The sequence below is a fragment of the Elaeis guineensis genome, chromosome 16, assembly GCF_000442705.2.
Source record: "Elaeis guineensis isolate ETL-2024a chromosome 16, EG11, whole genome shotgun sequence".
In the NCBI taxonomy this organism is placed as follows: Eukaryota; Viridiplantae; Streptophyta; class Magnoliopsida; order Arecales; family Arecaceae; genus Elaeis; species Elaeis guineensis.
In genome coordinates, this window is record NC_026008.2 from 36,087,106 (window position 1) to 36,159,194 (window position 72,089).

The following is a 72,089-nucleotide window of genomic DNA, read 5'->3' on the forward strand; positions in this document are numbered from 1 at the left end:
ACGTTTGCTTCTTCTTTTTTTTTTTCCTCAGAAAAGAGAAGCAGACGTTAGTTTGACTTGGAGTTTCTTGGAGGAGGGGTCAAGAGAAGGCTACTTGGATCCCGTCTCTCCTGTGTCCTCTAAAAAGACCTTCTCTTGGGGTATTCTGACTCCACATCAACGAGAAGGAACAAGAAGGCAAAGGAGTAGAGTAGATAGCAGCAGTTCGGATGGCTTTTGTGAAGTACTGCTTCTCCTTCCTGGTAGGAGCCACCTGTGGAGCTCTCTTCGCCCGGAACTTTGAATGCCCCAAAGAGAGGCTCGCCAAAAGGATGATGCTGATGGCAAAGCACCATGACGAGGTTTCCCGCAAGCTAAAAGAAGCACAGAATCCAGCACAGTAGAAGCATTGCATGTCTCCTCGTGTTGCATACAACTACATACCTTTTTTCTTTTTTTTTTTATGATTGTATCTCTTCCCTTGTTGTGAGAGTTTTGTGTTGGTGTAAGTGGAGCTTGTAACAAATGGGGCCTGAGGTTGTATTGGTCGAGGAGATCGTTCTAAATAAAGTTTTCCCTTTGATGAGTACTTGTAGGGAATTTGGAATGACTGTTGCTTGGTTTATTTGTTCTTTGGTAGCTCATAATGTTGCTTTTCAAGGGGAAGTGTGAAAATTAAGAATGATAGGAAAAAAGGCATCCAGATCCAAACTTCTGTTGCTGGTGAAGAAAGTAAAGGACATTTTTTTTTTGCTTGGAAGGGAATAGATTAAAACCTCTGAATGTTAAAAATCCTAATCCCAAGCAAACAATCCCTCATTTCAGCACCCAGAATAGAAAATCTGAGAACTTGACTGGCTCCTAATATCCTAGCCTCAATCTTCAATCAGCCTCAGGAACCACAGAAGAATAAATGGTAAAGGAATGAAAGAAACTTCAATGAATAGTGGAATTTTACCATGCCACTGTAGTTTCATTAAGAACTTATCTTATTTCTAACTCCAAATAAGATGTACAATTTTCGGTCTGAATCATTGTCGAGAGATTATATTACAAGTTGCAAGGACCAGCCATAAGCATCTATATGATGAATTGGGTCAGAATTCTCTGCATTTAGGAGTGGTTTGGATGCTAACAACTGTTATCACAGTTATTATTGGCATAAAATCATGATGTAAGGTTCTTTTTGAGAAAGAGAAAAACACCTTCAAGCAAAACTTATTTATAAGCAATTCCTTATTCCTGTTATTCCCGGACCAAGCCCAGTGGAAGACTTCAAGTCAAATCAAGTGCCTTGGGGGAGAAGTTGGCGAGGTGCTTTTGTTTCTTGGACGAGGGGTCGAAGAAGATTAGTGCTCTATAAATCCCCATGGCAGTACTGGGAACAGGCGAATACGAAGAGGCACGTCAGAGATGGGTTGTTTGATCCGGAGCTGCTTCTCGTTGCTGCTGGGAACCACACTCGGCATCTACGTCGCCCAGAACTACGACGTCCCAAAACTTAAGAACCTCTTCAACAAGGCAGTGGTGACGGCCAAGCAGAAAGAAGAGCAATACCGCAAGAAGGAAGAAGACTCCGAACAGGAGCGCCAGTCCGTTGTTGGATGCTTTTGCTCAACTTAATTCATACCTCAATAAGTATATTATAATTTGATGTGCTAGCTTTTGGTTTCTCTGTTCTCTTCTTAATGTTTCACTGAATGTAATTGTTGACTTGGTGGATTAATAGCTTATGGAATAGGTTATCTAATAGTCTTTGGATTGGCATGGAAGTATTCTATTTGAGTTCCTTGCAAGCTGTGAATTCGGTCGAGCATTATGGCATAGAAGAATTCATGCAAATCTTTTTAGTCTAAAAATAAATGAAATGTAATTCTACTGATAAGAATGTTTTGGAATCTCCAAGCAGGATGGCCAAAGAACAAGGCATTGTCATGTTTTATTGTGAATAATGGATCCTTCAGTAACTGCTGGTGCTTGGACTATTTGACATGAGGAGTGTTGATGGTGAAGAATTCTCTCCAACATTCATCTAAAATATCAATGTAAGAAATTGAAAGTCGTCAGCAAGTTTACAAGGGAAAAAGGAGAGAGTGAAGCTGATTGCAACCATGAGGCTGGATGAAAGGATCCCAGAGGGAGAAATGATGTGTGTGAGTCCTCTGCTCTAAGAGATTTTCAGGTAAATCAACAACTAATTGTGCATTATTTTTCTCGTTATTCATGTGCACTTGTAATCATCTAGTAAATTGTCATCCATTCTTTTCTCAATTTATATGTAAAGAGAGAATTAAGTTGAGACAAAGGTGGAATATGTGAAACAATAATCTTTTCTTCTATATGATATTGTTTTTAGCAATTTCCGTAGATCATTAGTAATATAGGAGTATCATTGTGGAGAAGATTATTGATGGTTTTGAAGAAAAGCTTTCTTAGTAGCATTGCTGCTACTCTAGGCACAAAACTCTCAACAGCAATTTGTTAATTTTACAAGTTTTTGTCTGCTTCATGTGAAATTTAAAAAAAAATACACATTTGGACTGAATTTCTTGGAGAGAGGGCAAACATAAGTATACTGAAAGTTCAAATGCTGACCATTTCTGAACCTTGATTGATTTGAAGAGAAATAAAAGCACAAAAACAACAACAAATACCAAATTGGTTTGAGTATTTCAGTGTCTGGTTTTTAAAAGCCCATTGACTCATGAATTAAGACTTGTTCCAATAATCACACTCCTTTACTGAGTAACGAAATATTTTGAATTCGATTCGACAATGCAACTCTAAATATCCGAATCTCGGTAATTACAGGGCAGCCTGATCACTTGACTAAAGTCACATACTTTTATTTGATAATCAAGTTTAGGTTTTGGACATAACAGCCTACCTTTCAACAAAGGAAGCCGTATAATAGCCACCCAATGAACCCATTGTCAATAGCTCCAAAAATCTTCTTGCTGTGGCTTGAGCCAACCATGTCACAAACATTTCCTAGGGATGCCACCTTCAATCATTCTGAAAAACCACTTCAATAAGATTCAAATCCAAAATCTCCAGACAGAAGAGGAATCAATCACTTGTACCACGTCCCACTCGGTGATGAACTTTGCCCGTTCCTCTCTGTTCACTTGGTCTTTGAGGGCATATTTGACTGGAAAATAACTGACAGCGCCAAAGACACACGGTTACCGCCTAAACAATCATGCTTGGAGCCAAACGGCAACATAACTAGTTACACGTCTTCCAAGAAGAGGGGTTTAGTGAAAGATGTTCTTTATAATGGCATCCCTCCTTGACAAAATCTGGAATGCGGTGAAGAATAATCAAATTTATTCATTACCAAGACCATCAAGTTGTGATTTGTAATTTGCTCAGGTCAAAATACAGGAATCTCCAGCTTAAGCGCATGACTGGGATTGATGGTAAGCAGATAGCAAGATCCATTCTAGACTCTAGAAGAAATTGTGGCTTTGCCACGAAGAAAGATACTTTATGATGTATAATAATGTTCTGGAAATTTGAAGCACTGAATTCCTTACCATTCCCATCCAGATGGCAAAAAGAGCATAACTTACAAAAGATTGCAACTCAAAATGGCTTGGTAGATCACAAATTACATGTACTGAGTTACAAGCAGGGAATCGCTGAACCATGAACTTTTCAGCAGTGTGTTCTAAATTCTACAAACAGCTAACACACAATCAGATCATCTCATTTCATTTTGCCTTTCCAGTTAGGAATGGCCAACAGGATGAAAACCCTAGAGAAATTATGTCTTCACAAGATAGCCGAGAAGGATTCCAAGCACGGCAACAATAACCACGAACATGAAGGAGAAGCCACCAGGCTGTTTGCTGACTTCGCGCCTCATAAGCTCCTGCACATTATGGACAAACCGCCGCAAAACACCTTTAAAACAACCGCGAAAAGCAGGAGGGAGAAAAAGATTTAAAAGAAAAAAGGGGCATGCAAAGTAAAGCCAACTGCAGTGTTATTTAGCAAGTACAACTTCCACTTTAGATTCATTATATTCAAAATTGAATACGTATGTGGTGTCTTAACTTATAGCCATAATATCTTTTATAACAAACAGGTAAGAGCCATAGAGGCTATTCCAAAGAAGGGAAAAAAGTTATTCAATTTGTTATTTCAAAAATGACATCCAAGAAATGACATTTGGCAGCACATCCAGACCTATCAATTCCAGTCCAGCAAAGATATATCCTTCACTACTTGCAAAGCATGTCTGGCACTCTTCTGGGGTTTGGAGTCAGCAGATCAAGCGTAATATTCTGGCATACATTAACAATGACTTGCTCTATGGCCATTTTGTTTGTCATCTCATTTGTTTTTACTTCGAAGGGTGTGATATAAGGAAATATTCACTCAGTACTCTAGACTCAAGGTCCTGCCATGCTATTTGCAGATCAAAGCTAGTGGATGCACCAGCTATCTCACCACTATATAACGTACACCAAATATTGTATTTGGATTTTTCCACCTTTAGATAGACATCTTTAAGCAAATCATGAGGCAAAGAGCATCTGACCAGAGACTTGAAAAGGCTCCATCATGCAATTGGTAATATAAAATGTATAGACATTCCCTTTAGAATCTTATAACACCTCCCAAAATGGATGGGATGGCCTTATATTTCCTATTAAGTCCCCATTCTAGTTGATTCGATTATTGCAACATCAAGACTGATTGAAAAAGTTCATGAAAATTCAGCTTTAAATAATAATAGGCGTTGTCCAGCTGCGAAGCCTCATCTCTAAACGCAAATTTGGTTGTCCAAAAAAGGCAACTACATTGATCAACAAAGGCAAAAAGCAACTTCATATTCAGAACATCTATGATCTCACTAATACTATCACCAAGGGAATAGGGTGCAAGCAGATCAGGTAGGCCCAAACTTGACCCAATCTCAACCCAACCCATACACAAATTTCAAACGCGTGCCAATTTCCAAATAAAGACTTGAAGTCATTGAATGAGTGCAGATCTACCGGAAATAGACTTAATTTGCTTTAATGAAAATAGCCCCAATAAAAGATTAGTGTGGATCTACCAGTCAGACCCAATAAAAGATTAGGTTCAAATAGTGGGTTTATCCCTTAAACTTGGACCTGACAGAGCCCCAAAGAAATCAAAGATCCAACCTGACTTGACCAACTAGAGCATCATTGTTGTAGGACCTAGTAGAGAAAACCAAAGATGGCGAAACTGTCCTGAACCAGATGGTACACCCTGGAATATACAGTGCCTGCCCAGTATCAGAACAATATGAGCTTTTCAAAATGGGAGAGGGGGTGCATCAGGCCGAACCAACCGGTTCTGCCCAGTTTTAAGCAATACTAACCTGGCACACGCCAATTTGCTAGGGCCAAACATATCCCCACCTTATAAAACCCTCAATCCCGTTCCCCATCCCAGCCCTAGATCCTGATTCCCCAATCCCTCTTTTTCTCTCCTCGCTTGTCTCTGTCCGATCTCGATGCCACCACCATTGATCCCCCTCAACCTCTTGACCTCGAAGCCGACCCCACCGAGCTCACCTTTACTGTCACTGGTTACTTCCACCATTTCACCACTATCATGGTTGTGCTTGGAGGTATCAATGCCATCAATCTCCACCAACTCCACCACATAGACCACCATGTGGGAATTCTCTCTCTCTCTCTCTCATCCCTAACATCAGTAATGCCATCCTTGCGACCAATACATGCATAGAAAGTCCTAACAAAAATCTAGCTCACTATCTAGTTTTCAAAGTAGGGCAGAAAAGGAAATTTTGACTGTTAAAATCAAATAAGAATTCAGATAAACTTTGGGTTGCATTTGGTAGCTGGCAATCTATCCAGATTACTGGCAATTTAAAGGGAACCCCACTGGATTATTGCGTTTGGTACGTTTTCTAGATGATAATCTGGATCACCGTGGCAATCCAGATTACCTCCCAGAAGGTAATCCGGATTACCTAAGAGAAGGGTGGCTATCCAAATTACTAAATATTTGGTAATTTGACAATGAAATATTTGAACGAAACTACCTTCATCAAACAAATAAACTAAACCCCTTTTTCCCTCTTTCCATTATGTGAAGCCGCTCATGCTGTTGCCTCCAAGCCCTAGCCACCAAAATCTCCAACTCTCACCTCGCCTTCGGTCGACTCGCTGCCTTTCAACTCATCGCCAGTGACAGCTCTTCGGCCGGGGGTCGGGTGCAGTGGCTAGGGCAGCGGGGGCAGCTGGAGTGCGGTGCTGGAGGCGCGACGAGCGGGGGGTGGGGTGCAAGGGACCGATGGGGTGGGTGAGGGAGGCGGCACGGGTGGGTGAGGGCGGCGATGGAGGCGGCCGCCAGCGGTGCAGGGTGCAGGTTCGCCAGGGAGGCCAAGGGCGGTGCGTGAAGGTGAGAGGAGGCACGGATGGCCAGGGGGCGATACCGGAGGCGCAACAGGTGGGGTGTCGTAGGGGATAGGGTGCGCGGAGCAGTCGAGCGCCGCTAGGGGGAGAGGGAGGGAGGGGTGTGGCATGCGAGGGAAGGAGAAAGAAAGAGAAAAAAATAAAAAAATAAAAATAAAAGTAATAAAAATAATAATAAGTATTAAAAATAATAAAAAATTTCTTTCATATTTTTTCATACTAATAATAATAATAGGCACCGAATCATCTATTTTGATAATAGATAATTTTTATCATTAAAAAATTAAATAAATAGTTTAATTATTTTTAAATTTTAATATATCGAAAAAAATTTAAGTTTTTTAATATATATCACATAAATTGTTCTGGCTAAGGATTTGGATCACTGGTTCTACTAAATATATATTAAAATACTAAACTAATAATTTAATTTAACGATATTTTTGAAAATTTGATGTTATATTACTAGTAATTCAATTATTATACCAAATATGTCAATCAAAATTCTCAATAATTTTACTGCAACATTACCTACGTATATCAAATATAGTAATCAACATTACTGATAATTTAATAGTGGCAATCTATCTTGCAGGTAATCTAGATTACCTTTTAAGATTGCCTGGTGATGCACCAAACGCAACCTTGCTGATATCCAAATAAAGAGGAACAACTAGAAAAGATTTTTTATTTTTGGATTTTAGGAATTAGCAGATCAGTTCAATATTGATCCCCAATCAAATAAGTCACATCGCATGCAGATTTCAGAATACGATGAGTTACTTTAAGATCCAGACAAAATGAGGAAAAAGAATGCAAAATCATATATCTAAATTGAAATCTATTTCTGAGCATTAGCAAAAAGATCAAATAAGATGAACTTTAAGATTAACATGCAAGTAAGATAAGCACAGCAACAAATTCTGCAGAGCAACATGTAGAAGCATTACAGCAGAAATAGACAGAGATCATAAATGAATTATGGATAAAGCAGATAAGACATAATTAGATAGAAAGAGAGATGAACACCAAGATGACCTAAACTTCTCGTTCCATGAAATAAACAATGTACATTTATTTTATGCAATACCAGAGGCCCTTTTACTCTTTGTGACTTCTCCGAATAAATTAGGACTCTTCAAATTGGAGAGTAAATCTCCTAGAAAAATCATCAACTTACGCAATTATTCAAGTCCACTTGAGATCCCAAAATTTAGGATCTAAACATCCTATGCCATTAACTAACCCAGCTTGGACTCCTAAAAAGAAACAAAAGAGGAAGATTTCAAGCAAAGGATCATTGTTCACAGTACTGAAGAATGAAGCATGCCTAATAGTCAATCTTCTTTTTTTTCTATTAAACGAATACTTCCTTAAACAGCCCTACAGTAAAATAAAGACAAAACTCAAGAACAAAACCAATATTGGATTATTGAAGTAAAATATCCCAAAGAACATTTCTGCATCACCCTTTATTTATGAAAAAACTCCACAGAACCCGATTAGTTGGCTGTTTAGAGAGCATGTGTCTCCCAGTTTGAAAATGGCAAAGTTATGAAAAAAGGTTTCAAAAAACTAGTTATGTTATATTGGAATATCTTAAGAAAATCATTCCATGCACTAAGATTCAGGGTTCGCCGTACCAGGCCGAACCACCCGGTACGGGGCGTATCGAGCCGGACCGGTGCTCAAACGGTCCGGTTCGGATCTTTTTTCCGAGAAACACCCCGAACCGGTACCGAACCGAGCGGTTCGGTCCGGTTCGCTTCCATACCGTCCAAAACCGAACGGTATGGTCCGATTCGGCGTGAACCGAACCGTACCGACACCCCATGTGCCAAAAGTGACGAGGAGGGAGGGGGGGTCGGAGATCACATGTATAAAGGAACCTGTTACCCTGCTTTGCAGTTCTCTGAGATGTCTCAGAGAACTCCCGAGAGTCCGAAGGTCTCAACGAAACCGTTGAGACCTCCGAAAAATTAGAAAAAAAGAAAAAAAAACTCCGTCAAATTGCAAGAGTGGTTCGAGGAGAGGCTGATCTTTGATCGGAGGTAAGACAATGTGCTATTTTCTTAGTAAATATTTTTTTTTAATTTTTGTTGTTAAAAATAGGATAAGAATGAAAAAGAATGAAAATAAGAGAAAATCATCCCAAAATCTTGTGATTGTGGGATGATTTAATTATATGTGATAGATCTTTGGAAGATCTACACGATGACACCAAAATTGTTAATTTTTGTTAATTATATATTTTTTAAATATTTTTAAATATTTATTTATTTAAAAATTAAAAAAAATTAAATTTTAGGAAAAAAATCAGAGTTTGAGAATCATGTTTAGAATGATTCAAACTACTTAAATCTAATTTCTAATTTTTTTCAAATATTTAAAATTAAAAAATTATTTTTTTAATTATTTAAATTTAAAATTTTAATTATAAAATAAAAAATATATAAAAATAGTGTTATATTTTAATTAATTTTAAAATATTATTTGAAGCATATAACATATTTATTTTAAATTTATAAATTTTAAAATAATTATTAAAATTATTTTAAAATTATATATAATTATTTTAATTATCGTTAAACTATCGTGTTTTGTTATACTTGCATATATTTATAAGAAAAAAATTTAGAGCATGACGTTCGTTCGTTTTAATTAATCAGGTATTTTATAGTATATATTTATTTATATAAAATTATTAAAAAAATAAAAAATCAGTGTTAGTTTTGAAATTGAGAATAATGTTTAGAATGATTCAAAATAATTGAAATATTTGAATCTAACTTGAGATTTTTTTGAAATTTTTTTTTGTAAACATTTAAATAGTAAAAAATATTATCAAATAAAAAATATATGTAATTAGTGTTATATTACAGGTAATTCGAAATAATTAGTATTTTGTTATATCTGCAGAAATGAGTAAGAATAAAGATCAAGAGCGTGACATCAATTGCGATCATGACGAGATGCTCTCGGCTCGGCATCATTGGAGATGCAAATGGTGCAACACAGAGTTCAAGGAAGGAGTGACTAGGTTGAAGCAGCATCTAGCTGGTAGTTATCCTGATGTGTCGATGTGTCGGAAATGTCCGTAAGAGATCCGACAATTGATGAAAAAGCACTTTGCTGATTCGAAAGCAGCGAAGGAAAGGGCAAAGCAGAAAAAGACCGAAGTAGACCGTCGAGCTGCAGAGCCACCTTCTTATCACTCTAGAGAGTCAGAGGAAGCTTCTGCTCCAGATGATGAGGAGGCACAGATTGAGGCTGCCATTCATGCGAGCTTGGCGGATCAGTACCAGTAGGAGGAGATGGCCCGGTTCAGAGACCGATTCGGACCATCATGCTACGAATCAGGATCTGGATCAGCAACTGGTAGGAAAAAATTCGAGTTCAGGAGGACTACTTCAGTCAGAGAGCCTGGTGGTAGGAGCAGATGCAGCATGTCTTCTTTGTTGAGAGCTTTTGGCAGTAGGAGGAGGTCCTCCAGAGATATTCCAGCATGAGCCAGCATTCAGGATTTGGATCCACATGCTTTGCCCAGCAAGGATTCAAAGCAGCAGAGAATTGACAGTATGCTGAAAAAAGATAAGAAGAAGGATATATGGCGAGCTATTGGATCATGGTTTCATTTCAGCCATATTCCAGCAAATGCAGCAGCCAATCCTTACTACCGATCTGCTATTTCAGCCATAGAGGCTGCCGGCCAGGATGTAGATCCTTCAGGATCTAAAGACATCTATGGTCAGCTTCTTGACAGCAATAAAGAGGATCTGCAGAGATGGATTGCTTCTTATAAAAATAAATGGCCTACATACGGTCTGACAGTGATGTGTGATGGTTGGACAGGTCCTACTAGACAGAGCATCATTAATTTTTTGACATACTGTGATGGAAAAATATTTTTTTACAAATCAATCGATGCTTCAGATAAGATGCACGATGCCACATATATCCTTGATCTGATGGAAGAGGTGATTGATTCAGTGGGTGAGCAGCATGTCGTGCAGGTCATCACAGATAACGAACCACAATATAAGGCTACTGGAGAGTTGCTGATGGAGCAGCGAACGCAGATATACTGGACCTCATGTGCTACACATTGCATTGATCTTATATTGATGGATATCGAAAAGATTCGCAAGGTGCAGCAGGTAGTGGAGATTGCCCAGACCATTACTAGATTCATCTACAACCACACATGGGTTCTTTCATTGATGCGGACGTATACTGGGAGGGAGATCTTACGACCGGATATCGCACGGTTTGCTACCAACTACATAGCACTTGATAGTCTTCTTCAGAAGAAAACAGCCCTACGTCAGATGTTTGTCAGTGCCGAGTGACAGAAGAGCAGATATGCGAGGGCCGGCACTGATGGAAGTCATGTGGAGACTTGGTGACGAGTCAGTCATTTTGACAGCGAGCTGAGAAGATAGTGAAGGCTATCAAGCCTTTATATGACCGTGGACAGCGAGAGATACCCCCAGATGGACTTCCTATATTACATGATGGAGAGGACAAAGAAACAGATCAGTGAGAATGATCCCAAGCATGCTCAAAAATTCATTAACATTATTGAGCGCCATTGTGTCACGGGGTGAGTGTTTTCTTACCCAAACACCCGTGCGGCGCCCCAGCATGCCACACACCAAGGCCAGCCCTCTCGAGTCCTTTCCTCGGACATACCAATAAGCACGCAGCAGTCCAGCCACATAGCCAAGCTTGCACCTCTATGCCCTTGCCTGGCAACACTGTTGTACTGAATACAGATGACACCCTCAAGTGCCCATAAGCAATCCGACCCCTCGAATCAACTGCAATGCTCATGCGCACCTCCGTGCCATAACAAGTCTCTTCCCAAGAGTGCTCCGCAGCTCAACACCTCTGTGTCAACTCTAAGGCTTTGCCCCTCAAGCCAAGCACTGCTCATCCCAGATATCTTGATCCTCAACATACCCTCGTGCCAAGACATAACCACTGTGTCACTGATCCGCAACCCACCAAGCTGCCCTTCAGTACTACACATATCAAATCCACATAGCACGACCATGCAATGCCACCACTATGCATGAGGCCCGGGCAAACCCATCTTTGATGCAGCTCAGCTAAACTACCAAGCTGACATGACCTGCAGCTCCCCCAAGCTACAGATGATCGTACAAATTCGAGTCCTCTGGGGTTTGACTATCCAAGCTTCCCCCACAAACTCTTGTGCCACGATCCCGGTCTTGCATCCTTGATATGCCTTTCCATCCCTGGTCATATCGCTTTACAATATTCATGGCCTGCTCGCCCATCACTGTGCATTATCATGATCCTGGGGATACATTACCGCACCACCCAATATCTTAGGTCCACAGCCTACTCACACATTGAGCACTGCCACGATATCGGCATCCAAGTCTGCCCCATCAAGTAAATATCTTCGACCGGATGATAAATGCATCAAGCTGTCCTCTCCTCGGCATGACCCTCTTGGCCATCCATGATCCTTGGCCCAGCTCCAAGGCACATATTCCGACCGATATATCATAAGCCTGACTTGTTCTCCACGACCGACCGGTTCCCGTGGATCCCTGTGAGACATCACCTTGTGATGCTCACAAGACTTGCCTGTTTGGGTAGGCCACACCCTTGCCCGACTAGCCCTCTATCGCCTCTTCGCTCCACTACAGAGATCAAGAACGCATAGAGTAGTCTAGACAAACCCCTCAAGGATAAAACCTCGAGATATCCCCTTCCCACACAATGTGGCCAGCTCGTCCAACCAACATTGCCCCAAATACCTCCACATGAGATCATTCGGGCGTGGCACCACCATTGCCCAAATAACTGTGCCACGGCGGACCCGTCTCCTACAAGCCTGGGGGAGTCGGGTACGCGGCCAAAGCTCCGCGCCCCTCCTCAAACCAAGAGGAATCCTTGAGTATCCACATATATCATGGCGGACCACCACCATTCCAAATATCACGCATCCCGAGCCCCCCCGATATCATGCCACGGCCATGCCGCTCCTTGGCGAACCATTGCTCCCTCACTATCCCAGCAAGGCATCCCCCTAAATCTCACCCTGGGGGTTCCAAATGATCGAGTAGCATTGCAAATTTTTGCCAAGCCAAATCCTTCGCAGCACCGTGCCACACCCATGCCGGCACCCCCTGCGACATGCCTGCGGATAAGACCCTGACAATTCTCCCCCACTCAAGCTGTCGACGTCCTCGTCGACGTCCAAGCTACTACTTGACCATTAGTCACCACAGCCAAATTTCCACTGCAGTAACTAAAAATATGGTTCTTCAAGTCAGAGACCCACGGTCTTGATGTCCTTGATCCTTTCTCCACCACTGAGAATCCATCATCCCCATCACACTGACTCCTCCACAGAACCAAACCGCTACAAAATCCAGCACCAACCTCTGCTTTTATCCTCTTCCAATGGTCTTTTAACCTTCAATTACATAGCATTCCTCGGACTCTTCCAAGGCTTAACTCTCGATTGCCCCAATCTAAGAGCGGCCACTGCATTCTCTAAGCTTGCTGCAGTCCTCTGACCATCAACATAACTGAAAACTTTGTGGCACCCCTCAAACTCTTCCGAGACTTTACTCTCGACCTTCTCAATCTAAGAGCTGCCATTGCCTCCATCAATGCAAAGATCCATTGTCAGAAACACAAAATGTCACTCCTTGAACTCTGTCCAAGGCTTACCTCCTACCCACCAGTCTCGAAGTGGCCCATCACATGAGTCTCCTCTGGCAACTCACCTCCAAACGCCTGGTCTTGCAACATACCCACCTTGCAGTCTTGTGGTAATTCCGACCTTTTCCATTCAACACCAAGACTTCGGACCCTACCACACTGCACTGATGCCAAGTACTCACAAGTTGCCTCCATAATTCTGCGCTGTCCCATACCAACACAGATCCATGGCTGCTTCCAAGCGGGATCCTGATATCCGATCAAAGCCACTTTCCACTTTGCTCAAGTGTCTAGACAATCCAGTCTTCACTCTGAGCACCAATTGTCTGTCTCTACAGAACCATTTGTCCATGCTGTTTCCTGCGATCCCCAACTCGACTGTTTTTATGTCTTGACTCTGAGTCTGTAATGCCAATGCAAGGCTACCCCTCTGGCCTGCCTCACTCTTACGACTCTAGTGCATCGACACCCATTTGCCTCGACATTAGGGCCTTGTAATACCTCACAGCATGATCACCTCATGGCGAACCCAGCCAACATTAAACAACCTTCGTGCCTCATCTCCTACACCCTGACATCACATGCCTGTATAGCGAGAAGACACCTTCAGCCAAATATCTGCCTCTAGTACCTCGGCTTACCAACGCCTTCACCCTGAGAGCAGTTCCATTAAGCCAAATATCTGCCTCTAGTACGTCGGTTTACCAACGCCTTCACCCTGAGAGCAGTTTTACTAAGCCAAATATCTGCCTCTAGTACCTCGGCTTACCAACGCCTTCATCCTGAGAGCAGTTCCATTAAGTTCAATTGATATCTCATACCATTCAAGTGCTTCAGCTTCACAATCATCCACACAAGAGATGGCTCTTTCCAATGTTCCCATATCTTGTGCAACTGAGTCCCATGACTTTCCAAGTTCTCGTCTCAGCTTGCACTTTTAAAATGAGTGCTACATCATTCCCTGCACTATAGATAACCCAAGTACCTCAGTCTATTTGCCCAGCTCTGCCTCTTTGGAGATTCTAGTCCCTCGAGATGCTCTGCCTTGCAACTTTTGCATGCAGCCCAAGTGCTTTAGCATTCATGAGCACTCTTCACCCTGAATTCCTTTTCCTCAGTCACGAACTGGTAGACTTTCACATTCACGGGCCTCCATCCACTAGTGCCATTGATGAGCAACCCTTTTTCATTCAGCACTGAGCACATTGTCCTGCAACATGCTCCCCCACTCTGAGTCGTTGACACCCACAACAAACTCAGCATCCAGTTCCTCTGAACTTAGACTTCAAATTCATATTGCTTTGGATACCCCCGTATCTGCAACCAAAATATGCAACTTGATACCACACGTATCAGAAGCTAACATCAAGCACAACGTCGACCATCGACTTAGCCAACCTGGCTCTGATACCACTTGTCACGGGGTGAGTGTTTTCTTATCCAAACACCCGTGCGGCGCCCCAGCATGCCACACACCAAGGCCAGCCCTCTCGAGTCCTTTCCTCGGACATACCAATAAGCACGCAGCAGTCCAGCCACATAGCCAAGCTTGCACCTCTATGCCCTTGCCTGGCAACACTGTTGTACTGAATACAGATGACACCCTCAAGTGCCCATAAGCAATCCGACCCCTCGAATCAACTGCAATGCTCATGCGCACCTCCGTGCCATAACAAGTCTCTTCTCAAGAGTGCTCCGCAGCTCAACACCTCTGTGTCAACTCTAAGGCTTTGCCCCTCAAGCCAAGCACTGCTCATCCCAGATATCTTGATCCTCAACATACCCTCGTGCCAAGACATAACCACTGTGTCACTGATCCGCAACCCACCAAGCTGCCCTTCAGTACTACACATATCAAATCCACATAGCACGACCATGCAATGCCACCACTATGCATGAGGCCCGGGCAAACCCATCTTTGATGCAGCTCAGCTAAACTACCAAGCTGACATGACCTGCAGCTCCCCCAAGCTACAGATGATCGTACACATTCGAGTCCTCTGGGGTTTGACTATCCAAGCTTCCCCCACAAACTCTTGTGCCACGATCCCGGTCTTGCATCCTTGATATGCCTTTCCATCCCTGGTCATATCGCTTTACAATATTCATGGCCTGCTCGCCCATCACTGTGCATTATCATGATCCTGGGGATACATTACCGCACCACCCAATATCTTAGGTCCACAGCCTACTCACACATTGAGCACTGCCACGATATCGGCATCCAAGTCTGCCCCATCAAGTAAATATCTTCGACCGGATGATAAATGCATCAAGCTGTCCTCTCCTCGGCATGACCCTCTTGGCCATCCATGATCCTTGGCCCAGCTCCAAGGCACATATTCCGACCGATATATCATAAGCCTGACTTGTTCTCCACGACCGACCGGTTCCCGTGGATCCCTGTGAGACATCACCTTGTGATGCTCACAAGACTTGCCTATTTGGGTAGGCCACACCCTTGCCCGACTAGCCCTCTATCGCCTCTTCGCTCCACTACAGAGATCAAGAACGCATAGAGTAGTCTAGACAAACCCCTCAAGGATAAAACCTCGAGATATCCCCTTCCCACACAATGTGGCCAGCTCGTCCAACCAACATTGCCCCAAATACCTCCACATGAGATCATTCGGGCGTGGCACCACCATTGCCCAAACAACTGTGCCACGGCGAACCCGTCTCCTACGGGCCTGGGGGAGTCGGGTACGCGGCCAAAGCTCCGCGCCCCTCCTCAAACCAAGAGGAATCCTTGAGTATCCACATATATCATGGCGGACCACCACCATTCCAAATATCACGCGTCCCGAGCCCCCCGATATCATGCCACGGCCATGCCGCTCCTTGGCGAACCATTGCTCCCTCACTATCCCAGCAAGGCATCCCCCTAAATCTCACCCTGGGGGTTCCAAATGATCGAGTAGCATTGCAAATTTTTGCCAAGCCAAATCCTTCGCAGCACCGTGCCACACCCATGCCGGCACCCCCTGCGACATGCCTGCGGATAAGACCCTGACAATTGGGACTATCAGATGGGCAAAGATTTGCATCTAGCTGGTAAGTTTGGATTCAAGAATGTTTTAAAATATTTTTTCGAAGCATGAAAATAAAATTGTGCTTAATCAGTCTTGAAATTTATCTGCAGCTTATTACTTGAATCCGAGATTTCAGTATACTATTTCGAGAATAGATATAGATAGCGAACTTCTTGCTGCTCTTCGCAATGTCATATATAAGATGGTACCCGATCCAGAAATCGCATCGTTGTGTCTGCAAGAGGTATGCTAGTTTAAAACAGATATAATTATTCAACTGAATTCGATCTGATATATTTATAAATAATAAATATATTTTATTTCAGACAAAATAGTTTAAAGAGAGATCAGACAGTTTTGGAATCCCATCAGCTGTTGTAAGCAAAAGGCAGATGAATTCAGGTAAATTACATATCAATAATGAGCGATGTAGATTGATATGTAATTTTGCTTAATAATATCATCAAATTTGATATATAATTTTGCTTTTGTAGCTGAATGGTGGATTCATTTTGTAACGTCAGCAGAAAATTTGAGACATATGGCTGTCCGTATTCTTTCTCAGACGGTCTCTGCTAGTGGCTGTGAGCGTAATTGGTCCACTTTCGCCCTTATACACAGCAAACAGAGAAATCGTCTCACACAAAAATGCCTCGACAATCTTGTATATGTTCACTACAATCTGAGATTGAGGCTAAAATGTATTCAGGAGGAAGTTCAGTTGAAGTACACTGATCCGACGCTGGATGATTATACCGACGAGGATGACGATCCGATCATCGGATGGCTTGCAAATCAGCAGTAGGAGCCAGAGCTTGATGAGCCAGGATCCCCTCCACGACCAGCCAGTGTGATGGCAAGGGAGATCAGGGTGGATCCAGGACAATGGGCAGAAAAAAATATTCCACATAGGGTTCCAGCTGATCAGCCACAGTCTGAAGGGACACAAGGGACTCATTCATCACATGACTCGCTATCCGATACATCTTCCCAGAGATTCGAACGAGAGATGTATAGATGTTCCTCCCGGCAGCCAGCAAGAAGGCATCCATCCTCCCAATCACAGGAAACTCAGTCACAGAGGGGCACAAGGGGGGGAAAGGAAAAGACAGTTGCACGTGCACCACTTTCGAGAGTACAGGAGCGATCTGGTTCAAATACGGACACCAGAGAGAGTGATGATGATACTGATAGTAGTAGCCATGGATCTGATGATCAGGGAGGAACTAGAGAACAGGAGACCACCGTTTATGAGACATAGCCACAGGGTGATATTCGATTCACCGGTGAGTCTCAGTTTACGCATGTCACACAGGATAGGGATCATGATGGACGAGTCGGTAGAGATCGTGGGGAGCCGATTTCATATAGACGACGGGCTCTTAGAGGTCGTCCAGCACATGATGCAGCTGCGGACGATCTTGCACGTGGAGTAGGATCCATGGATGTATCTGAATCATCCTCGCATTATGGATCCTATTATCCACAGCCACCTTATGATCCATATGCATATGGTGCATCCGAGGCATCATCTTTTAGTGCTTACTACCCGATGCAGCCTGGAGCAGCTCCAGGATCAGATTTTGCTACTGGCATATTTGGATGGGCTCCTCCACAACCGTACCATCATCTCGAGGATACTTCTCAGAGTCAGAAGTTTAGCGAGAGGTCTGAGATGTCTTACAATCCAGAGAGGATGACTTATGGGATGATGAATATTCGAGAGTACGGTGCAGCTTGGCTAGAGGGTTGGACTGATGTCCCTTCAGACTTTGTTGATGATCCAGATATCTATGAGCGTCACAGACACTCGATAAGAAATTAAATACAGAGTACATCTTAAGGTTCGTATATCAGTTATTGCACTTTGTACTTAAATATTTAGATACATTTTAATGCGTATTTTATATATTTTTTCTTTAGTTTTAAAATGACATAGTTGAAATATAATGTAAATAAATATATGTTTGAAATTTTGGATCAAGTCTTTGTACCGCAACCTAACTCCAAATGGAACCCAAATATGTCAATAATATGCAATATAATGCCATATTGAGGTTATATTTATCAATTATTAACTTTAAAAATAAAAAAAAAATAAAAATCGAAAAAAATTTTGTACCGATACCGGACCGATACGCCAGGGCATACCGTGTGTCAGTACGGTACGATACCGGTACCGTACCATACCGGTTCGGTACCGGCACGCCGTCCGGTACCGGTACAGCAAACCTTGCAAAGATTGATTCATGTACATCCCATGTAATAGCCTTTATTATTGTTCCAAGATCTAAAAAGAAAAGTCATACATAACTCTGCCTAGTTTTCAACCCAACTTCACCTTTTGAAGTCAATGAGTCGTCAAAATCAGTATAACTTCATTCTTGAAGAAATTATACCTCAAAACCCACCTGTAAATTCATTAGTTCACTAGTAATAATAGTTCAAGAAAAGGAGTGATTACAAACTCCAAAATGTATAAATGCTCATTGTTGCACAAAGTCTCGTGCTTAAGGAAAATAATAAACTCATAGTTCCATTTGGAAAAATAGCTTCCATGTGGTTTAGTGTTTCCCCTATCAAGGCTGCAGTGGGTCACAAGCAGCCAAAATCATCATTACATTTTGTTCAACATGTTATTTCTGCACCACCCAGTAGTCAAGAGCTATATATCCTCTCTTACTTAAGCATCTAGGTATTTGGTCAAAGAATCCATCAGATGGACCTTGTTGGAATTGTTCAAAACCAAGATTTCCTGTACCGGTACCGGTGGCCGGATCGGCCGGCCAGCCGGCGGTACGATACGGCACGCCTCCATTCCGTTCCGAACCGAGACGAACCGATGAAGGAAATCGGGAAAGAAAAAGAGAGAGAAATAGAGAGAGAGAGAGGGAGGAAGGAAGAAAAAGAAGAAAGGGGATCCGCCGGAGGGGCTGTCGGAGGCCCTCCGACGGACAGCCGTTGCCGTCGAGCGGCGGAACGGCCTCCCGCAGCTCCGCGCGGGGAACAGGGGCGATCCGCTCCTGTTTCTCGATTTTTTTTTAAAAAAACTTTTTCAAAATGAAGTCGGCAAGTGGTTTGCCGACTTAATTAAGTGAAGTCGGCAAACCACTTGCCGACTTCATTTTGAAAAAGCTTTTTAAAAAAAAATTTCGAGAAACAGGGGCGATCCACCCCTGTTCCCCGTGCGGAGCCGCGGGAGGCCGTTCCGCCACCCGACGGCCACGGCTGCCCGCCGGAGGGCCTCCGACGGCCCCTCCGGCGGATCCCCTTCCTTATTTTTCTTCCTTCCTCCCTCTCTCTCTCTATTTCCCTCTCTTCCTCTCTTTTTCTTCCCGACAACAGTATGTACCATTTTGCATGCTGGAACCGTCTCAGTTCCCCGCCAGGACGGTTCGGCACGCCCCATACCAGGCGATTCGGCTTGGTATGGCAAACCCTGTTCAAAACACTACCACCCTAATACAATCCAAATAGCATCATTATTCATTACTGAAACTTGACCCCACAAGCTCTCATAAGTAAAACATAATCCTCAGTTTTATACAAATAGCTAATCGAATTATACAAGAGTAATTATTCAATGATTATTCCTTGTTTAATTTAAACTTCAAAAATTACCTGTTAATTTTTACTTATAAGCTCCTAAGAAGATTGTCGTGTTGATTACCATTTGCTCTGTTTCTCCTAAGCAACTTGCTGACCTAGCGGCATGGATTTTAACTTGATACAAGATTTAAAAAGCTGAAGGTGACGAAAGTGGATAATGATCATGTAAAAAGAAAAATAATGTCTGATGCTATAACTGAACTCAAATAAGAAAGAAGCCTAGAAAACTTGAAATCACCACCAGAATGGAAGCATCAGTATAGATATTCAGCAAAATAAACACATTGTCTAAAATATCTAAAGAAAATTACATTAATTTATTTTGTCATATGTGTGTGTGTGTGTGAAGTATATATATATATTATATGTCACATTGATTTCAATTTTATGCGATATGCGTTCGGTTCACTAGCATGCCTCACCCTATACGGCCGAAAATGATCTAGTCATCAAACAGGACAATAATAGTTTTCCAGAGTATAATTCATGATATGGCTCCCTACCAACTCCTGTCGAAGTTTATTGTTCTGTTGAACAGCAGCATTCTTCTCGTCAGTCAACCTTGAAATCAAAGGTGTTGCCTGAACATAGAGTACAATAAATAAAAAAGATTTTACAATGTTACACAACAGGGCAGAAGACTGAGCATGCTCTAAACTAGATAGTAGCCAGAATGTTATTATATCATGAGTCTTGTGTATAAACTGCATGAACACTAAATTGCATTGAAGATCAAGGTCACCAAGTCATAACAAATTGAAATTGGCTGGGAGACTGTGTTCTAACAGGACATCAGAGTAAAGATACTAAAAGCAAGAAATAAATGAAGAGACAACAATCAATCATGCAAATATGCAGCTCATTCTGTTAGATGACTTTACAAGACATATGTAAACTAAGTTGTTTCATTGCAAAAAATGTGTTTTAATATGAATAAGTAATCTTGAGGTGGTCAATCTCCCTAATGTCTTGTTTGCAATTATTCTTCAGCACATGTTTCCTAATAGAAGACACATATTACCTGAGGCTATGGTTTGGCACCTCTTTGATTTTATTGTTATTTTTCTTTCCTTATATTTTGACAAGTCATGTAAATTAAGAAAAATATAATATTTTTCAGTACATCTCTTTTTTAAAAAAAAAAATCAAGTTTGGCCTTCAAAGTTGTTTTTGTTCATAGATTGCGCAACCAAGTATTCCACTACAACTAAAAAAAGGCAGCCCAATGCACGAGGTTCCCACCATCGCGGTCTAGAGAGGATCTCGGATGTACGCAGCCTTATCAACCCCCTCCCTGCATGCGCACATGCGAAGAGGCTGTTTCAAACCTTACCGTTGCATCAGGGCTCACCCTTAGTTATTCCCCTACAACTCCTTTGGGGAATATCTGGTTTTGTCCCATCAGGATGGAGGCACATGCAAGAAAAACATGGACTGGATACCGAGATATTACAAAAACACTGTAGAACATGCTTAGAATAAAAAAGAAACAAAACAGCAAGTCACCAGTACCAAGAAACTACTTACATAAACAGTGAAGAACATGCTCACATAAAACAGAAACATCAGCAAATAAGTGGCATCAATTTCCATAAGGTTTTCCTCTAGTCTTCAATGTCCCATATGTTCCTTTATCTCTCCCTTTCCTGATTTGAACATTTACTTGTTACCCCATTCTACTCGCAAATTGGTATTGCATTCGTTTGCCAAAGCATCTATATCTTGAAACCTCCATATATGCACCTCTAAAATACTATAGAATTACAAATGAACAGGTAAGAGTAGACATGCTGCAACTAGTGGTTATATAGAACCAGATCAAGTCCTTCTGCACACATCTATCCATCGTCTTATCTTAAAGGCCAAGCCACTACACATGTTTCTTGTCTAAGACATTCAACTTACACCATCATGTAGAAAATAGTTCATATGTTTCAGTCTTCATTTTTCCACATATTTTACATCAATGGGCACAAAATATTGACATTATATATGTGACTCAAAAGTTTTTTGAAAATATCATCAGGAAAATGGTTATATAGAAAATGTTAGTAACTGATATACATAGGATAAGCACTGCAAATAGGTCATATTGAGTTGGGATCACACGTCATGCAAACCCAACTTGACAAGCCAAATGGGGTTAACTTCGGTCCTTGTTTGTTTGACAGGTTACATGAAGATCTAAGAACAAATTCTTGATTTGATTTTAAAGAGGTCTCAGTTAAATCTTCTAAATTTTTTTATTTTCTTTGAAATTTATTTCTAATATTTTTGAGCACTACCTTAATATAAAATAGTTATATGAACAGAAACTATCATATTTATAAATAGAAAGCTTGCATTTACAATAAATTCTGTTTTTTCTTAGGATTCTCAAAAGCTACAACATTCAACAGCATGGAGCTTTGATGATCTTAAATTTTGATGTTTTTGATTTATAAGCAACAGATTGCATATTTAATAAAACTGATAGACGGTATGCCAATATGAAACATATGTCTTAGTGAATAAGTTTTTTTTAAATAAAAAACAGGGGGCACATGCAACTTGTTACAGTAACTTTGGGTGGGGTTAACAGTTCAGAATTGACCATATCCAAGCGCAGCTCTATAAGCTTACCAGATTAGTTTTAGGTATCTAAATCTAATTATTTCCAAACATCAAGTTCAATTGTGAGACTTTAAGCCCTCCATCAAGAGTCTAAGTACTTGATAAGCAATATAAATAAACCATGGGACGTGGCTGTCCTAGCTTTTCAATAAAATAGGACATGGGCATCACATCCCATCCCAACACTTAGGACAGGGGCTGTTTCAAGATATGTTGATCGGAATGCTAGGACAATGGCAGGACGGTCCTATCGTGACACTAAAGATGGTACCCCCTCCCAGTATCCCATGAGATGCCCCACCAGAGCTTGAGTCCTTGATCAAATAGACAGACCATGGCTTTGGATAACCTGCATGACGTAATCTTCTACTAACACTTAGTCCTAGCATATTGAATTATAGATATAGTTTCACATAGCAGGTAACAAATTAATTATTGATCAACCTGTGTCCTAAAGACTTCAAATACTGAATCTCTCGAAAGTGAATGTAGAAGTTGAAGGAGGGCTGTAGGCAAGATACTACAAAAGAGAGCAAAAATATCAATTGGGATCAAGAACTAATCTATAACATGTACACAATCTATGAGATAAATTTGAAACCTCACAACCTCGATGCAAGTATAAGAAACCCACTATATTTCTATATGATGAAATATGTCTTGGATCCTAATGAAATATATTCTTAAAAGACTGGTTCAATACGTGCATCAAATAGCCCTAACATTCAACACATTGCATTAGCACTACCATTACATTTGGATCAACAGGTCCCTGCCATTTCTTTTTGTAGGCCCATACATGAAAGGCAATGGCATTCATTGACCAGTAAAGAATAAGCGACAAGGTATTCAATTTCCTTTATATTAGTGAAAGACATGCATATATTATAAGAATATAGCTCTTATTCAATTTCCTTTAATAGCAGCAAGGTATTCATCATATGATCAATCTATGCTATAATTTTGACTCTCATGCAATTGGTACATCCCAATGACACGTAGGTATCATCATATATGCCAATCTGTTACAAGATTCAGAATCATGACCCAGTCAAACCAAATCATCAGGCACAACAATTGGTGCAAGTATCCTCTTATAAGAAATATTTGCGTACGTGTGCTGCAGAACTGTATACATAAAATTTATGTAAGATTTCAAGAAATCCATTTGGCAAGGCAGGCTAAAGAAACAAAGGTCATAGGAGTCCTTGATTTTATTTTTAAAAACCTAAATAATGATTAATAGCCTAATATTGCATGTTATGACTTAAGCATCACCGATATATCAACCTGAACAGTCTAAATGTGAAACATCAAGTAACAGTAGGTATTCGAAGTTTACATAACTATAATAACAAGGACTATCCCTTGCTTCATGATATCATGTTTGTTTCATAGTGGTTAATAGCTCAAATTTGTGTACATAATTCAAACAGACTTAAATTGCCTAACTTCTTTTTCCACATATTAATGAACAAGATTTCTAGAGTATATAATGAGAAAATGAGAGTTCACTCTTTATAATTACATTTAATGTTCATGCATTCGGTCAAGAATCTTAGTATTATATATCATACTTATGCCAAGAAGGCATTAATATTGTGCAGAACACCAGCTACATAGCAGCATAATAAAATAACAGCACGGAATACTCCTACTCCTTGCACCATGCTGCTTTTAGTAGTGAAGTAGCAATACTTTCAACAAGATCGGAGAATATGCTCTGCACATGAGGGGAAAAAAATGGATGGGAGAAAGCATAGTTTGTGGGAGGCTGTGCACCAAGGTATGCTGAACCGATACTGCCAGCCGATATCGGCAGTATGATTTTGTACCGTATCGAACCGACGAAGATGACCCGAACCGGAAGAAGAAAAAGAGAGAAAGAGAGAGAAATAGAAAGAGAGAAGGAGGAAGAAAGAAAAAGAGGGCGGGGAAGGAGCCGGCGGGGCCGCCGGAGGGCACAGTCCGCGCGTGCAGCGCCGCGGGCATGAAACAGGGGCGCCCCTGTTTCACGATTTTTTAAAAAAGATAGTTTTAAGTGAAGCAGGCAAATAGTTTGCCGGCTTCATGATTTTTATTTTTTTTTTTAAAAAAATCCATTAAGTCGGCAACATAGTTGCCGACTTCATGAGTTTAAAACAAAAAAAAAAATTCGAAACAGACCGTCTGTTTCAAAAAAGAAGAAAGGGGCGGAGCCGCGGAGGGACTCCACCCGCGCCACCGCCCTCAGGCCGTCGACGTCGGCTCGCCGGCCATCGGGGGCCTCGCGACGGAGGCACCGTCCGTCCGGTAGGTTCCTCCCCCCTCCGAGCACTCTCTCTCTCTTTCTCACTCTCTTGAAAGCCCTATCAGGCGATACGGGGCTCGGAAGCCCTCCGACGGCCGCAGCTGGCCACCGCCGGCCTCCGACGGCTCCCACCTCCCTCCCTCTCCTCCTCTCTCTCTTTTTCTCACTTTTTCTTTTTTTTTTCCTTCCATACCGTCAGTGTACCGAATTTATTGGCCAAATCATGCCGGTTCCCCACCAGTCCGGTATGATACGGGGTGTACCGGCCAGTTTGGCACGGTATGGCAAACGCTGCTGTGCACCTTTTTTGACATTTAAGGAGTACATGGTCTCAGCTTTGGACTCCTTCGAAGCACAAAACACCTCTAGCACATTGCTGGACACTCTAAATAGAGCAATTTGACCTCAATCTATTATAGATCAATTGCTATGATTTCATTTACAAATTCAGTTTTTCCAATCTTTAGTAGTTTACTTTTGTTTAATCTTTTTTACTGAAACGTGCTTCCTCTAAGAAATAAAGATTAGAGGGAAAAAAAGAATATGCAACCCAAGGTGTGTCAATTGTGAACTGTTTTTTATATATATTTTGAAGTCGGCTACAGAGAATCTGGTGATAAACTCAGTATTCTGCCCAGACAATCCTTCTAGCATTAACATAGTAGATAAAACAAACAATTAGAGGCTTAAAATTTAATTCCAAAAAAAAAAGGGGAAAACCCACATAATCACTAAAGACACTAAGATATACTATAAACAACATGCAAAATCAAATGGTACAATCAATAAACAAACAATGAAAAGCAAGTTAACAACAAAATGAACCCATGTCATCATGTACCTACTCTACTTCACAACATATTGCATTGACATACTATGATACAACCTGATATCTTTCATATCATAAGGTATAAATAAATAATGCAGCCCTTCCTGCAAATATTTCATACTACTACCTTCACAAAATGGCATTAGTGATGGAGTCATTTTCCCCTTTCTGTATTCATACTAACAATGCCACATAGGGCCTTTAAGTTTTGGTTTGTCTTTTTTCCTTTGTCCCCATTGTCACCCTTTATAGGAAAGATTTTTTTTTTTTTTGATTTCTACTCATTTTCACGGTTGAAACCACCCATTACATGCTTTCTCACATTTAATAATATAATTTCTTTAACACATCCTCATGATGATCATTCATATTTCCTATCAATCAACTATCCTCCAAAAGAAAGTCAGGTAACCAGAAGATCATTCATTTGCCAATCCGCTTCATGAAACTAGTTCCTTATAAAAATCTTATCATGTTGGTCCACTTCATAAAGGATACTGGTTGAGTAATTATAATCACTGTTTCTGATCTTTTATCATATAGCTTATAGCCTTACTAATCGCTGACATTAGTTCAAAGTTTGGTACCTCATTTGAGATTTTTCTCATCAATTTTCATTAATGAATAATAGTCTCAGACACAATTGATCAGCTCCCCACATAATGGATCTCCAAACAACTGGACTTTTCAACTTCATAGACCACATAGGCCTTGCGAACATCAAACACAATCCATGCAGTGATTGAATTTAATCTTGGTTCCCTCCTCATCAACCATTCTCTAAGAACCAGACTGTGAACATACCAAAAAACCAACTTTCCAACTTCAGAAAAACAGATACACAGCACTTCACATAACATACTACATGCTAGCACAAGATGTAACAACATATAGCTATGTTTTCTCTTTGTTTCAGTAGTCAAGAAACTAAAAGTGAAACGTTGTTGGCTTAAAGCTTTACATTCAAGGTAAAAAAAAAAAAAATCATATATCTAGTTGACAATATTTGTTAGCTAATAATCTTAAATTAATGAAATATTTAATTAATCTATTAAATTCCTCACCCAGTAACAGATTCACTTTTGAATTTATTAACCTACTCTAAGCAATAAATTGAAATAGAAACAGCATTTGCTGCCTTGGGCAGTGATTTCAGATCTGATAAAAAAAAATTATACAACAAAACAAATGCATACCTGCATAAAAAGTAAACAACTAAAAGGCTTCCATTTGGTAGACACTACCCATCCATATCTTCACAGTTCACAACACAACACCAACAGTATACAATTCCAAATTATTCTTGGTGTGTGAAAATATGCATGTATGACCATGGATAACTTTAAATGCTGTATTTTTACCATCATATAGTTATATTATAGTTTGTGAGATAAAGCATAAGTACTAAACCTTGCATCTGTATGTTGAAATAAGAAGATGCAGATTCAACTGGATGCAAGTAGGATCAAAGAGAACAAAAACAAGAACATACATTAACAGATGGAATACAACAAAATAAGAGCAAAACTATCCTTGCTTTGTATCCAAAGTTCCAATACTAATAGTAGTCTCTAAGTTCCAACAGGCCGATAGGATTCAAAATCCAAAAAAATATCCTTGAATTGATATGTATTTTAAGAATAAGCTCCACACAATCTCACCTCTGAAGATTTTTCTCGAGGCTCAATCTGCTCCCTTGATTCCTGTAACCATTACACAATCAAGTAAATTACCCCCCTTATTTATAAGGCAAGCACAAAATTTTTAACAAGAAAAATGTAATTATAACCCAAAGATCCCAAAAACTCACAGCAGAAACATATTCTCTGGTTGTCATATTAGCATTGTCTGATATAGAAGGCCTAGGTGATGAACCCTCCTCAGATTCCTCAGGAACTGGTGAAGGTGGTGCAGCTGGAGACACGTATACAACCCGCAATTTGACCTCGTCCACCATATTACCAGACTCTTTAGAGAACTAAACAACACCCGATTCCATGCATCAACATCGAGATTGGATTCCAGAAAAACCAGACAATTTCTAGCCTCTAACTAATTAGTCTCAGAGAGTGCACAACAAGGAGAGAGGAGGCACCATTTCCGGTGTAATGTCCTTCACAGTAGCACCAGGGCTTGCGACAACGCTCTGAACAAGAAATTTGTCCTTGCATTGCATGTCGGGAGGAGCCTCCCGCTGTGCTTGCATAGTAACTGAAGCAAAAAAAGGTCATAATGATACCAATGCATCGATGACGATGACAACGATCAATTAAATATATAAAACTGAAAATTTTCCAAGAAAAAGATCATTTAGCAAATTCCGAGATGAAATCCATACCGATGACATCGCATGTTTGTCGAGGCAAGACTATTCCAGTGTTTGGCCGCACACAATACTTCTTCGGGCTCGTAGTCTTGACCTAAAACAAGAACAGCATTCCCAAAAAATACAAAAACAAAAAAAGAAAAAGGAACATTTTTCCATTTTCTAGGGCTTCAAGATTACAAAATTTCTCATTGATTACAAGCAAAAAGATTGGAGATGAATACTTTGAAGGCAACGTAGTCATCAGTCTTGTTGGATAGCAGAAGAGAGCACGAGATCTGCTTCTTTAATTCGACTGCTCAAACCAAACCAAACCAACCACACGAAAGAATCAAGAAAAAGCATAGCAATAACCGAAACCCTAGAAAATATCTGGATCGAAGAGAATTCTGCAGAGCGGACCGAGAAGATGGGAAGAGGAGAAGAGATATTACAACGGAATTTTAGCTCGAGGGGCTCGATGCCGAGCAGCTCGCCCGCGCTCATGATCTCGAGATCGATCTCTGGCTTTGGGTTTTCGGCGCCGCGGAAACACAGAACGAAAGAGAGACAGAAAGAGGGAGGGAGAGGCAGGCGAAGGAATCAGGGGGGGTGGGGGGGAGGAGCGGAGAGAGAGAAGGAGCGGAGAGAAAGGTGGGAATCCGCGTTTATAGCAGAAGAGGTGGTGGAGGCGTCGCGCCGGGTGGGGGTGAAATGTGGAAGCCGCCGCCAAAGAGTTTTCCCCTCTTTTTATTTTTAATAATGGTTTCCTTTTCGTTTGCTATTTTTAGATCGGGTCTCTAGATGGCAAAGTTCGCGTCTCACGCACACGAGTTACATTGAAAATTTTGGAAGTTTCAATTCATGATAGGATGGTTCTAAAAGTTCGCGGATGGTATCCCATGGAAGGATCCTACTTCAAATTCAAATCTATAATTTTTTTTTTTGGTAGAACAAATCTATGATATTTGAATCTTTACAAATATGCACATCTTTAACGGGTACCCTTCCCTAAATTTTTATTGGTGTCGTATTTCATGAGAATTGTTGATGCAAAAACATCAACAAACACAACGAGACATGAGGATTTTGTATCAATAATTCATTCATAACTCCTATACTACTAATTTTATGCTTATAGATTATTGACTATGCTGCTAGTTTTATGCAAAGATTTTTTTTTATCAGAACATTAAGAAAGTCATATTATCCACGTCACCAACTTGCACTTATGAAATTGATGACTTTTCCCTTAATATTTAAAGCCTACTTGAATAATATTAATTCGGATCTCTTATAGTATATATTTTGCATCATCTAAACCATACAACATTAGATAGTCATCATATCACCTATTTTAGAGTTAAATAATTATTATTTATTTTTAAAATTTAAATTTGATCTGAGACAAACATGATGCAAGCAAGATGGGTGAAGTTATCTATCTTTAAGATAGATGATATGATTGTTGTCGAAGATTTTACAGACATATGCAGCTACAAAGGATCCCAATTTATTGGCAATGATATCTGCCACTATTATTACAAAGCCTGTGAGTGTTCGTCGTAGCCTCTCACGTGCAATGCACGTTTTTCAACGAGTACCCAATGCTAGGAAAGAAGGATACGCGAGAGGTTGCGGATAATCTCCAATTTAATGCGGCAAATGGTTTGCCGTCTTTAGATGAAACCGGCAACCACCTGCCACTATTATTACAAAGCCTGTAAGTGTTCGTCGTAGCCTCTCACGTGCAATGCACGTTTTTCAACGAGTACCCAATGCTAGGAAAGAAGGATAGGCGAGAGGTTGCGGATAATCTCCAATTTAATGCGGCAAATGGTTTGCCGTCTTTAGATGAAACCGGCAAGCACCTGCCACTGTTATTACAAAGCCTGTGAGTGTTCGTCGTAGCCTCTCACGTACAATGCACGTTTTTCAACGAGTACCCAATGCTAGGAAAGAAGGATACGCGAGAGGTTGCGGATAATCTCCAATTTAATGCGGCAAATGGTTTACCGTCTTTAGATGAAACTGGCAAGCACCTGTCACTATTATTACAAAGCCTGTGAGTGTTCGTCGTAGCCTCTCACGTGCAATGCACGTTTTTCAACGAGTACCCAATGCTAGGAAAGAAGGATACGCGAGAGGTTGCGGATAATCTCCAATTTAATGCGGCAAATGGTTTGCCGTCTTTAGATGAAACCGGCAAGCACCGGACGGTAACCAGCGGGCCGAGACTCGAGAGGCACCCGGATCCCCTCGAGCTTGTACGAGAGCTTGAGGGGAGGAAGTCAGGCGGGTAGCGTTCTTTCACTTAATAAAGAAGACAAAAGACGGAGAGGAGCAATGGTGGTGGTGGATCTGGGGGCATTCTCGGAGGAGGTGTTCGATCCCAAGCGATGAATCAACGCGGCGCTGGAGTCTTGGCACCCCAGGACCCGCTCGATCGCTTCCTCTCCGATCTCGAGAGAACCTCCGCGCCGCCTCCGAGAAGATCGCCGACGCCCTCGAACGCGAGAGCGGCGATGCTCTCCGCCGCGTCCCCCTCGCCTGCCGCGATGTCGTCCGCCTCCGGGATGACGCCCTCGCGCTCCGCTCCGTCATCTCCTCTATCCTCCTCAAACTTAACAAGGTTCGTCTTCCGTAAGTGTTGTTCTAACCGAATGTAATCTATTCTTTCGTATCTTAAAATCTGGAAAATTGGAAGCTGAATTTCAAATTTCATTTAAGTTTCTCAAATCCAAAGAAATTCTGTTAATTTTTCTCGTTGATTTGGAAATTTGACTCTCTGATGAGTTCGGCTGCGATTTTTTTGTTTATTTGGTTTGATCTATCTGTAGATTTTGGAGTGCTTATGTGCGTGCCCAGGTGCTTTAGTGGGGGAAGTTCAAATTTGAGCATAAATGTGAATTGATCTACAGCTGCTGCCTTGATAGAATTGTTGCCAGTGAAGAATGCAATTCTTTGATCAAAAGCTTATTTTGGTAGCTTAAGTGGCGGATTTCTAATTTGAATGGATTTCATTTATTTGCGTGGTCCAATTCAAAATTTGATTTTTGTAATCAGGATTAAATTAGTCTTATTTGAGTTGTTTTAAAATGTTCCTATTTGATTCCAACTATGTCTATTTTACTGCATGCTGATATGTTTAGACAAGATTTATATGGGAAACATAGATTGCAGTGTGAGGGAGATTTAGTGGTGGACAAAGGGCTCATTTTATGGATCTATAGGTGGTCCTTGTAGAACTGAAACTATGAAGCAGAGAATGCATTTTTTTGGGGGTAAGAAGCTTAGGTCGTTGGCTTACTGGATTCCAATTATTTGTCCAATATTGCATGAAAAATTTAAATTTTACATATACAATATATAACATTTTGATGGTCCAGAATCTATTTATACTTTAAACGGGACTTACTGGCAGGGTAAGGGTATATTTGCTGAATCTCTATCTCCTCTCTGTAGAATTTACATTATCAAGTAGTTAATGTAATTTTCAGTGCGGGTGGGAGGCACACATGTAACTTGACCAAGCTATCATTTAGTTATAACTAAGGCGTGCTGGGGAGGGAGAGAAGGGGGAGGGGGTGCAGGGGCGGTGTTTGTTGTTATTTGTAAGTTGAGGGTTTCCATCCCTTTTAGTGTGGTGCAGGGGTCTTGGATCCCTGAATGATTAGCTTAACAAAGTCTGATTGTAGCTTAATGGTTTTTGATGACAGGTTGAGAGCACATCTGCTGAATGTATAGCTGCTCTTGCTAAAATTGATACTGTCAACAGCGAATGGAAGCAGCATATGAGACATTGCAGGTATGAACTAGGATTGTTGCTTGATTTATCTTGCTATACAAACAGACAAACAAATTTCTTATTTAACTCCTGGTCTCTATTGCCATCTGCCTGCATCATGCTGACTTGGAATGGCACAGGGGCTGTGCCTTGCCATTCTTGGCATACATGGCATGCACGCACTTGGAAAAAACATACCACCGCCAGTAAGGCATTGGCAGAATGCATTTCGTTCCAGGCCAGCCAGCAAGGTTGGCAAATGCTTGGTTGCTTTGACTTGGCATTAGCAAGCATATGCTATTTCTTGTCAAGATCTGACCAATGTAAGTATCATCCATGATACTTGTCTAAATCGACCTATCTTTTCTCTTTTTCTTGACATCAATAATGATGCACTTCATGTTACATGTGTTCTAAATCAGTTATCTGTAGCAGGAGCAGGTATGGGAGTGGCGAAGGGGATCTCTCATAAAAAAGAAAAAATCAAAATAAGCAGTTAGGGAGGGGATGACAGAGGGAGTTTCCTGAGGCCAAAGTGGCTATGACACAATAAACAGAAGTTTCTTCCCCCTAAGTTCTAAAATGGCGTAATTCTTTTTATTTGGCAGTTATTGGTTGCTGCAGTTCATTATCTTGTTGTGCTGCAGAAGAGTGTATCCTTTAATAGTTTTTCTTCAGAAACATTTCTCTTCTACATGAGAAATCCAAGGTGCATCCTTTTAGAGGTTGACATTTTGTCCTGGATATTCTGATAAGTGTTTCTGCCATTATTGCCGCACACTCCCAAGAAAAAAAGTTACTCAATTTCTGGCATCATGAACATACACACATTTTTTGACATGGAACTCATTTGTAGTTTTTTCTTCCCCCTGTCTCAAATCAAGTTTAAACACTAAATAATCATCACCCAATGTTGTTAATGCTATGCTCTAACTGGGTTTATACTTGCAGGTGCATGAATGCTTTACCTGATGATTACAAGTCTCTGGTTCCAAAACTGCTGGTTGACACCATGTCTGAATTGGCTGCCAGTTTTATTTCTTGCATCAATCTTGCAACTGGAGATGTTGTTCCTGAAACCAAAACACTGAGAAAAGGTTAACATTATCAAAAATCGGCTATTTGAATGGTAGTAGTCTTACACCACCTCAGGCTGTGTTCTTTGTTTATTTTCTAGCAGTGCTTTTCTTATTCCAGATGTTGCTTATTCATGCACCTGTTCATGGTTCATATATAGATCAATCTAACCAATTTTATTATTTTTTGTTCTGTTCTGCCAAGTTTCTCATCCCATATTAGATTTTTTTTTCCAGAAAAGATTATGTATCAAACATGATCTACTTTAATGGACTGTTATATAGTGTCAAGCACCAAGTTGATTTAGTGCTGCCTTATCTTTTGTTTTTTTATTTATTTATTGAGGGTGAAAAAAGATGGGATGACCATAATGCTAATAGGAGGTCCAACCTATGTAATTTGATGATGTGTAATGCAGCTTCAATGTGGTAGCTACTGGATGTTTACACAGTGCATAATACTTCCGTACCCAAATTCCATCTCTGGAGTCCATATGCCTTGGAATGCCTTTGCAATTCATCCCCTTGTCAATCTACATTTCTGAATACTGACACTGACTCTTAATATGTCCACATTTTTTTCTTATTTTTATTTATGCCATTGACTTATAATTGTATCTGCAAATTCAGGTATAATGGACATCTTATCTAAAGACATGCCAAAAGGTACCAAGATACAGAACAAGCATCTTGAGGCACTAATTGAACTACATAACATGACTGGCTCATTTTCAAGGAATATTCAACACTTATTTTTGGATTCTAATATTCAAGTTCTACTGAGTACACTGAAGGCTTTTTATTCTCCTTATGAAACATTTAAGTCAAGGTACATATTTCAAGCGTTGAAAGAGTCACTGTGGTACATTGATTTATCAGTATAAAGCTCTGTAAGTTGTCGGTAATCAATCAATAAATACCAGATAATAACTTGTCAGTATAAACTTGGTGGTTGTCTAGATATGGTCGGATGGAGCATGCTATTCTTTCTTCTGAGATCACAGGGGTAGATATCTGTGGAGCTGTTGCCCATGGTGTGGGTGCACAGGGTATAGAACTCAGTGAAATAGTGCAGAGGATGGAGGAATCCATCCCCTAATTCATAGTGTTCTTTAAAGCAGCTGTAGACAGATGCATTAGTTTTACTGGTGATTCTGATAAGTACACTAAATAGGATTTAGAAGTACTAAATTATGTAATAATTAATTTAATTCTTGTAGAATTTGATGCTTCTTAATCTATTTTGCAGACAAATGGGAGATTGGACGTATACAATCAAACTGGCTCAATTTAACTCAGATTCGAGTGAATCAAGCAACCAACTCAAGGGTTATGACGATTAGATGCGTGATGGTGCGTAAAGTGGGATGCGGCGTGACACAGATGTGAAACAGTACTGGAAGTAAATAAAGAAAGGATGCATGCGGAAAAAAAGAGAAAGAAAAGTTTTTTTTGAAATTTTATTTAGTTTGAAGTTTATGAGGGCCCATGGTGTATTTAATGCATAAAATGGAGGTTGGATTTCAAATGGCACGTGCATGGAAAGATAGAGATTGAGTGTTGCTTTTTGAATTTACTCGGAAGCTGGATGTAGACTCGCCGCAGCTAAAAGGGGGTTTATGCGGGGTTTATACACGGAAGGTCTTATTTGAATTCACGCGGAATGAACGTGGAAGGGATGCGGGTTGACAGCAAAAAAATAAGAGCACACAATGTTTTTTGTCTAACGCACGGATTTACAGCAGACTGAAGGACGGAACAGGAAGTTTAAAAAGATACTTTTTCTCTAGTCTCATATCTAAAAATCATGAAAATCTTGAAAGAAAGCCCAATGCTTCTATCTTAAAGAGATCTCTCTCTCCACACTATAGCCCTTGTAGAAGCCTTCATCTCGCGTGACAGGCGAGAATACCCACCTTTTAGATTCTTTAGCCATCTTGAAATTTTAATTTTAAGACACATCTTAAAATTAACCGTATGTTATGGGGGATGAAGGCCTCTACAAGGGCTATAGTGTGAGACGAGAGATATCTTCAAGATAGAGGCATTGGACTTTATTTATAGGTCTAGGAGGGAGAAGATTTTCATAATTTTTAGATATAGGACTAAAGAAAATGGATAGATATTTATTTTTTTTAACATTTTTTGTTCCATCCTTCAGTCCGCTGTCAATCTGTGTATTAGCCAAAAAAAATCGCGTGCTCTTATCTTTTTCGCTGTCAACCCGCGTCCCTTCCACGTTTGTTCCGTGTGAATTCAAATCAGACCTCCCGTGCGTAAATCTCCTTTTAACCGCGGGTCCACACCCAACTCCCGTATGAATTCAAAAAGCAACACCCAGCCTCTATCTTTCCATGCGCGTGTCATTTGAAATCCAGCCATCTTTTTATGCATTAAATACTCCACGGGCTCTGTATAAACTCCAAACTAAATGAAATTCCAAAAAAAAAAATTCTTTCTCTTTATTTCTACATGCGTCCTTTCTTTATTTGCTTCCAATGCTGTTTCACATCTATGTCACGCTGCATCTCACTCCACGCACCATCACGCACTTGATCATCATAGCCCTTGAGTTGATCGCTTGGTTCATTCGAATCTGAGTCAGTTTGATTGTATGCGCCCAATCTCCCATTTATCTGCAAAATAGATTAAGAAACATCAAATTCTATAAGGATTAAATCAATTATCAAGTAATTTAGTACTTTTAAGTCCTATTTAGTGTACTTATCAGGTTCCGAAGCCGATGAACTTATAGTGGTCCTTGATGAGATCATGCTACAATATATTTCAAATCTGCTAGATATCATGAAGTCAATGAGATCTATATGCGGCGTGGGTCATATGATACAAGGTGATGGTCCAAAGAAGGATGCAAGATTGGACAAAAGGGAAGGAGCGCGCATAGTGGATATGGTTTCTGAAGAGGAGTGGTCTATTGTTCGAGGTGCTTTGCAAATTCTTACTGTTGCAGATTGCCTAACCAGCAGAGCATCAGGTTTTGAAGCTTCTTTAAGAGCTAGTCTGGCTAGAATTGGAACAAGCTTATTCTTTCTGTGTTCGGTTCAAGTTTGGACCAATCTCATGCAGCCACTGATGATGAGAGTGGGGAAGCCTCTCTTATAGGAAGGGCAGCACTGGATGTGGCTGCTTTGCGTCTTTCTGATGCTCCCGAGAAAGCTAGGAAGCTTTTCATTCTCCTAGAACAGGTATAAGACTATTCTTTCAAGATATGTTGCTGTTAGCATTTGGGTTTTCACCATCAGCGAAAGCTTATATCTATGTTTCTCTCGCAATTGAATGCCAATTTTAGTGAAAGAAACATCTGGAAAACAATTGCATGTTGCCACCTGTTATCAACTGCACAACATGGTTTCAAGTATTGGACTATGCTGGTCCATCCTGGGTATCACATATCATGTCAGCCAGTCTCAGCATCCTGCACTGGGCTGCCACATCATCTATTCAAGTTATTTTTCTAAAAAAATAAACAAGGCCTCTCAGATTTTCTTTTCTTTTCTTTTCTTTGTTTTTGTTGGTTCTTCATCACATGGTACTTCCATGCAGTGCCAGCCACTATACAGCATGCCATGTGCCAATGACACATAATTCCTTGTTGAAAATGTTTAGGCACTCGCTGATATGTTGGAGCTCCATTATTCTGGACATGCATAACATTTTGTCTAGCGAATTGAAAGAAAATGGTGGTGTCTTTGGGTGACGGGGCATAGTAAGCCTCCTTAAAATTTTGCATTGTTGTCCTGCTCAATTTTTTTCAAGAAACGTGATCCTCCAATCTCCATATATGGGATGCAGTAGTTAATTTAGAATGTGGTTGCATGTCTGGTTTCTTTAGGCATAATGGAATCTCCATTTTTTATTTCTTTCTAGTGTTTCCCATCCTATTTCTTCAGTGATGTGGAGTGCAGCTTGCTGATTGTTAGAGAGCCATTGCCTTGGTATGCTATGTTAACATAGCTTAATGGGGTACCTTTACATCCCATAGAGATCAATTTGGTTTGGTTGCCTAGACCTGATATCTTTTTATTGAATATATTTCATGCCGGATTTTTGGAGTAACTCAAACATCACTAGATACTGTATGGTACTATCTACCCATCACATGAGGAAGTCTAGCATCTGAAACAGATTTTAGTCCACTAATGCACATCACCAAACACATTCTAAGCCTGACCATGTTTCTTGAGATGATTTATCAGCAAAAACCCTATTTTGTATAAACTTCTGACTCCTGATGTCGGCAATTCTGGAAGGGCCACCTGATGATGTCATGGTTGTAAAACATGTTTAAGGCATTTGGTGTATCATCTAAAGGAAGTAAACAATCAAAGGCTGAACTTGGTGTATCGGATGACTTTCTTATCTGCTATCACATCATATAGAAGAAGTATGCAGTGAACACACTTTGCTTCAACGAACTCTTTAGCATGCAAGTTGGAAAACCGAGTCTTTGCCTGTTATGTTTTCTCTTTGCACTTACATCTGTCACTTGGAGCATTCTCTTTCTTATAATCCTGTTGCTATGTGCTACCCAAAGACAGTCCCATATCTACATATATCCCTGCATCGGTTTGTTACTTCCAAAAACTTGCAGTGTCAACAATCTTACTGGCTATTCTTCAACTGGGCATTACTTCTCCTTTACTATTTTGCAGTCAAAAGATCCACGATTCCATGCCCTTTCTCTCACATCACAAAGAGTGGCAGCATTTTCGGACACAGTAAATGAGCGTGTTTATGACGTACTCATATCAAAAGTACAACAGCATTTAAATGACGTGTCTCGGATGCCAGTTTGGTCTTCTGTGGAGGAACCAAGCGCCCTTCCCCTCCCAAGTTTTAGTGCCTACCCACAAGCTTATGTGACCAGTGTTGGGGAATATCTTCTTACTTTACCCCAACAGCTGGAGCCACTGGCTGAAGGCATTTCTATCAGTGAGGCTGGCACTGAAGAGGCCCAGTTCTTTGCCACCGAATGGATGTTTAAGGTATTACAGAAGTTTCAACCTATAGTTTCTCTTTGTAATGTTCTTTTCAATGAACTTGGTTCTGGAGTTTGAATATGTGCTGCCATTGGTAGAAATGGATGCTCTAGGAATACTGATTTATGGTATCTATTGCTTTTTCATTGATGCTGCTCTATAGTCTATAATGTGACTTTGCATAGGTTGGTAAAATCAGATGCCAGATGTACTGTTTGGCTCAATTGTTTGAGGAAGCAGCTATATTACCCAAATCACTAATGCATTAATTGTTGTTGCCGTTGCTGTTGTTTCTTATGCAATTATTGTTTTCATTTTTCTCCTTTCTGTGATATGTAGGTAGCTGAGGGTGCCACTGCTCTTTTCATGGAGCAGCAACAGGGAATTTACCATATTGCCGACTGTGGTGCATAACAACTCTCAGCTGATATAGAGTATTCGAGCAACGTGCTTTCAGCACTCTCAATGCCCATTCCTCCATTCTTGGCAACATTCCACACCTGCCTCTCAACCCCTAGAGGCCAGATTCGTGATCCGCTCAAATCAGATGGAGGAAACCACCTTGACCTCCCAACCGTCCATCTCATGTGCAAAATTCGCCGCATTGCTTTAGATTAGTAAAGGAAATATTAACATCGTTTTACTGGGGTAATTTGTGTTATACCAGCCACTGTCATGTTTTCTGTGTCATCTAAATTGTTCTGTTTTTCCTCAAAAATTGCTCTGTACATGTTCGCTATATTTTAGGCCATGTCCACCGAATCACTTAGGAGAACAAAATTTTCTAAGGTCAGACAAACATGTATTCATTTTTGTTAAAAGAGAAGCTCAATTTCTTCCAGTACATTTTCCTTTTTGCTAGATTACCATTTATTCTGTTCAATTTCCAATATGAACAGCTGAAGAGACCTAGGGTTGCGGCTGCTGCTGCACAAGATCAATTTCCAGCTTCCTTCCAGAAATTTAATACCTCACTTCCCTTGCTTTCTCATAAAAAGGCAAATGAGTTGTTGAACTTAATGATTGCTGACTTCTTTTTTGTTGTTGTTGTTGTTGTTTTTTAATAAATGCTGCCTTTGTAAATCTTCCTATATTTTCTGTCACTGCAGCATACTTGCTTCCGTATGGGGGAGAAAAGGAAAAAAAGAAATTGTAGTGGATAACTTTTATCTTCCTGGACCTTCATCCTAAGTGATCAGAATTTCTTTAAGAATCTCTAATTGCATGCAAGCATTTGCTTCTTATTAATGTTCGAAAATCTACTGCCCCATGGTCCAGTCAACCTCAAAGTGTTAATCAATATCCAAGGTAACAAGTTCAAATCCTTGCGAGCAACTTCGTATGTGTTAATCACAATTAGTGCTTGAATGTTCTGCACCTTTAAAGCAATCTCAAGAGCGATTATGAAGTTAAAGTCTTGAGAAATCTTTTCAAGGCCTATGGTAACTGTCATGGTAGCATATAATGACTTATAATAGCCAAAGCTTCGCATCCGATTCATGCAACACATGCATGTTAATCTAGGGCTTGTATAGGTTTAGGCAACCCTTTCCTATTCAATTTTCAATAAGAGCAGGTAAGTGCATTGGTCTGATATAAATGACATTCGGATAAATTTATAAAAATTGTGAACATAATGATAAATGCTTTTCTCACTCCAAAATATTATCCAATAAAATTACATACCTGACATTCTGATTGCTTATCAAGTTGATAATTTGCGCAATGACAAAAACGAAAATATAAATTTGAGAGATTTCTATGTTATAGTCTCACTGATAGTATCTGATGAAGATTTTCTTGTGAATGCATCAGAAAACAGCTGGGGGGATCGATACCCCGCATCTCCACACTTATACGGTCGCACACCTCTTATCTAAATCAGCATTTTCTTTTGTTTTTCTTTATTCGTTTAAGTAATTTTTCTATAGTATTCACTTCAGCTTAGAAAAATTTAGATTCCAAAACAATCAAAACTCAGTAAAATTAAGAGATCAATCTTCTAAATTAAAATTATAAATCTCATCAAATTTCTTTGTTAATTCTCTATTGCTCCCTGACCATTTTATCTACTCTCAGAAATCCTACTATTTTACTTTCAGAATATACTGGACTCATAGTTAGACATATCTTGAAGGAGGCAAATAGTGTAGCAGATTGGATGGCGATTTATATTGCGGAGCACACTAGGAATGGACTACTAATTAGATATTTGAAACATGGCATTGCACAATCTACGTCATAAAGATCTCGTGAAAGAGTTTACATTTACCCAAACCAATAGTTTTAAACTTATATACTCTGATGGAAGCTAAGAAAAGATAACAAAGTCGAACAAACTAATATGAAGCTAGGTCCAACCAACCATTCAGACTTTGATACAATGAAAGAAAACATGAAAATAGATGGTCTATGCATCAAAGATGCCACCACGAAGACTAAGGACAAGATGAAAGCCAGGCTCTTTCTGTATATTGTAATCAGCAACGGTATGGCCATCCTCAAGCTGCTTCCCTACAAAGACAAGCCTTTTTGATATAGAGGGATGCCATCCTTATCCTAAATTTTGGCTTTAACATTGTCAATGGTATCTGAGCTCTCCACCTCCAAAGTGATGGTTTTCCCGGTAAGAGTCTTCACAAAAATCTACATCCCAGCACAAAGGTGGAGGACCAAGTGAAGAATAGATTTCTTCACTCCCAAATTATCATCCTTATCTTTATCTTCAAATAGAAACGGCAATTTTAACCAACCCATCGGATATCCAACCTAACCTGGGCGGGTTTTATCCTTCCAATATGGATAAATTTTATCCGACCAAATTCAAACCCGGAGTGGATATAAGTTCAAGAGAAAATATCCGAAGCAAGTTTAGATTAAGGACAGATAATGGTATGTCTTTTTTCGAACCCGACTTGATATAACCTTAATCTAAATCTTATGTTCAAAATTATAATTATTTTATAATATTTATATGATGAGTTTCTTATCCAATCCAACTCAATTTGACTCGATCCACATCTTTACTTAATCGAACCTAAGGTGGGTAACGGGTAGCTATGGGTACGAGATTTTAAATTATAAAAAAGGTACGGATATTAGCTAATTCGATCTATACCTAGTCCGTTGCTATCTCTATCTTCAATTTTACCAGCGACAATCCTCTCCTCTAAGGAGACATGACCACCCTCTTAAATCTCTTCTTTGACATCCAAAGTCAACATTAAACTCCAAAAGCAATCAACCAATTCCCAATTCCAAACCTCACCTAACACATTCCCACATTTTTGAAACCAAAGCCAATAGCCATGGTGGTCATCTCGACTTTCTTCAATCTTTTATAGTCTCTATCCTCTCTCTCTCTCTCTCTCCCCTCCTTGTCCTCTCATCCTCCGATCACTACCTCCTTCCCCTCCCTAACCACCATAGTTTGCCGCTCCTTTGCTACCAAATCCCAGCTGTTAAGAAGGTCTGAGAGATCTTCATATCGATGCTCAACTCTATCATGACGAAGGGCAAGATCATACTTTGAGTCAAGGTTAAGAGTGACCGCTTCTTTAAAAGAAGCATCATCTTCATCGAGTCTAATAAGACTTGGCATCGATATAATAACTTTTATGTTATGGAGGCAACCAACTTCTCAGCTTTAGACATCAACTAAGCAGTCATCTTGGAGAGACCTTGGATGTCCACTGAGCATCCTCAGGATTTTACTTACAACCGATGCATTCAAAGACAACTTGGCCCAATTAAATTTCTAGAGTCATTTCAATCACCCATTTGAACATGTGTCGAGATTTCCACCACTAAGGGCGTAGTTACGACCCATGGTGGTTATAAGGCAAGTATAATAACTACTCACAATATGTGCCTGAATGTGCCCATGTTTCAAACCCATTATTGAATGCCATAACTGAGTCCAGGAAACCCATAATAACGATTAATGGGCTCCTCTCTATATAAGAAGGGGAGAAGGGGACCATCAGATAAATTTTTCTTCAAATAACTCTTTCTCTCTTTTGACTATTCTCAAAGTTCCGACTAATTTAAACACCGGAAGGATCCTTCATCAGACAAATTCCAGCAAGTGGACTTTGATTGCAAGTGTTGGAGTTTCTTTTCAACGTACTCCCTAGCTTAATCTCTAGTTGACCTCATTTGGAGTTCCATGGCAACAATCTTCAATGCCATCCTTGTCATTATTGTTACTCTCAGTGGTGTAGCCAGGATTTTCACCCTGAAGATTTAATATATAAATTAAAATAAATAATAAATAAATAAAAGTAAACTTAAAAATATTATATTAAATGAAAGCGAATTCAAGTACATTAATATAGTTGTCTTCGACGAGTTTTCATTTTTTGAAACCTATCCATAATGACATCATTAGGAATACCCCTAAATACATCTCTTTCTATATAAATCACCATACAATTATTCATGAATTCATCTCCCATCCAGTTTCTTAAGTCATTCTTGATAAATTTTATTGTAGAGAATGCTCTTTTCATGTTACTGCGGCGACTGATAGAATCAATGCAAATTTTACAAGCAAATACACATGATAATAAATCAAATACTTTTTTGTCTCGACTAATTTTTAGAAAGCTCACCAAGTCCTTTCAGCTCGAAAAATCTATCATCATGGTAGCTCACATCAATAATAAAATTCTAAAGTTGAATTCGAAGTTCCACCATATATTCTCCAAAATCATTCGGATACCATTCGGCCAATTTTAATATTTTCTTCAAGTTAAAGTTAGAGAACTTGTCAACTAGATTCAAGCTAGCTACACTAAGAAGCAAATCAGTGTTCACCTCATTAAAGTGACTGTTAAGCTCCTGAAGTTGCCAATCAATAACTTTATAAAATATTTCAACACGAAAATGATGCGACCTTTTATGCTCAAAAACTCTACATTTTGATCTCCCTCTAAGAATATGCAACTCATCCATGTTAGGGATCAAAATATCGTATTTCATGTAAAATAAAGAAACCACATCAAAAAGATCTTCCCATCCATCTTTTCTTACCTCTTGCAATCGAACTTTTGCCATTTCAACAAGTGTGATGGCATTCACAATATTCTGTTCTTTTTTCTGCAAGGCTATGTTAACTCATTTGTGACATCCAAAATCTCTATCATCAAGTGCAACAAGAAAGCAAAATCAAATGTCTGACAAGAATTAAGAAGTCTCTGTGCTTTAAATCTATCATCAAGGTCATAGGCATCACTAGCAATGTTATCAAGCACATCAATCAATGATCCAAACATAGTATTGAAATTAGCAAGAGATTTGTAATGAGATCCCCAACGAGTGTCACTAGCTCTTTTAAGATCAAACTGTTGATTTAATCCCTGTTCAGTTTCAAGCCCACCCACACATAATGCTGCTTGAAGTTTTTTTACTTGATCTTCTTGAATTTCTTTCTTGCGCTTAAAAGAAGCTCCTAATACATTCAACACATTAGTAACCAAGTAAAAAAGCCAATTAACATCCTCATTTTTTTTTTTGCAATGGCAACAAATGTCAATTGGAGCTGATGGGCAAAACAATGAATTGAATGAGCAGATGGAATCTCTATTTGAATTAAAATTTTAAGGTCATTAAGCTCACTTTGCATGTTACTCACTCCATCATAATATTGTCCGCATATATACAATGGACTCAGTGAATACTTAGAAAGTAAAGAATCAACTATTTTTTTTAAAGATAATAGAAGTATCACAAACATAAACAATTCTAATGAACCTCTCCATCACGGCCCCCATTCTATCAACATATCGTAAAGCAAAAGTCATTTGCTCTTTATGTGATGCATCACGAGATTCATCCATAAGTATACCAAAGTAATCTTCACCAAAATCCTCAACAATGGCCTTAATTATTTCTGTTGTACATACATTTACAATATCTTTTTAGATTTCAGGTGACCTCATTTGTTAATTTTTTGGAGCATTTTTCAATATCAAACTTGCCGCACTTTTAACATGATCTGTATATCATGCTAAAACTTCATGAAATTTTTTTTTATTTAAGGACTTTTCACTTTCATCATGACCATGAAATGCCAACCCTTGATACAAAAGTAATCTCGCAATATCAACTAATGCAGTTAAGAGAATTCGGTACTGTAATTTAGCTGGATTGCTTATCAAAAATAGTTTGAATAGATTACTTCTGTCGTACCAAATCTTCACAAATCTTAACTACTTTGTTATGAGTACTCTTAGACCCACCAATATGCTTAGCAAACTTATTTTTTTTATGCCAATTTCTAAACCTAGTACTAATAAATGAGTCTTTTCACCTTCCTTCTTGGATAAATAACAACATAAGCAAAACACCGCATCCTTCTTTATGCTATACTCCAACCAATTAGCATGTTCATCAAACTATTCTTTCTGAAAATAATGATTATATCCAAAATATTTGTTTGAGGAAAATCATCACTTCTGGGTTGACAAGGGCCATTTTGTATATATGCTCTCCTCATTTCATCGCAGTCATTTGGATGATAACTTAAAATTGGATCTTTTTCATCCGGATCAAACTTCAAAATATTTAAATCAACTCCTCAACTTTGTCTTTGAAAAGATTGTGATTGTGGTTGTGGTTGTGAAGTGTTGTCGTTAGATGAATTTCTCAATTGATTGCCACTTTCTTGAATAAGAGATAATTTTGAGATGATGAACTAGATGGGATGAATACAGATGATATTTTTTTGTAGTATTTTTTTATTTAAAAATTGAAAAAAATTAAGACTTTATTAATTTTTAACATAATATAAATAATATAAATAAATAAAAATTACATAAAAATATAAAGTATACCTCAAAATTCAACTTCACAATTATAAATCACTATTGGCATTAATCAATCCAGTATTTACCATAACAATAATAACAACTAATAACCAAACTAGCAACATTCTAAATATAAATTCAATATTCAATTAATCACTAATTTACCACTCAATTAAATTAAAAAGAAAGAGAGTGAGAAATTTGTAATTATCTCAAAACGTGAAATTAGAATAATTAGTTGAAGTTGAACTCCAATTGAAATGGATAAAGATCTACAAATTAAAAAATAAATATTTTAAAAATTTAAATTGTAAAAAAAAGATAGAAAGAACAATTCTTTGCGATCCGGAGATGAATAGTCGCTATTCTGCAGACGTGCGGTCGTAAAAGAGAAAAAAAGAGATTGCAGATATGCGGCTGGGAAAGAAAAACACCTAGAAAGAGGAGGCTATTGGCGTGGGTTTAAACTTTAAAGGCTAAAAAGAGGGGGCTGCCGCTGGGCCTCACGGGAACTTTGGGTTAAGTTATGTATTAAACTACAGAGGCTTGGGTAGGTGCTATAATTTGCACCAAAACTGAGGGTTCAATTGAACCCCCAACTCTAAATGTGGCTCTGCCCTTGGTCACTCTCAAGACTGAACCTGCTTGCAGGCATCCCATTGGCCTTCTCACCAATTTCAAAGATCATATTGAACCCCTAACTTTAAACATGGCTCCTCCTCTGATCACTCTCAAAGCCGAACCTGCTTGCAGGCATCCCATTAGCCTTTTCACCAATTCCAAGGATCATATCCCCCTTACAAAGGCTCACGCCCAATCCATGTCTATATGCCTTCTTCCTCTCCCCCTCCCTCCCCTCCTTTTGATGCTACCCCAATTTTGATGGTGTTAGTAGCATGATGGTGGAGGGCCTGAGGAGGCCATGATGATGCCTTATGCCAAGAAGCTCAACAGACAATATAAAGTAGATATCAAGAAAATGGTCAAGACAAGGCCATGCGAGAGGATTTATTTGACTAATATTGAGGCTACTTTCAATCTTGGGAGCAATTAGAAGGGCTAGCGGATGAAAGTGATCTTGGGGTTAAAGATAGGGTAGTGGACCCTAGAGATGCAAGTAAGAGGAAAGAAAAGATATGGTGACGATGGTATTGATTGTAGAGGTGATGTTAGGGATGATTGTGGTGATGGTGATAGTGGTGAAGGTGCTGGTGGAGATAATGATAGTTATGGTGTTAATGGTGGAGATGATATATATTATGGTAATGACTATGGTAATGATCATGCTAATGATGAAGGTGCTAGCGATTGCTAGAGGAGGAGGGGGTGATGACGATGGTTGTGGTGATAAATATAATTGTGATGGTGAAGGCACCAGCGATAACAGTAATAATGCTATTTGTTGAAAATAGAGAGAGAAGAGGCAATGTTGATGTTTGTATACTAACATTAATCATGTCAATGGTAGCAATGATGGTGATAACAGTGATGCTGATAGTGAGGATGAGTTGATTGTCTGAGAGGATGATGAGGGGATCAAAATCGTCAGATAAAGAGATAAAGAGAGAATTAGAATCAATCAAAGTCATTGAAATGACAGACAGGAAAGAATTTAGAGTTGGAAAGGGTCGCCAAAGGGTGCCAAAGAGCATATATGGGGCTGAATTTGGAGGACATTTGAAATTTTCTCTTCAATTAAAGATTTGATAAGAATATATTGAAAATTTTATAAATTTTTTAAAACTCCCATGACGATCACATGAGTTTTTTATGGAAACTAAAATTGATTATGAGTCAAACTTAGGCACAAAAGAAGCTAAATTTTAAATAGGTGCAGCCCGAATCTGACTAAAAATGATAATAATCTAGGCGCAAGTTCTGGTCCATGATCAGCTCTAATCGAAACCTATTTAATCCAAATAGATGGAAGGGGTATCTTTGCTGCAATGTAATCTGAAGGGATATTTTAACTGATGCTAAAAATAAGGGAGTCATGGTGCAAGAGCAGCTCATGCCCACTGTGCTCCATTTCTTATCGTTGAGTGGCGACGCACGAAGCCACGTAGGAGAAGCAGCCCCGGTCCAAGCTCCCACGAAAAAATCCTCTCACCTTCCCTGTCTATTTAAGCCCCCTCGCCCCGGCTCTCCACCCTGCTGCGGCCACGCTGACCGCAGTAGCCCAACCACCCAGCCACCCGCGGAAAGCGATAAGGAGCGCGAGGCTCCCAGACCTCCGCGGTGAGCTCCTCCCTAAATCTCGCTCTATGTTGTTCCTGCTAGAAAATTTTTTCCATGCTTTTTATGACGCTGAAATTACTTACTTTCATGAAGATCCAATTCAATTGACGCAGATGATTGATTGATTTTTCTCGAATCAATGGTCGAGCGATTGTTTTGTTAGCAATGGTTTTGATTTCACTACTATTTGTGCATTTTTCACCATGAATAGTTCAGTTTCCACTTGGGTACGGTTTAGGTTTGATTGAATTATTTCGTTGTATTCAAGATTCTTTCTTCTTGGTTATTTCTGACATCTAACGATTCACTAAGCATCTGAAATTGCTGAGGATTTGGGTATTTCATGGGGTGTTTATGCCATGTCTTTTTTGGTTGAGTTCTCATTCTGAGCCGTCCGATCCATATAATTCTCCAGCAATAGTCCATGCCTTCTTTTAAATTCACTATTTCCTTTTGTTGATATCACATGTGGTTTACTTCCGCTGGTTCTTTAGAAATTGATTGACTTGTTATCTAAGTTATATTTGACATAGATTATTGGAAAAATTGAAAACTTAGGTGTGGAGCTTCTTTGTTATGGCCTTCTAAATTTATTAAATGAATCTTACCGGATATCCTTACTATTAGGAAGAATCAGCATCAGCTATGCATATAGATGTTGTTAGCTTTTGATTGCAGACTGTATGCATTTCAGTCAGGTTACAATGATTTGTCATCTAAGTGGAGTCTAGCATAATTCAAGATGCCAATAAGTGAAGTTGAAGGGGAAGATATCATATCCTTGGGGTACAGAGTTCTCTTTTATCTTTATGTGATGTGAAATCTCTCTGTATGTGCATGTGCTTGTTTAACGGTATCATGCTATCAGCCAGAAAGATCAAAACTGATAAAACAAGGCTATTCATTATGTCGACTTCTTTTTTGTCTATCACCACTTTTATTATGTGTTAAGATTTATACTGCTTGTGGAATCATTTTTTTCCCCTTTTGTTCCATTTAAGAAGTAGTTGCTTAATTTGTCTCTGCGGTGGCCATACTGATGCTGTTGGTTTTAACAGCCTCCTCATCATTCGGTGTGCATAAATGGCAGCTTCATCTACATGCCTTGGTTCAAATAGGATGGTAAAGTGCTGCAGGAAATTGAGTTTGACAGAAGAAATCCATGGAAAGCATCTGACTGATTCAACAAGCCTTCCTCCTTTAACTTTACCATCAAGGCCAGTCTATGTAACTGCTTCTTTGGTGCAGAAGCAGCATGAAGGAAAAAGAAGATTTCTAAAACTGCTATTTGGAAATGTTGGACTAGGCTTGCCTGCTTTAGTTGGTACGCGCAATGCTTATGCTGATGATCAAGGTGTATCATCTTCACGAATGTCATACTCAAGGTTTTTGGAGTATCTGGACAAGGATAGGGTGAAGAAAGTGGATTTGTTTGAGAATGGAACTGTAGCAATCATTGAAGCTGTTTCTCCCGAGCTGGGTAATCGGGTACAGAGAGTACGTGTGCAACTCCCAGGGCTAAGTCAGGAGCTTCTTCAGAAGTTAAGAGCAAAAAATATTGATTTTGCAGCACATGATGCTCAGGAAGACTCTGGCTCTCTTTTGTTCAACTTGATTGGAAACTTAGCTTTTCCTCTAATCCTTATCGGAGGTTTGTTTCTTTTGTCAAGAAGGTCATCTGGTGGAATTGGTGGGCCTGGGGGCCCTGGCTTCCCGCTTGCCTTCGGTCAGTCTAGGGCCAAGTTTCAAATGGAACCCAATACTGGTGTCACATTCGATGATGTTGCTGGAGTAGATGAAGCCAAACAGGATTTTATGGAGGTGGTGGAGTTTTTGAAGAAACCTGAAAGATTTACTGCAGTAGGTGCTCGTATTCCTAAAGGTGTTCTTCTTGTTGGTCCTCCGGGAACTGGGAAGACTTTGCTTGCTAAGGCAATTGCAGGAGAAGCAGGTGTTCCATTTTTCTCAATTTCAGGGTCTGAGTTTGTAGAGATGTTTGTTGGAGTTGGTGCTTCGCGAGTTCGTGATCTTTTCAAGAAGGCCAAAGAGAATGCTCCATGCATTGTGTTTGTTGATGAAATTGATGCTGTTGGAAGGCAAAGAGGAACAGGTATTGGAGGAGGAAATGATGAAAGAGAACAAACTCTTAATCAGCTTTTGACAGAGATGGATGGTTTTGAAGGAAATACTGGTATTATAGTAATTGCAGCCACAAACCGTGCAGACATTCTAGATTCCGCTTTGCTGAGGCCCGGACGCTTTGACAGACAGGTTACTGTGCATCCACTTATTTTGTATCAGACTGAGTGCTGCTCTGTTTCTTATATTTTGCAAAATAAAGAACATAATTTACTGATTTGTATCACTTTATCTATAAATAACATTTGTTTTCCCCCTACTTATAAGATGTACTCATATTTAGCAATTTTCGTTGTGTTTGCTAAAATTTTGTTGTATTATTTGGCAGGTAACAGTTGATGTTCCTGACGTACGTGGACGTACAGAGATACTGAAGGTTCATGCTAGCGATAAAAAATTTGATGGTGATGTTTCCCTTGATGTTATAGCAATGAGGACACCTGGTTTTAGTGGAGCAGACCTCGCAAATCTTTTAAATGAAGCAGCCATACTGGCTGGTCGTCGTGGGAAGACAGCAATTTCATCGAAAGAGGTAGATGATTCCATTGACAGAATTGTGGCTGGTATGGAAGGAGCAGTAATGACAGATGGGAAAAGCAAAAGCCTGGTAGCATATCATGAAGTTGGACATGCGATTTGTGGGTAAGAGAAGATCAACTCACAATTAAATTGTGTTTAAGGCTGGCTAATTAGAATATTGCTTTGCTTTCAATTTGATCTTTCTGTCATAGATTCTTTATTTGTTCTGAACTGATTTGAAGTAGCATAGATGGCTTTCTTATGCATTTGGATGTGGCATGAGTCTTATCATTTTGGATGCTCACAGTTTATATAAATTCTTGCAGCTTTATATAGATAATTTGGTGGTTTAGGTTTTTTGGATACAACTAATATATCATTTTGTGATTCTCTTTGAAGTTTTTCCAGAAAACCTATTTGTGATGTCATGATGATGTCATGATGATGGCCTAAACTTTCTTGAACTCATCCAAAATGATTCAAGGATTATGTTTCCAAACACTAGATATTTTAACTATCTTATCTCTGGTGGTTTCAACTACGGCCAATGACCAAGCTTTTGGAATGAAGGGGTAAAACCAGAGAGTGATATCTAGGCTAATCTAGATACGTGCAACATCAGTAGAGTGGTTGTTAGAGTAAGAACTATCAAGATGTCTAAGTTATACTATGAGCTAAAGAAACAAGGCACGGCTGGATCCAACCATGTTCTCATGATCCCATTTATGAGGTGCACATTCGTTCATTTCCATGACTCAATTTTTTTTTTTTCTTTTTAAGAGTGAGATCTATGCCTTTAGGTAGCATTTGGTGACTCAAATGAGATCACCACGGTGATCTAAGATCTCCCGTGATTTTAGATCACCAATGATCTGAATCATGTGGTGATATGATCATCAGTGATCTAAGCTTATTGAGTTTGGTAGGCCATGGTCCAGTGATTAGAGATCCTCAGGTATCCACGAATAATTTGTTTGGTATGCCATGGGAATACAAGATCAATGATTATATCATGCCAAAACTACCCATAATATTTTCATAAAAATATATTTATTAATCAAATATAATATCTTACAAACAATATATTAATATATTTTTTTAATTATTAGATTCTATAAAAATATATTTATTTGTCCTGTAAATTACTAATCCTATAAAGATATATTAACTGTTATTATAGAATCAATATTTTTATTTATACTTATAGTATATTTTTTATTAATATGAATATTTATTTTGATTAAAAAAATAAGGCAAATAGAACTAATATATTAAATATTTTTATTATATAAATATAAACTACGATAAGATATTTTTACTCTAATTTAAAATTATCATTGAATCATAATATGGCAATAATATGATTAATAATATATTATAATATAATATTTATTATAAATATAATATATAATATTAAATATAATATAATATCAGATATACAATATTGATGCAATATATTAATAGTCTATTGATATACCAATTTTTTTTGCTAGACTAAGAGATATTTTTGTTCTTATATTTCAGCCCAAGATTACTATCTGGGGGTGATTTTGAATTCTCGACTTTAAGGACAGATATCTCATCACTGAATAGAGGGGTGATTTGAGATCACTGTCACATAAAATCACCATGGTATAACCAAATACGATGATCTCATCATCTCTATCCACATCACTCTTGATCTTGGGTGGATCACCCCATACCAAATGCCCCTTTATGATGAGTCTCTACTGTGAAAGAAAATGGTTTAAAGAGCATATGTTTAAAAGTAGAAAGGAGGAGAAAAAGGAGTTCAGCTAGAATTTCCATTTTGAAAGTATCTGGTAACTTTGGGAGTCCTAAAAGTAATTTAATATGTTTTCATTTCTTTTATTTTGAGTCCACTGTGGAACCTATATCATGTGGTTATGCAATATCAATAGACAAGTCAAAGTTCACAAGCAAAAGCCGCAGTCAAGGATCATGAGGAGCAGCTTTGGGAGTCAGAGACAAACTGCCAGCAAAATTCTAGTAGAATTTGATGTCAAGATAGAGCCATTGGGAGGCATGTAAATAAGCTTCCCGAGAAAGCAAGAATCACATCAGTAAGATCCATGCCAAAGTTGTGATTCTTGTATGGATAAGTTATTGAAGGCATCAGAATTTATGTTTCAAGAACTATTGCTTCTCTTAGTAGGTTCCATCATATAAAACCCGTTATCCTCTGTGCCTTACTGGTGTTTTGAGGTACATTCTCTGACACCACCTGTCATTGGACTTTCAACATTGCTTAAAGTGCATATCAGTTCTAGGTTGGTTTTCTAGTTAGTGTGCAGCATTTTCAAGTCAAAGTTGCTAAAGCCTAAGGATGAGGTCAATCAAAGGTCCATGTTATTATTTTGGGATTCCTTAAAAGCCTCGCATCTTAGGTTTTCTTTTATTTACTCTATAAATCACCACGCATTGTGTCTTCGGTCTTGACCTTCAATAGGTAGATATTAAATCAGCATCTCCAATTGAATTACCGTTTTTCTATCAGTTAGGCTTTCAATTTATCAGCAAGTATTCTGCAAAAGAAAATAAAAGAAAAGGAGGAAGATCTTGTTTCATAGTGAATAATGTTCTCTTGGATTCAGAGTTGGATCCGGATAATGAATTATTGTTATTTTTATGATTGAGATTGTTCTAGGGGGTATTATGCCATTATAGTTTCCCCTTTAAGATGTGGTTGATTTCTTGATAATGTGGATTGAGGATGCTTATTAATGCCTGACTGTGGTTTTTATTATGTAAGGAACTTTTTGATTATTTAAGGGTAGAAGTGATGTCTTAGATATCTTAGGTCCAATGACTTTGGGTCTACTTATTGGACTTTTCCAGTTTGTCATGTAATATGGTACATTGAAAGTTATCTTCTAAATAACGAAAAAAAGGTAGGCACTGAGTTTGCGGTGTTATTAACGAAGTTCTGCTGCCTATTGGCATGCTTTATGAAATTGTTAGGATTTTATGGAAATGTTAAGGGATATCCTATTGGTAATATTTTTTTAAAAAAATGATGTTAGTTTACATAACTTGTGACTAGTTTAATCCAACTCTCTGGAAGTAAAAATTACAAGAATTTATGGTTACTTTAATTTCAAATATTTTTGTGCCTATATTAACTAGAATGTCCATGCACTTTTCTAATATATTATTCATGTCAAAGATTGCATGGATCTTAAGCATGGTACTTGGCAAGTCCTTTTTTGTCTTCTAATCTGGAGTTTTTAATCTGTATATGCAATTGATTTCCTTCATATATGTTTCTGGAACTCATATTTGCACTAATGGCATACATCTGTTGCAGAACGCTGACTCCAGGACACGACCCTGTCCAAAAGGTCACTTTAATACCACGTGGCCAAGCACGTGGACTCACTTGGTTCATTCCTGCTGATGATCCAACTCTGATCTCTAAGCAGCAGCTTTTTGCAAGAATTGTTGGTGGTCTTGGTGGCAGAGCTGCTGAGGAGGTTATCTTTGGGGAGCCTGAGGTGACTACCGGTGCTGCTGGTGACTTGCAGCAGATCACTAGCTTAGCCAAACAGGTAACTTCATAAATGTCATAAAGTCTGTTTTTCTTTATTACCTGATATTCATTGTGCGAAAAATGTTTTTGTTGCTCTTTTTTCATAATATTATGCTTGTGTATAATGATACACTAGATTGCAGCTAAATAAGTACTTTTACAAATAAGTAAATTCTTAAAAACAATGAGAAAGAAAAAAATGAGGGAAAGTGCGAATACTTGCGCTTTATAATCCATGGAAGAGTCTTATTACACCCATGTTTTTATCCAGCTTTTTCCCCACCACGATTATCCACTAAAAGTGCGTTTTTAAGGGACAACCCAGGTTTTTATCCAGCTATTTCGCCACCATGATTATCCACTAAAAGTGCCTGTTTAAGGGTCAAGTTTCTCATGGCAGTTGATGTTGACTGTCTTAGATCACATTCCATGACTCCTGGCCTACCCTATGAAGAATGGCATTGTGTCTTAATTGGTGTATGGACCGTAACTCTCGTAACTCTCATCACAACGATATCATCGGACAAAAAAACTCTCATCACAACTATAATGCAGATTCTTTTTCTTCTTGCTTCTGTCATCTCTTCTAAGTGTAAATTGTTTGAATGATTATTTTGTAAATAAATGATTGTAAATGAGATGACATAAAATTTACCCAGGCACATATTGGATGTATGTGGCCATCTTACAATTTCTTTTTGGAGTCTAAAGCTGATGATATTTGGCACAACTTGGTGAAGGCATTGCAAGGGCTGCTTGTTTGCTTACGGCAAATCTATAGCCTACAAACCTCTGGTTAATCGAATTTTACATCACTTTGCCAAAAGAGTAAGCTGTCGCATATTAGCACCAAGGGATGGCTTCCTCCAAAGTGAACTATAGAGAGGTTGATCATCATCGATGTTTAGATATTACTATAGCTTTTAATTGCTACAATCAGAAGTTTTACCTTATGAATCTTTCCTGTTGTATGAAGGGCACTAGAATTCATGACTGGCAGATTAGTTGGTAGTGGTGGCAATTTACTCCACCCCATCGGGTACTTGACCTGTCCTGACCCTAATGGGGTGGCATTTACCTGACCTATTATGGATCCAGAGCGGATGCAGGTAATGGTAAAACCTGCTTCAAACCAAATCCGGACATGTGTATCTCTACACAAATCCCTTGTCTGAAGTAAAAAATTAATTTGTATGCAAAAAAAAGGGATTTTTGCATCTTTACCCAATCTAATCTGTCCAATCCGACCCATCTAAATCTACTCATCCCAACTTGCCGTGAGACTCTATCCAAAAACAGGGCAGGCGGGTTCGGTTAATGACCTTCCTGATCCATACCCAACTCATTGCCATCCTTATGCCCTCATATCTATCATTAGACTTTTTCTTTCATATATATATATATATATATGAGTTGGTTTTGAGAAAACCTACCTATATTCACCTTGATTCCCCCTTTAAATCATGGTAGGCATCTCCACCACAGGTTGGAATCCAGCTGCTTCTCCTTGCCAACATAAGCCCTATCTTTAAGCACTCACTGGGTTTGGCTTAAACACCTTTCATGGAGCTGCTAATGCCTGTTTTCCTTCATTCTTATTCACAGTATAACATGCTTGGCAAACTCATTATGCTCCTCAATTTTTCAAAAAACAAAATTGTATTGCATTGAGCGGAGGATCTCTTTCCTTGTCTTATACTTTCAATCTTGGTATCAGAATGTGATGACTTTGACCAAATTATAACTTTAATCTGATTTATGTAATTCTTATTTCTTTGGAAACGGATCATTACGTGACAAAAGGGAGAAGGAAGAGGTGAATATTTGTGGGACATTATCCTGGAAAATATAACATCTTTTACATTAGAAATACCATGGCTGTACAAGTGTTCTTCGCATTAAAAGCATGTCCGTTTAGAATAAATTTTTTCCTAGAGAAAACGAAGTAATCAAGAGGTTACATGAGTTTGAACTGCCAAAAACATAGACATTATCTGTTAATAACAAAGTTGCAACCAGATATTACAGTGCTCCACAAAGTAGGGGTATTGAGTTTTGACCTTGTTTGGTCCTTTTTTTGCAGATGGTGGTCACTTTTGGCATGTCTGACCTTGGCCCATGGTCTCTTATGGACTCATCAGCACAGAGTGCAGATGTTATCATGAGAATGATGGCAAGGAATTCAATGTCAGAGAAACTTGCCGAGGACATTGATGCTGCTGTGAAGAGGATCTCAGACAGTGCATATGAGATTGCATTGGGTCACATCAGAAACAACCGAGAAGCCATTGATAAGATTGTTGAAGTGCTGCTTGAGAAGGAGACAATGACTGGTGTTGAATTTCGAGATATTCTTTCAGAGTTCGTGGAGATCCCTTTAGAGAACAGGGTTCCTCCATCCACACCAGCAGCTGTACCTGTGTAATTTGCTCCATTGAGACATTTTTCTTTTAGACAGAACAGTGTCTCAATGCACAAAATTTCATTTCTTGTATCACTTATTCATCCCTTAATGAGAGGGCAACTATCGTACAATCTTTATAGTCTACTGTTGGTTCAAGGTAATTGTAATTATACTTTTTTATATCTTTTTAACTATAAGTCAAATGATTTGCAAGTAAATGATTCAATGAATTGATCAGGAAATTGTAGCCAGCTAAGACGGTCTCAACGTGGAATTGTTAGTTAACTGGGGTTATTGATCCGAACTTAAAAGGGTATCTCATGTAGCTCATGACATTTAAATTTATATTTCACAAAAATGTATCAAAAATATTATACTTCATAGAATTTTTTTTTTTTTGTTTAGCTACGGTGCTCTAAAAGATAGTTTATCTTTTTTTATAACTGATTTATTTTTGATTGTCGGATTAAAGATGGATGGTTTGGATTTCTCTATCAGTAATTAGTTAGAGCAGCAAATGTGCGTGGTTGGTGCGATAAATATCCTAAAAAGTAAGATTAAATTGAATATCAATTTTTTTTCTCCAAAAGCCTTCTTGCCACCCCTTCTCTCTCAAATTACAATTTTCTGGCAAAGGTGGGTGGTAGAGTTGGAGAAATCCCATGGGAGAGTTTTGGAGGGACACGTGCACTGAGGATAGAGGAGGGGTAGGATAAGGTGATGGTGTCGTCACCAAAGGTGGAGGAAGAGGAGAGGGAGGAGGTAGAGGTGGGTGTGTGCATCAAGGGTGGAGGAGAAAGAGCGGGGCATCAGAGTCATCATCAAGGGCGGAGGAAAGAAGAGGGGGTGCAGCGAAGAAGAAGAAGAAAGAAGAGAGGAGGGGTGCATCGAAGAAGAAGAAGAAAGAGGAGGGCGGGTGCAGCGGAGAAGAAGACAAAAGAGAGGGTGGGAAGTGGGGGGTTGCAGCAGAGAAGAAGACAGAAAAGAAGATGGAGGGAGACTGGGGTAGCAGGGAGGCGGCACGGTTGCAAGGAGCGCACGGCAAGGAGGCAGCGCGATCGCCAGTGGGGGGGCGACACAAGCAGGGAGGCAGTGCAGTTGTAGGAGGGGGACACACGAGTGCTGACAGGGGTAACTCGGAGAGAGAGGAGGAAAGACTGCAGGATAGGAGAGCATGAGCATTGGAGGGAGGGGAGAAAACTGTCAAGGAGGCGGAAAGGTGGCTGGTGGCAGTGAGGAGAAGCGACGAAGAAGAAGATGGAGAGGGATAAAAAAATAAAATATTATTTTTTAAAAAATAATAAAATATATAAAAAAAAGACAGTAGTGTAATGTTTTAAATATTTTTTATAATAAAAAATTATTAAAAGAGTACTATAGCAAAATTTATTCTTATATCATCTATCATATGCTCCATCTGTTTTGATCAGAGGAAAAATATTCATGACAATTATAAATCGATCTTTCATGATGCCTGACATCAAAGAGCACAACGCCCGACCTGAGCAAAAGCATCTGCTGCAGCAGCAACTATAATAAGAGGGTCTCAAAATGCTAGAGATGTTGTGACACCCTGATTGGGTTCAACGTATGTGAGCTGGTAAAAATAGTTCCAACAAAGTTGACCTTGGATCCCATCATACTGCAGTACATCAGTAACAAGAAGATGGCCATCAACAAAAAGGTTTAGTTTCATTTCATTTTTCTCCAACAAAGAAGTTGCTCCTGAAACGGCATATCTAGATAGACATGATGAAGCATAAATTCCAGAGGTTGCTCTTCTTGTAGCAAAATCACAATTTTTGATGAAATGTCACAACACACTCTACATCTGGTGCTTAATATATTTTGGTGCCAGTTTAATGTAATGCTGCTATTGATTTCTGGCTCCACTATCCTCCACTGGACCACCATCCAGATAAGAGCTTCGCAAACTTACTGAATGTAGGTTGTCACAGCCTGAATAAGAAGCGTACATGTTATCCGCCATGTATAAAGCTAAGAAGTGCTTAATAATTTCTATGAAAAGATGATGGTTCACATTTAGTCAATTTGCCGAATTTTAGATTGAATCAATTTGAAACTACTGGCCTTTATTTTGTGGAATCCAAGATGTTGGTTCATGAATTTAATTTTAATTTAGATTTGTCCGAGCCCGAACCGAATCTTTTTCTAATATTATTTTATGGGAATTTGATTTCAGGGATCTCAGCCTGGAATTACTTTAAAATGTAAAAGATTGCTAAAATAGAAAAATAGACAAATATTTTTTTTTGAAAAGAAAAAAAAAATATCTTACTGTAAATTAAAGAAACTTTGATACTTGGAGTAAGTTTTAAAGTCCCAGTCAATGGGAACTAAAAGTTGCAGTCCGGTCAATGGAGGGGCCAGCTACTAAATACACCTACATTTTCCTGTAACAAATGATAATAAAGTTAAAACTTTGAAGGGCTTTTGTAACTTGCCAGAGGGAAAATGCACACAATGCTTGTTAGTGACATTTCATGCCAAGCAAAGAAATTCATTGCAGGCTATCATCAAGAACTCTTTTTAACCTGCACCTGGCTCCTTAAGCAATGCATAAAGCACTCCTAACCAGCAACAAGCAGTATACAACATCTCTTAACTAGCCAATGTGAATCTCATAGTGACTTTATCCATTGGGCACTGATGTTGAGAGAACCCCAATTCCATTCGAAGTAGCAGCAGATTTTTTTTTTTTTTGTTAAAAAAAAAAAAAAAGCTGGAGGGAGACCATCCGATGCATCTATCTTCCTTGAACGTGACCATAGACCTCAATTCTTATTGGAGAATGTTTGATTCGGAATCGAGTTTGAGTAAATAGACGGCCTCCTTTCCATCGTTCAGACGAATCCAATGGATGAGTACGTCACCCCAGTATCATCGAGGACCAACGAATCAGTAAACATATAAAATGCAAGCATATGCATTTGATATAGGAACCAATGAAAGCATAATAAACATAAAAATCTACGCATCAAAATGCAGAATAGCAAAAGAAAGCTACTAAAATAATAAAAAATGGAACTAAGATTTCATCATATAAAAGGCAGTCTTTGGCAAAATCCTACCTCGCTTATTCAAGAGATTTTAACTGGCTTGTGTATCTCGGGCGAAGATCACCGTCAGTTGAAAAAAAATATTTACACCATCGGTATTAATTAGAATGGAAATTTAAGTAGTTACATGTATCACTCGTCTCATGACTTTTTATGGTTCTTTCATCTAATTTGTGGAGACATGATTTTTTTATGGTTCTTTCATCTAATTTGTGGAGACTGTAGCAAGATTGGCCACGAGTGGTTGAACAATTGGCATTGTAGATCTAAAACTTCCAGTTAAACAAAAATATAAAAAATATGGCATCCATTTCAGGACTATACTTTTAAGCATGCCATATTAAACTTCTATGTCACACAATACAGCATGCATTAAATTATGCACCAATTTGATGACCATATAGGATGTCCATACTATTGGATGGATGTCTGATCAGGACACTATCTCTCAGGACCTTTTCGATACTGTACGATACAACAGGAAGAAAAAAGAAATAAAATAAAAACAATCAAAATATGTGGATCAACCACAAAAGGGCTCGTCTCCACGAGGCATGCAAATTTCACTATGAAAAAGAAATTTTATAAGAGGAGATCTTACCCTCAACCCTCGTACACCCAATTTCTCTCTCACTAGAAGTTCCTCTCACAAAAGCTCTCTCTCTTGAAAGATCCCTCTGAACCTCTGAAGTGACCGGCATCCACGGTCCAGGAGCCTCCTGCTCCTTCTATCTCAGTGACGCGGTCTCTCTCTCTCTTTTCTCTCGGGTTGGTTTTCGCGCGACCACAGACCTCACAGATTTTCGTAAGGTAAAACTAAGCTATCGCCTCTCTGTTTCATCGATTAGGCACTATTTAAAGGCCTTAAACACCAATTAGAGAGGGACTAGGAGTCCTAAACAAAGCTAAATAACTCCTGGACCGTCGGATCAAGATCGGGAGCCACTCACGCCGTCCGATCGTGTTCCGATCTATGGAATAGTATCATGGACCGTGAGAAATGCCTGGAAAATGCCCAGACGGTCCACAGACACAGTCGTGGACCATCCGATCCATGGTGGATCGGGAAAACCAGACGCAGCGGCGCCTGGGCCTGGGTCGCGCCCCGCGCGTGGGTTGGGCCACGTGCCTGCATGGGCACACACCTGGCCTGCGCGCCTGGGCCATGGGCCTTGGCCACGCTCCGCAGCCTGCGGCCGCACCGCCTCCACTCCACCAGCCCGGCGCTGGCCACCGGCGGTCCTCTGCCGCCTCGAATCTCATGCAAGCTTCAAAAGCTCATATCTCCTCCATCTAAGCTCCGTTTGGAATGATCTTGATCTCATTGGACTCCATTTTTCATCACGGACCTCGCTGTGGGCTCCATGTGGATTGAATATCGATGCGTCAAATCCTAACAATCTCCACCTCGACTCGATATTCGGCCTCCTCCTAACTTCGAGGGTTTTTGGATCTCTCGCTTCCATGTCCTAGGACAATCGCCTGCTGAGCATGGATGGGCAAACATGGGAGTCGAGCCAGACCGCTAGATCCCATCTCCATTGTATGCTGTGCTCCTCCTGACCTGAGACTTGTTCAGGGCATTGTCTTGTCGTAATAGGAATTTCACCTTGCGACGTCGCCTCTCGTCCTCCCGAGTCTTTTGTCTTGTGCCCGATCCACCTCCACCTGGAGCTCCATCTCGCTCTGGGCTCCACCTAGCTCCCGAACTCCACCTCGCATTGGGCTCCCTGCCAAGTAATAATGTCCTCTGCTCCCCTTCTTCCCATCCAGCACAATCCTATCACCACGTAGCACCCTCAGGATTCCTCCACCAGCTACCGTCCTGTGGCCTCTCGAATCCAGTCTGCTAAGTGAGATAAGATTCTGTCTAAAATCGGATATGTATCGGACTTTCCCCAATCTCCTCACTACACCATCATGTGTCCTCCAGCTGGCCGTCCCAATACCTCTGATCGCACAGCTCGATCCATCCGGCAGATATACAGTGCCCTCACTGTTCTTCAGAGAGTCAAACTGCTCCTTTTTGCAACATACATGATGGGTGCATGCAGAATCTAATATCCACTGTTGGAAAAAAATAGATACCTCGTCAGATATCTCCAGGGTATCTTCATTTAAATCGCTGTCGGCCATCACCACAGCAGCCACAGTCCGATTTTTGAGTTGAGGGCAATCTCTAGCTAGATGCCCCAACTCCTCACACTGGTGACATCTGATTTTGCTCAAGTCCCTCCTGGACTTGGATCGCTCTCATCGCGATCTCCTGTTACTCCGTCTACCACCTCCTGCTCCTCCAGAAACTACCAAAGCTGAGCTACCACCATTTGAGCTCGAAGCTGGATTCTCCCTTCTGAGAACCTCGTTCTAGAGTATCATCGCGGTGACCTCGTCCATCTTGATAGTGCTCTTTCCTACTAGAAGAGCAGTCATTAAGGACTCGTACGAAGGGGAAAGCGACGTTAGAAAAACCAACGCCCTGATCTTCTCCTCAACATTCTCACTAACACTGAGGAGGTCGGTGAGGATCTTTTAGAAGTGGCTTAGATGCTCCTGCACGTTCTGTCCCTCAACCATCCGTAGCTGATAAAACTGCCTCCAGAGGAAAAGAGTGTTGGTGAGAGACTTCGCCATGTACAACTCCTTAAGCTTCGACCACAGCACCATCGAAAAAGTCTTGCTCAGCATATGGATCACCACCTCATCCGTTAGGTACATGCGGATGGTACTCATCGCCTGCATCTGTAGCCATTTTCAATCCTACACCTCCATGGTGGTCGGCTTCTCCTCGCACAAGAGAACATCGATCAACCCCTGTTGGATGAGTACGTCCTTCACCCTTGCCTGCCACAAGGAGAAATTGCTCTTACCATTAAATTTGTTGATCTCCATCTTGATTATTCCTGTCTTCTCCATCTTCAGCCTTGCTCACCACTGCTGCAATCTGCGTCCTTGTACCGTCTTGCTCTAATTTCACTTGTTGGATGGATATCTAGCCAGGATACCACCTCTCAGAACCTTTTCGGTACTGCGCGATGCAGCAGGAAGAAAGAAAAAATAAAACAAAAATAATCAAAATACATGAATCAGTCACAAAAGGGCTTGCTTCCACGGGGCATGCAAACTTCACTATGAAAAAAAAAATTTATAAGAGGAGATCTCACCCTTAACCCTCATACACCCAATTTTTCTCTCACTAGAAGTTCCTCTCACAAAAGTTCTCTCTCTTGGATGACCCCCCTGAACCCCTGAAGCGACCGGCATCCGCTGTCCAGGAGCCTCCTGCTCCTTCTCTCTCAGTGACACAGTCTCTCTCTCTTCTCTCGGGTTGGTTTCCGCACGGCCACAGGTAAAACTAAGCCATCGCCTCTCTGTTTCACCAATCAGGCACTATTTAAAGGCCTTAAACATCAATTAGAGAGGGATTAGAAGTCCTAAACAAAGCCAAATAACCCCTGGACTGTCGGATCAAGACCGGGAGCCACCCACGCCGTCCGATCATGCTCCGGTCCATAGAATAGTGTCGTAGATCGCGAGAAATGCCTGAGAAATGCCCTGGCAGTCCACAGACTCGATCGTGGATCGCTCGATCCACGGTGGACCGAAAAAACCAGACCCAACAGCGCCTGGGCCTGGGCCGGCCTGCGTGCGCGGTCTTGGGCCGCGCTCGCACCGAGCGCTTGGGCCCGGGCCACGCCCAGCGCACCCGCTTGGGCCGTGCGCCCGCACTGGGCCACGCGCCCCATGCATTGGCCTTGCCTGGGCCGGGCTTTGCCGCCTGTGGCCGCGCCGCCTCCGCTCCGCGAGCCGCCGGCGTCGTCCACCGTCTCGGATCTCGTGCAAGCTTCAAAAGCTCGTATCTCCTCCATCTGAGCTCTGTTTGGAGTGATCTTGGTCTCGTTGGACTCCATTTTTCACCGCGGACCTCGTTGTGGGCTCAATGTGGATCGAATCTCGAGATATCAAATCCCAACACATACCATCAGGGTTTAAACTAAAGATTCAAATTCCGAACATCTTGCGAAACATCGAAACGACTACAAACCCGTTTGTCAGAACAAGGTCGTCTGTAATCATCCTAGCATCCCATGCTTAGATTGTAATACCTTCTATTAACAAAATTATGATTATTATATATTAAAAATTATAAAAAGTAGTAAATTTTAATGCTAGTTAAACTGAATAGAGGATGGGGCATGTTATATATGTAACTAGTCGAAGACCCACGTATTGTTCGGGATTGGATATATGAAAATATTTTTTCAGATATTGTTATCTTATTTTTAATTATTCATATATTGTTGTTTGTAGGATTATAATATATAATATTTGATATTTAAAAATATTGATGTGCTTAACCCAATGGAAAAATAATGTGAAATAACTAATTAACATGAAATTAAGGAAATGCAGACCTCTGCAACAGTGCAAAAAGAAGCTACAGTGAATAAGAAAGAATAATTTTATATCTTATATATAAGGAGGAAGCATTATGCATCTATCCAATGAAAGTTAATATGTATTCTTGATGTACTACAAATGTTAATAAATAAATAATCTTTGAGTTTCTAATACACAACATATGGCCTCATAGTTTACTTAAACAATTGAAAAAATAGATTTCTAAAATAACAATTCAAAAAATATCAACCGCTTAGTAACTCAATACCATAGAAAAGGATCAATTAAATATCAACAACATATTAAAAAAAGTATTTTCAATATTTAAAAGATATGCATTATGCTGGCCCCAATTCTTCCATCGATTTTCATAGATGATAATTACACAATATAAAGAATAGAATACCAGTTATCATAATAATAATTTAGAAAAGAAAAAAAAGAAAGAAAGATAACAAAGCATATCATAGGGAAATTCCTTGTTACGGATATGCAGATATGCATGAGCCTGCAAAATAATAATTTTTTTTTTCAAATTTTATTATCTAATATCAGTGAATAATTAATTTCAATAGAATAATTACGAGAACTATTATCAAAATTGGATTTTTTTTTTAAAGTAAAACAATATCGGGGGTTCGAGATGGTGGGGGTGACTTTTGGAGAGGTTATAACCGATCTGCTCCATAATTTTTTTTTTCCAACTCATTATGATATAGTAGAACAAAACACAAATATATCATCGTGTTTGCCCACTCGCACCATTTTTTCGTTGAATACCCTACCAAATCTTTTTTTTTTCTCTCCTATTTTTTGGTACAACATAGGATGCATCTTCTTCTCTTCTGTTTAATCCAAACTCTCCACTATCCTCCTCACCATGCACAGTCGATCATCCCTCTTTTAATAGCCTGCCAAAGTCAGATAGAAAAATAATATTTCAAATTATTAATAATAAAATAATAATATTTTTTTCCTCCTCCTTTTCAAATATATTTTTTTTCTTTTTTTTTCTCCCTTCCCTTCCTTTCCTCCCGCCGCCTCCCCCCCACCCCCTGCCCCTGCCACGTGAGGCTCAGGTCGCCGCCGTCTGTGCTGGTCCCCCTACGGCCCCGCCCCACCGCCATCTACACCACATCACCGTTCGTGCCGCATCTGGCTTTGACGCCACCAACCCCCCTCTCCTCTTCAGCCTCGGGTGCCTCCCGTACCTCCCCTACCTTGGGCTCCGCCTCACCCATTGTGAAAGTGGGTGTCCGCGAGGCTCAAAGCAAAAGAAAAAAATGAACATGCCATCGAAGAAAAAAAAAACAGAGAGAAAGGAAAGCACCTAAGGGAGGAGCGCGGACAGAAGGGTGTGGGCGGTCGTTGGTGCTTGCATAGAGTTGTGGATGCTCGGGTTCACCTGGATTGGGAGAGGGAATAGGAGGCGACAGCGATGGGGCGGGGCTGGGGGGGGGCTGGTCAGGAGTTTTGGTTGGGAGGCTTGGAGTGGTTGAATATAGAAGCTTTGATAGTGGTGGCTGGAATTTTGTGTTGGTAAATTTTTTTTTTTCTCTCTTTTTCGGATATATAGGAAGAAAAGCACCTAAGGTGGATGGAGGTGGGCGGAGATATGCAAGGAAGGAAGGCGACGGTGGAGGTGGGTGGGGGTGGCCATCTGGGAGAGCTCGGCAAAGAAGGAGGCCGACAAAGACCGATGGGTATATATATATATATATATATATCTCTATTTTATCAGCCACATCTAATCATATATATATATATATATATATATATATATATATATATATATATATATATGATTAGGTGCGGTTGATAAAATAGATAATAATATGTTAAGGAAATATCGAAGCTAAACTGTTTTCTTACTCGCCATGGTTCAGGTTAGTTAATCTGCGCCTACATCATATGCTACACCTCCCCGTCCCCTAAACCCAAACCCCTCTCGGCGCCGGAACAGAAATACTCTCTCTCTCTCTCTCTCTGCTCCTCATCTTCGATGCCCATCCCTCTACCCTGCTTGAAAGCTGCAATTTACACAAATACCCTCTGCTCCGTCCTCCCCTCTCTCCTCTTTTCCTCCCCTCGCCGCTTGGCCAGGGGCATTTCCGTCCGAGAGATGAGATTGCGGAGAGCGAGCTCGTCGGCGTCCGCGTCGCCGCCGGGTCGGACACGGTCGTTTCAGCTCCAGGTCAACCCCCTGACCGGCGACTCGGAGTGGATCGTTGTCGAAGAAGGAGATGAGGAAGGAGGAGAAGAACAGAAGAAGACCCCCAAATCCCTTCTCGCCACCACTTCCTACCTCGATATGCTCAATGATTCCCCCCGGAATCGTGCCTTCCGCGAAGCGATCGAGAAAACCATCACCAGGCCCTGCCACGTCCTCGATATCGGGTAGTTTTTTAAGAATTTTTATTTGATTGTGGTTGATTTTATTTGTTATTTAGAGAAGTTTTAATGGAGCCATTTAGTTGGTTCCTAGTAGGAAGAATTGGTGGATGAGCATTTATAAAGCTGAAGTCAGATACGGAACAATTTTTTTCCACTTTTATGGATTCTAGTGATGTTTTTTTGGTTAAATTTGGTTCTTTTTATTAAGATTTTATCAACAAGCTCCCATGGTTGTAATTATATAGTAATAGGTGACTATCAGAAACCAAATAATGGTGAGAGATATCAGTTACCTCTCTGTTTTATTCAAGAAAAGAAAATGTGTAAATTTTATAGATATATTGTTGTTTTACTTGTGAACTATGATATGTTTTGAACTCAGTCGTAACTCCATTTGTGAGATTGTTAGAAGAAGAAAACCTCAAAATTGATGTGATTATGCCTTTTTAACTTTAAAATCCATATGCCTATGCCATGTTGCTAGATATATTTTGAATAATGCCTGCTAATATAAATTATATAATAAATAAATCAAGAATGATGTCATGTTACAAGAACATTTCTACTGATTTTCAAACTTTTATTGGCAATTTGGGTGAAAAGGTGGAAGTTTGGCCTTAGCTGTAGCTTACTGATCATAAGAAGCTTACTTTATGAAAATATTCTAAATACTTATATGATTCTAGAGCGGGGACCGGACTGCTGTCAATGATGGCTGCACGGGCAATGGCAAAGTTGGGAGGGGCAGAGGAGGGGAGGGTGTCGGCTTGTGAATCCTACCTTCCTATGGGGAAGTTGTTGCAGAGGGTATTACGAGCAAATGGAATGGAAAAGAAGGTGAAGGTCTTCCACAAGCGTTCTGATGAGCTCAGGGTTGGAGTGGACCTTGAGTCACCTGCAGATGTACTGGTAGGTTGTCCTTGCACTTTATTGTGTTCATGGATACTAGCTTTGATTAGATTTTTTTTTTTTTAGTTTTTAAAAGGGAAACAAAGAAATAGCAAAAAAGTGTTTACGTTTGAATACACCACCTTGACAAAGAAACTTGAAGTGGAAAGCCAAGATTTTTTTTTTATTTTCAAAAAGATAATGTGTTTCTAGTTCTCTTTGGAAGATCCAATTCTCAGACATACAAAGTGATAGGCAATGAGTTTTTCTATCAAGTAGTTACTAAAGTTTCTAGAGTGGTAGTGGAACTTTTGGCTGTCTTCGGTTTTTCTCCTGTACTGAATTTTGATACCTGGGAACTGTAATGTTAGAATGGTAGTTGGAACTTGGAAGGAGAACTATATTCGTTGTTTTCACAAGAACTTTTCATTTTTCCTGTGACTATATGTACTGAGTCTATTGTCGGAGTAAGAAATTGCTTCTCACTTGTGTTGAAAGGATGAATGGTGCTAATATGTATTTGCAACAATGTTAAAGTTAGCATGCTCATGAGGGTTTCCATTTTTTTCGCTTTTATTAATTTTTATGCACATGTTTTAAATGGACTAAACTGTATCCGCTTTGCAAAGTTGTCCGAGGAAACATTAATTACGTGGTTGAATGCTACTTACCCTTTCCCTGTAGATAACCTGTTGAGCTAAAATAACTTTTATATGTACCATCTCAGGGCAAGATCCTGATAGACTGTAAATAAATTTAGAAGGAATATGGTCTTTTCAAACAGTATGACCACCCATTGTCTGGTCATGTCTGCCAGCCAATCTGTAGCTATTGGCCTGTGAGTTCCCCAAGGGCGAGACATCCTGCTAGAACTCAAAATTTAAGAATTTACTATAAAAAATTGAGATCAGTTAAAGAAAAATGTACAAAAGGGTTATTTTTGGCAACCTAAATATTTGGAAGAGAGCACGAGAAGGGAAAATATGATTATTTTTTTTAAAGGATCTTGAACTTCTGCCGTTTAGTGATTTGGATGCTTCGGGATTGTAAACAACCAAATCAGAATTATCAGAAGGAACTAAAAATTGAAATTTGACAAACTTAGCTCTTGATTTATGAGATATCACAGCTTCCTGATGCATATCCAATTCAACTGTCTGACAACAGATGTTCATATCCATATTTATGTGGACCAATTTCCAGAAATCAAATCAGGCAAATCTAAATTATGTCCATACACTGCCTTTCTACTCATATGGCAGTACACTAGCAATGTAGAAACCAACTTTCAGCAAGTTATTTTCCATTTAGAGGTTGATTCCATTTATTAGGAGTGGTATATAAATATTAGAAAGGAAGAATTTTTAGCAAGTTTAATGGCTAATTGTGTAACGTGTAAAATTACGAATACCTTCTTTTGACTACAAAATTGTTCTCAATAAAATGGAACATTTCATATGCACAAAAGATTAAGTCTCATGCATGCATTGTTTCATATATTTATGTAAGCATGTCTTGTTCAGTGCACATTGGAGCAATCGTAGATGATGTGACTGTTTTTTTTTTTTTTTTTTGTCAAAAAGATGATGCAGTTGTTTGATCTGGACCTTAAAGACAATCTTACATGCACATGAAACACTTCTTACATATATGAAAAAAGAATTGCAACTAATATGCAGGTCAGTGAGATACTAGACTCAGAGTTGCTTGGAGAAGGACTCATACCGACTCTACAACAGGCACATGAGATGCTACTGGTGAAGAATCCCCAAACAGTCCCATATCGAGCCACGACCTATGGGCAGGTACATGTCCCTCAATTTTTATATTTGTCATGCAAGATCTGCCTCATCATATTTTAAAAAGAATCCCAATCTACAAAATTCTGTAAAAGTGTCATGTTTTTTTTTTTCCTTTCCAAACCTGCATTTGAAAAATTCATGGTTGACATGTTAATCTCGTTTCTTTATTTTTTTTCCACAGGATTGCCAATGCAAGCCTTTTTCTATAAAAAGAAATGATTCTATAGTGCTCTAGTCTGCCTTTTTATTTTTCATTCGGAACCTCAGTGTATGACCCCTGTAATATATGCAATTATTTCCTGTGTTTTCCTTTAGAAAATTCATAAGATTTTTTTTTTCTGTAAATTGGAATCTAAGTTCTTGGCTTTGGAAAATACTATCAAACCTCAGGAATTATTAGGCATTGGTGCATTCGAGATTTTGAATCTCTGATAATGCATTTAGTTGTCATAGTTTTAGTTTATTTATATCCTCTTTGTAAAATATCTTTCTGTTTTATGATTTTGTGCTCATTCCTGCAGTAAACTAGCATCATATATCCAAAATGTTTGAAGAAGTTAGGCTTAACTATTATGTTTTGATGTCCCAGCTAGTTGAAAGCACATTCTTATGGAAGCTGCATGATTTGTATAACAGCGAATTAAATGCCTCGGATGGGATACATCTTGCACCAGCTGGATTGGAGAGGATTATTCATGTAAAACAACAGCAATATGCCATGCATTGTGATGCAATATCAAAAGAGTTACGATTGGTATGAGCTTAACTATCTTCACATGCTATTGCTTCCATAAAAAATACAAATGCTTTACTCCTAATGTAGTATCCATCCAGTTGTCAGAACCGTTCAAAATTTTTGAATTTGACTTTTGGAAACGACCAGACAGTCATGGAGAAACTGAGATTTGGGTAAAAGCAATTGATGATGGAAAAGTTCATGCTGTAATTTCATGGTAACGATCATCATGCAAATTAATTAATTACTGCAGAAGCTTCCTTCGATGACAGTCCTTATTTGGCTCTATTTGTAGGTGGGTGCTTCAGCTTGACTATGAGGGATCAATCTTCTATTCAACAGCTCCCAGATGGATGAGATCTTCTGATACTGAGATTGTACCAACACTTGCCCCAGGTGAATGAATCATCTAAATAAATGCTGTGCACTTAAGTTAAAGTTTCTGTATATTTTTATTTTATATCCCTGTTTCTTCTTATTTGCCATTAGATTAGATTGGTAGAAATCAAATGAGTTGAGCTTCTGAGATTTTAAAACTCGCCTTGATAGAAATGTATCTAATGTTCAAGTATATTAGTTATGATAAATCATTAAGACATGTGTAAGCTAAACTATAATCAATTTTCTTGTTACTGATTATGTGAGTGTCCTTATCAATTTAATTAGAAGTTCATAAGTCTATCAACAAAATTAGGTCATAGGCAAAGAAAAAGATCAGACTGAGTAAATATGGAAAATCATAGAAGTTTTTGAAAATAACCATGGATCTGTGAATATTTACAACAGATGTTGGATTATCCCCAGAAGAAAAAATTGTGAACATCATATTTTTAACTTACATATATTTATCATCAAGAATTTTTGACTATAAACATCCAACCTAATAGTATCATAAGGGTCTATGCAGAGAGATTCTCTAGCCCGGGCAAATATTTACAATGACTTTCTAGAGATTTTATAGCTTAAACATGCATTTTGTTTAGGCGAAAGGGGGCCTCCAGTCTATCTAAAACTTAAACAAGCCTGTCATGTGCTTGATGATACTAGTCATGGATTAAATATTATACCTGATGTTGACTGCAAAATTCATTAGCTGGACAATTAAAAATGAGCAAAACTAAAGCTGTTGATTACTTTCTAGTTATGAGGTTTGGTTGAGCAGAGGTGCCATAATGTGGTTTGTTGTGTGGTAATACAATTCATGCTTTCTCTCATCATCCTTGTTAGACTAGTTTGCTCATTTTCTTACATTCTGTGCTTTGATGTTACTAGCTGCTGACTTTATTGCAAGTGTTTGAGCAGTTTTAAGTTTCCTTCATGGTATGCACCATGCAATTTGTTGATGACAAGTGACACCATTCTTTTATATGTTCCTCTTTATTCTTTTTCCCCTTTTCATCTCAAAGTGTCAAAGTTACCTGTCAATTGCTCCATGCCATAAATGTAGTTATTAAATTTTCTTTTCACAAATTCTTAGTGAGAAATGGTGAAAGTTTGATGTTTAATTTTACAAATTCATAGTTGATTGTCATCTTTTTATGTTTAATTTTAATGTTATGTACTTCATTGTTGAAATTTTCTTTTTAGTAGGTGGTGAAAATTGGTGCGATCATTGGAAGCAATGTGTTTGGCTTACTCATGGTGCAGGAATGCCTGTCTTGAAGGATAAACATGTTCTCTTCAAAGCTGTTCACAATGATACTAGTGTTTCGTATTATCTCAAGTTTGATGACCGGAGTGCATATAATGACTTCAATTCTGCAGACTGTCTTATTGCACTTTTGCCGGAAAGGATTGCTCTTTATGGTGACAAAGATTGGAGATCAGCCTTGATAAGAGCCATAAAAAATGCTGTAAGAATTTGTTTTCATATTTGGAGATTATTATGTTCAGGCAGATCTTTTTTTGGAACTTGTCTGGGTTCATGGTGCATGTTTTATGTGATTACTTTATATTGATTCTTTAAACAGCTGTCTGGCATGTTGCATAAAAATTAACAGTAATGTTGAACATGAATATACTAGGGCATTTTTAGATTTTTTTTTTTTTTGATGATGAATATAAAACTGATTTGTAACTTGGACTAGCATATGTACAAAAGTTTGATCTTCCAAAAGATTCTTAATAATTTGCATTTTTCAGAATTCAGGAATTCTAGTGACAATAATTGAAATCTTCATTCTCTGGAATAATTCATTCTAGATAGCCATGGAGGAACCTTCACTTCCATTTACTTGACTATGTTATATAAGGATTTCGCATTCTCTCTTCTACCATGTGTGCCATGCTCATATTAAATCTTTTGTATGTTTGCTCATATTAAATCTTTTTGATGTCCAGTTGCATGTCAGATCATCTCCATTGTGTGTTGTTGCTGATGACAGTGTGTTCTTAACAATTCTTACTGCATCTCTCTCAAAAACTTCAAATGTTATCTCAACCTTTCCTGGGTTGCAAGAGAAAGGTGCTCGATATCTGCAAGCAGTTGCTGATGCAAATGGTTTTTCTATAGATCATATAGAAGTTATTGGTAGAAGAACAGCATGCTTGACTTCAGATGGTTTTAGACAGAGAAAGGTAATGTCATGTTTTCCATGACCATAAATTTCATTGAGAGAGTTTATACAAAATGTTTTCTGCTTTCCCACTAAAGTTACACTGCATATAATAATGTTTTAGTTTGATGATATTGTTTGGTATTCAACTTTAACAGATCGGTGTTGTTGTATGTCTGTTAAAGTAGGTTGACTTGTTAGTAGGAGAACCATATTACTACGGAAATGAAGGAATGCTTCCGTGGCAGAATCTTCGATTTTGGTTAGTAAGAGATTTCCATGTCTTGTTGTTTTACATTTTTAACTGTTGTGGCCTTTCTAATAGCCATTAAATAATGGGAATTTGATGCATCAAAATTTATTTTTGTCTTAATTTATCAGGCATTGTTTTCTTCTTCTTCTTCTTCTTCTTTTGTGTAGTTTGTTTGGGTCAAAAGAAACTGTTGTATCTTGCTCACGAGTACTGTTTATGCTACAGTAACATGAACAGCTTTTATTCAGTAACTTGAGACTTTAATTAGTGATTTTTTGGTTGATTGTTTTGTCTTAGTTTTGTTTCTGTTTTAGGTTTTGTGATGTAGGACTCCAAGGGGTTAGGGCTGCCTACATGCAATGATGGACCTTGAGGCAAAGGATTAAGGTTATGAAGGACTTTATTGCCTGCTGTCCAGGATCCGAGATTTGTATTGTCAATAAAAAAAACTTGAGATTTAGGGCGATAGCTATTTAAAAGAATGTTTATTTAGGCATCTTATATGTGGAAAGATAATATTACAATCCAGAGCTCTCTTAGACAATCAAATATAAATCTATAATCAAAATATGCCAAATAACGCACACAGAAATCTGTAGACGGCAATATGATCTATACAAAGCTCAAAAGAAGCAGGGATAAACGGCAGATTTATGAAAAAAGTAGAAGAT

At 39.3% G+C, this 72,089-nt stretch overlaps 3 protein-coding genes and 1 pseudogene across 4 annotated transcripts in view; 3 read left to right on the forward strand and 1 right to left on the reverse strand.

Moving 5' to 3' along the window:
• Positions 1-3,432: 3,432 nt before the first annotated feature.
• LOC105059513 (vesicle-associated protein 1-2) lies at positions 3,433-28,534 on the reverse strand. Its single transcript, XM_010942835.4, has 8 exons — positions 28,243-28,534; positions 28,033-28,103; positions 27,821-27,902; positions 27,578-27,693; positions 27,293-27,460; positions 27,144-27,185; positions 20,254-20,331; positions 3,433-3,856 (listed from the first exon to the last, which is right to left on the reverse strand). Exons 1-8 carry the CDS (start codon positions 28,292-28,294, stop codon positions 3,749-3,751), a joined length of 717 nt encoding a protein of 238 aa, XP_010941137.1. The 5' UTR covers positions 28,295-28,534; the 3' UTR covers positions 3,433-3,748.
• Positions 28,535-29,973: 1,439 nt separating this feature from the next.
• Positions 29,974-38,494, forward strand: LOC105059720 (conserved oligomeric Golgi complex subunit 7-like; annotated as a pseudogene).
• A 7,976-nt stretch (positions 38,495-46,470) lies between these two features.
• On the forward strand, positions 46,471-55,560 carry LOC105059514 (ATP-dependent zinc metalloprotease FTSH 2, chloroplastic). The gene is made up of 5 exons (XM_010942836.4): positions 46,471-46,697; positions 47,756-48,968; positions 49,165-49,478; positions 52,684-52,924; positions 54,989-55,560. The coding sequence occupies exons 2-5, from the start codon at positions 47,781-47,783 to the stop codon at positions 55,328-55,330; spliced, it is 2,085 nt and encodes a 694-aa protein (XP_010941138.1). The 5' UTR covers positions 46,471-46,697; positions 47,756-47,780; the 3' UTR covers positions 55,331-55,560.
• A 9,147-nt stretch (positions 55,561-64,707) lies between these two features.
• The window catches only part of LOC105059515 (protein arginine N-methyltransferase 7), an 11,447-nt gene continuing 4,065 nt past the window's right edge, over positions 64,708-72,089 (forward strand). Inside the window, exons 1-9 of one of the 2 annotated variants that reach the window (XM_010942837.4) lie at positions 64,708-65,187; positions 65,871-66,093; positions 67,752-67,877; positions 68,464-68,628; positions 68,709-68,827; positions 68,906-69,006; positions 70,198-70,463; positions 70,951-71,187; positions 71,354-71,427. In XM_010942837.4, the coding sequence (XP_010941139.1) occupies positions 64,793-65,187; positions 65,871-66,093; positions 67,752-67,877; positions 68,464-68,628; positions 68,709-68,827; positions 68,906-69,006; positions 70,198-70,463; positions 70,951-71,187; positions 71,354-71,427 (1,706 nt within the window). In that variant the 5' untranslated portion in view covers positions 64,708-64,792. The remainder of the gene's footprint in view (positions 65,188-65,870; positions 66,094-67,751; positions 67,878-68,463; positions 68,629-68,708; positions 68,828-68,905; positions 69,007-70,197; positions 70,464-70,950; positions 71,188-71,353; positions 71,428-72,089) is intronic. The other variant, XM_010942838.4, reaches the window with a different exon arrangement.

Coding starts and splice junctions, on each gene's coding strand:
- LOC105059514 (XM_010942836.4), top strand. CDS start 47,781: ATGGCAGCTTCATCTACATGCCTTGGTTCAAATAGGATGGTAAAGTGC. Junction 48,969..49,164: donor CCGGACGCTTTGACAGACAG/GTTACTGTGCAT, acceptor ATTATTTGGCAG/GTAACAGTTGATGTTCCTGA. Junction 49,479..52,683: donor GTTGGACATGCGATTTGTGG/GTAAGAGAAGAT, acceptor CATCTGTTGCAG/AACGCTGACTCCAGGACACG.
- LOC105059513 (XM_010942835.4), bottom strand. CDS start 28,294: ATGAGCGCGGGCGAGCTGCTCGGCATCGAGCCCCTCGAGCTAAAATTC. Junction 27,903..28,032: donor ATGACTACGTTGCCTTCAAA/GTATTCATCTCC, acceptor TTCTTGTTTTAG/GTCAAGACTACGAGCCCGAA. Junction 20,332..27,143: donor CTCGAGAAAAATCTTCAGAG/GTGAGATTGTGT, acceptor CTCTATGTTCAG/GCAACACCTTTGATTTCAAG.